General features: G+C 39.4%; 3 protein-coding genes, 1 long non-coding RNA gene and 1 pseudogene across 9 annotated transcripts in view; 2 read left to right on the top strand and 3 right to left on the bottom strand.

Annotated features, from left to right (window-relative positions):
- The window catches only part of ifngr2 (interferon gamma receptor 2), a 14318-nt gene extending 3670 nt beyond the window's left edge, over positions 1–10648 (top strand). Inside the window, exons 4-7 of the mRNA XM_042494115.1 lie at positions 1652–1797; positions 5320–5461; positions 9211–9356; positions 9714–10648. Coding sequence (XP_042350049.1) covers positions 1652–1797; positions 5320–5461; positions 9211–9356; positions 9714–9824 — 545 coding nt within the window. The 3' untranslated portion in view covers positions 9825–10648. The remainder of the gene's footprint in view (positions 1–1651; positions 1798–5319; positions 5462–9210; positions 9357–9713) is intronic.
- A 136-nt stretch (positions 10649–10784) lies between these two features.
- LOC121948708 (transmembrane protein 50B) lies at positions 10785–29461 on the bottom strand. Of its 2 annotated transcripts, none has more exons than XM_042494116.1 (7): positions 29386–29461; positions 27598–27852; positions 25193–25305; positions 23186–23253; positions 19611–19703; positions 14957–15014; positions 10785–14064 (listed from the first exon to the last, which is right to left on the bottom strand). In XM_042494116.1, the coding sequence occupies exons 2-7, from the start codon at positions 27694–27696 to the stop codon at positions 14019–14021; spliced, it is 477 nt and encodes a 158-aa protein (XP_042350050.1). In that variant the 5' UTR covers positions 27697–27852; positions 29386–29461; the 3' UTR covers positions 10785–14018. The 2 variants fall into 2 exon arrangements, with proteins under 2 accessions (XP_042350050.1, XP_042350051.1); XM_042494117.1 differs by having other exon boundaries at positions 29345–29412.
- A 10257-nt stretch (positions 29462–39718) lies between these two features.
- LOC121948938 lies at positions 39719–43780 on the top strand. Its single transcript, XR_006106195.1, has 3 exons — positions 39719–39852; positions 41145–41234; positions 43097–43780. It is a non-coding gene; the product is annotated as an uncharacterized LOC121948938 (long non-coding RNA).
- On the bottom strand, positions 43273–59824 carry LOC121948935 (myeloid cell surface antigen CD33-like). 5 transcript variants are annotated; one of them, XM_042494486.1, is made up of 7 exons: positions 59798–59824; positions 59430–59550; positions 58219–58629; positions 56403–56726; positions 46836–47117; positions 45348–45444; positions 43273–45247 (listed from the first exon to the last, which is right to left on the bottom strand). In XM_042494486.1, the coding sequence occupies exons 2-7, from the start codon at positions 59488–59490 to the stop codon at positions 45139–45141; spliced, it is 1284 nt and encodes a 427-aa protein (XP_042350420.1). In that variant the 5' UTR covers positions 59491–59550; positions 59798–59824; the 3' UTR covers positions 43273–45138. The 5 variants fall into 5 exon arrangements, with proteins under 5 accessions (XP_042350420.1, XP_042350419.1, XP_042350421.1 ...); XM_042494485.1 differs by lacking the exon at positions 59798–59824 and having other exon boundaries at positions 59430–59726; XM_042494487.1 differs by lacking the exon at positions 59798–59824 and having other exon boundaries at positions 45348–45441; positions 59430–59726.
- LOC121948936 lies at positions 50485–51791 on the bottom strand (annotated as a pseudogene).
- Positions 59825–72089: the final 12265 nt, after the last annotated feature.

Below are 72089 nucleotides of genomic sequence, written 5' to 3'. Positions count from 1 at the left end.
ATTAACAGTATTTAAAAGTCACACTGGTGCTCCCATGCAGCTATATCGTCATGGTCTGGAGCTCTACAGATAGAAAGAAAACACACTCACTCAGGAGAAAGTGGTTTGGATGGGCTTTGGAGTGTGTGTGACAAATCATGTGTGTGAGGTTTTTTGGGGGGTGGGGGGTTCTGTGTCTGTGTCTGTAAAAGGGAGAAAGCCATAGGAGAGCGTGAAGGAGCCGAAAAACTGGCGGCAAAAAAAATGACGTGGCATTTTATCATACATGGAACAAGCTGCATGACACTGACTATACTTGATTTATCGCCCAACCCTAATGCAGTGTAATTCCAGATGTTATGTAATCTCTATAACAGATATCTGCATCTGCATGTAGAATCTGCAGGCAACGGGACAAGATTTTGGAATCTGAAGCATTCTGGTTACTCTAGTGCACGTAATTATTGATAAATATCATTCAAGTGGCGGTTAAACAGTCGGTGTGGAGAGTTAAAAAGGTGGAATTCATTAGCCAAAATGCAATCTCAAAACCCATGTGTTGTCAATATATTTAGCTTTTTATTAACTTAAAAAAATCATATGTAATTATCTGTTTAAGGCAGGGGTGGATTATATTGGATTATGCTGGCCAAAATAATAGCAAATGAAGATATTATCCTGATAAGCATCAGAATATACTTTAATATACTTGAATATATTTTACAAATATTTTTATTGCACCACTGAGGACACACATCTTTTTTGTGAAAAAACAAACAATCTTAAACAGCCAGGTTTTTTAGTTATTTGAAATGGCATCTTATCTTTTGATATGAAATATGCCAGTAATGATCAAGTGCTTTGGTGTTCTTAGAGGTTGGTGTGTACGCAGCCTGTTTTCACAGTCTCTTCTCTCACCCAGAAGCAGTCTCGACACAATAGTCACCATTTGTTTTGTAGAAAAACTATTTCATACTATGAAATGGCCATGTTTAGGTACTTTCAGAGGTTCCAGGGCGCCTGAATATTCAGATACTGCGAGTGCAAGACCTTGTAGATGTTTAGACTACAGTGATAGACACAGCTGTTACTTTCAGTTTTTGGTGTCTCTGTCTGTGCACGTGTTGTCTTTATTTCATTATTCATAAAGTTTGTGTTACTATTCATAGAGTTGACTTTATTGTTCATGGATTCATTTAGAGTAAAAGATTTTCTGCAGCAACAACTTAATTGAAATTCACTTCAGTCACTTTATGAGTGATTTTAATTACAGTGTGGGTAGAAATCATATGCTGTCCCTTTCCGAGTTTTTCAAGATTAGCAAAAATAACCGGTGCAAGAAAGAGGAAGCTTTGGCTCATATATCTGCATGCTACACTGGATCTCCTGAAATATTGCCGGTACCTGCTGGGGCATATTCTTGTTGCACCAATAGCTGATGAGTGTGGTTGTTAACCAACCTAACCAGGGTGTGAACCACATGATGTTAGTGTGAAATTCTTAACAAACCCACAGTAAGCTCTCATAACATCATTCAGTCATTGTGCTCTGTTGATTTGTAAGTTCAGGTTGATGTGTTGGTGGTTGTGCACCCATTATATTGACAGAGGACAGATTATGTAGGTCTTACCTGATTTAGTTAATTGTTGAAATATTTATTGTGCCCCTGCAGGTGACTCCTGTACTCCTGACTTCAGTCTGACTACAGGGCCTGGCTCGTTGACTGTACATTTGAGCACCAACAACAGTTTAACTCTGGAACATGGAGACCATGCAAAACACAGGGTTTACCACGGCAAGGAAGGAGAGCCCCTGCAGGTGAGAAACTTCGTCTGTTTAACAAGAAACACATGCTGTGACTTCCTGTTTAATGTGTTCTGTTGGTGATCCAAGACGAGGTCACACTAAGCTCGTTTTGATCTCCTTGCACTCTAAACAAAAGGTTTTATCTTTTTCCTGTCATGTTGCTCAGCAAACGACTAAAATGTTGATCACAGCCAACATGTGACCAGCAGTGGGATAGACGGTGCGGTTACTCTGATGAGTCTCAGCTGATTAAACCAACGCTCAGTCTCCTCCTGCTGTCTTTGATCACCTGTGTACATGTACTAGGTTGGGGCCGAGTGTAATATTTCATACCTTCCCGAAATTTTACCAGGGTATCCGGTAAATGACGGTTTAATTGGCATTAACCCCCCCTCCCAACGTGGACTTAAAGCTTCCGGCCAACAGTTGGATGTTAGTGTTGGCAGAAAGTTAAAGTGTAAAGGCCGTATGAGGGTTCATCTGCTGCGAGCTGGAAACAAAGGCCATGTCTACATGGAGACGGAACAGATTTATTTGTTTTTCGTTTTAAAAAAGTTTTCCGTAAACACGGAATCGTCTCAAGAAATGTGTGTGTCCACACAAAATCACTGAAAACACTATGGTATATATGCCAGGCCTGTAAGTGGCGCTGTAACGCTGCCACAGAAATACTCCAAAAACAGAGAATAAGACATGGAGCATTCGCAGAAAAAGCGCGTTATGTAAACAAACTAGAGATGGCAAATTCGACACTTTGAAACGTTTCAAAACCTGTTCGCTCTATATTGGCATCTGCTGGTAGACGCTTACATTGCACCCATTTATCATTGTTTTTGTTGTAAGCCCCCTTTTCCCCAGCCCAAAAACCCGCATAGCTATAATATAGTTATATGTATCTATATAAATCTATAAATATATATATATATATGTTTGTGTATATCTAATTATATATTATACATTATTATATTATATGTATGTATGTATGTATCTGTCAGTCTACCATCAACTCAGCTCAGTTCGCACAAATCCCCCTCTACTTCCTCGCCATAACAGAACACCTCAAACGCCTGCATTTCCCGTGGTCTTTTAAAACTCTCTGTCCGGGTTTGGTACTTGGATCTATTATAAATTATAAATCGGTTTGGTACCGATCACGTGATGTTTCGAAACACGTCTCGAGCATGGATCTATTATAAATCGAGCTACGTGCCAAAGCCGGAAGTGACGAAAAGTTTCGAAAAACAGTTTGATCTTGGGTGTCGAATTTGCCATCTCTAAAACAAATACACGAAGAAGAAGATGGCGGGAGGTATGAATCAAGCTAGACAGGACACATTTGTGTGGAGCTGAAGATTTTGCTGTAAAAGCCATATCACGCTTAGTAGCTTCTGCAGCAACAACGCAACACCGTAATCCGCCATTGTTGTTGTTGTTGTTGTTGGGTTATGGGCTGTAAACACTGAAACGCAAGGGTGGTGTCTTCAGATTTGTTCACTCTGGGACCTGGTTTCAAAAATTAGCTTATTCAGGCTCCCCAAACGGCAGTTCTGTGTGGACGTAACATCCATACAATAAAAAAAACTTTTGCGGATGCACCTAAATTGTCTCCGTATGGAGGTGGCCTAACAGTTCTCCAGTTCATAGATTGCAAAGATTTGCAAGTGGCACTGGTGCTCCGTGGTCGAAAAATGTGAGTAAATATTCACAATGGGAGCTCTGCAGATAGAAAAACACACGCCTCACCTGCTCACAATACTGCTCCTTCCACTCATTAAGTTAGACTGTTACAGCAGAGCCCTCAAACACCGTGATTTATTCTCTGGGCAGTGGAAACAAACTAACAGCTCTCCAGTTCAGATATTGATAGTATTTGCATGTTATAGTGCTGCTGTATCTGACTTTTCATAAGATATACTTTTTTTTCTGTTTGTCCCCACAGGGAAATTAGCTTTGGACTGTGTGCTGCTACAGGGCAGCATATAAGAAACACACATACACATTTATCGCTGACACACATACTTCAAATAAACCTATTTACACATTTATTCCACGTCCTAAAAATAAATATTGCACCCTGAAGTAATTACACATTTGCCAGTATTTGCATATTTCAAACTGCATTGATGGATATTGCACAAAAAAAAGGTTGGCGGGTGTCTTCCTGATACTGCATGTGAGTGTTAGGGAGCCAGATGGAGGTGGGCATGAATGACTTCTTACAGTCGTTCAGTCTGTGCTTAGGGACCCTGAATCTTCTTGCTGATGGTAAAAGCTGGAGCTCCGGATGGAGCATGTACGATGGTTCAGATGTGATTTTCTGGACCTGCCTGATACCAGACTGCTTCATGCCCAAACCATGTCCAAAGGACAGAATTAGCCCCTCTTGTGCTGAATCGCCACTTTCAGAATTGCTTTCCAGCTCCTCCATGTTTGTTTGTTTTGGTGCTTTTCATTGTGTAGACGCCCCCTCAACTACACGGACAGACGCAAAGTGTTATCAGGTGAAATAAACGATACGGCATAGTATGAAACCTGTAGACTCCTTAGCATTTCTGCACCTCTGGTTCCCTCATCTTAAAGTCTCTGGGTTTTTTTAATGGGTTTTCAGTAAACTGCCTTAAATAAGGTCTCTGGTTAACACAGGCTAAAGATATTTAGATGTTTTGTTCTGCAACATAAAATCCGGATGCTTGGGGACCTGTTGGCTAAGTGGATAGAGCAGTGCCCCATGTGCAGAGGCTGTGTCCTCGCCGCAGCAGCCGCAGCCGCAGCCACGGGTACGGGTCCGGCCTCGGCCCTTTGCTGCATGTCTCCCTCTCTCTCTCTACCCCCTTCACGCTCATACTGTCCTATCAATTAAAGGCAATAAAAGCCAAAAAAAACCCTTAAAAAAATCAAATAAAATACGCTTAAATAAGATTTAAGGTTTTATTTGTTTAAAAAAAGGCGATTGCGAACAAGTGGCTAAAATGGGACTACAGTGTTTATCAAGGACGTTAGACGTCATCACACTGGACACAGAAACTCAGTGAACCCACTCACCACCTTAACAGCTTTGTAGCAACAACTGCCCTCATCTGTTTATAATATTTTTCAATTGTGTTTTAACATGTTTTTACAGTGAAGCCTAACAGTAGCTTTTTGCTTATGGCGATTTGATTTATGCTTCAAAACACACAAAAGTGGTGTTCATCTGTGAAGATTATTATGCTAAACAAAACGTGTAAGTATCATAAAGTTGTGTTCGTCACAGAGCTTATTAAGGCGATAATCAAAACTCCCATTTAAACATGCCATAAGGTTTTTGACGAGGGAACCAGTGCAATGCTAACTTCCTGGTTGACCTACAATAATACGTCATGCCTTCACCACTCTATACTGGGCCACTGTAAAAAAGGTTGTTCCCATTAGTCACTTGCAAAACATGACAAAATAGGTTGACAAATAGCCTTCAAGTAAACAGGAAATACTGTCTATCTATGTATGTCTGTGATTTGTGTTAATGATTTCCAAACCCCTTTTACTCTTTGACAGTCGTATAAAGATGCTGTGGCCTCAGTGACCCTCCGTGAGCTGCAGGAGGGACGGCGGTACTGTACAAAGGTGCAGTTTATCTACTTCGATAAGCCCGTCGGATTGGCCAGCTGTACACAGTGTGAGCTCATCCCAGAGTCAAGTAAGGCTTCTTTGCAGTTGATACTGCTGTTAAAAAAGTTTTTCAGCCAGGCAGCTAAAATATTGAGACATTAAAAGAAATGTTTTTTTACAAACATTTTTATGATTTTTTTAAACGACATCTATATCACAACTTTTTTATCATGTTTCGGATGACATATTACTCTGATTTGATTTTATTTACTTTGATTTTATTTTATTTTTACATGCAGGTTTTATTATGTTTTTTAGTCTTTTATGTGTTTTGATGTGAAGCACTTGGTGCATTTAATTTCTTTCTTGTAAAGAACGTTGGGTTGTTTTTCTTGTATGAAAGGTCCTATACAAATAGTTTTTATTATTATTATAGTTAAGTTTTTTATTATTATCATTATTATTATCATTTTTTGGGTCACATATTACGCTATGATGTTTTTATCATTTTTTGAATGACAGTACACTATACTTTAAACATTTTTGTGATTTTTTTTTTTTAGAACGACATACAATACTATGATTTTTTTTTCAACAACATACCAAAGTACAATGTTTCTTGATTTTTTTAATGACATACTAAACTATGATGTTTTTGTCATTTTTCAACGTCAGACTATACTATGACTTTTTTTATCATATTTTTGAGGACATAATGTTTTTTTTTGAACGACATATTATACTTTCATGTTTTTAATATTTTTTTGAATGACAGATATACTGACGTTTATAACAATTTTTGGATGGTGTACTATAGTATGAAAATTTTATATTTTTTTAATGAGGGACTTTACTATGATATTTTTATCATTTTCTTTTAATTACAGACTGTACTGTGGTGATTTTATGCTTTTTTACGAAATAATCTATGATGTTTTTGTGATGTTTTGGAAGATACATGATGTTTTTATCATTTTTTGAACAACAGACTATACTATAACGTTTTTATGGGTTTTTTTAACGACATACTTTAGTATGACATTTTTATCATTTTTTAAATGACATACTATATACAACTTTTTAGAACTTTTTCAATGACATACTATAATATGACATTTTAATTGGCTATTTGAACAATATACTATGTCATGGGGTTTTTCTGAATTTTGTTGACTACATACTGTACTATGACATTTTCATCATTTTTTGGGTGACATGCTAAAGAATGACAATTTTATGTTGTTTTTGAATGATGGACAATACTATAATATTTTTATCTTTTTTTTTTTTAAAGGCAAACTATCACAATGTTTTTATTATTTTTTGGACAACATACTGTAATGTGACATTTTATCATTTTTTGATGACATGCTATATTATGACAGTCATGATTTTTTGAATGACTAACTTAACTGTAACATTTTTATCATCTTTTGAATGACATACAGTACTAGACATTTAATTCTTTTTTGACTATGACATGTTTATCATGTTTTTATACTATACTTTACTATACTATACTATAATGTTTGTAACATTTTTTGGACAACATAACATAACATACTGTTATGACGTTTTTTTTAGACGTTTTTTTTCGAACACCATTAAAAAAAGTCTTAAATCCTTGTGATGAAATGAAATAGGATGAATTGTTTGGCCTGCTGCTATGGAGTTTTTCTTTTGGTGTCTTATAAACCCGTGAAGGCTGGGCACATTGTGTGCATGACACGTAAATAAAGAATCAGTCAATCAATCATACTACAGTATGACGTTCTATTGGTTTATATATGGTATCATTTTTATGTTTTTTGACATACTGTACTATGATTTTTTTTTAATCAGTTTTTGAAAGACTTACTATACTGCTAGACTTTTTATCATTTTTTGGATGACATACTATAGTATGACATTTTAATGATATTTTTGACAATATTTTTAAACGACATACATGATTTAATGGTTTATAATTGCATATTATGATATATGATATGATACTTTCTTAACATACTACACTGTGATTTTTTTATCATGTTTTTGATCAACATGCTAAATTATGACATTTTATTACTTTTTAAGATATACTTTACTATGACTTTTTTCCATGATTATATTGAATGACGTACAATACTATGACATTTTTATCATACTTTGAATGACAAACATTAGGCCGACATTTTTATCATTTTTTGGATGACATTCTACACTATGACATTTTCATGATTTTTAGAATGACATATACTATGATGTTTTTATCATTGTTTGAACAACTATACTGTACATTTCTATGATTTATGTCATCATCTTGACTATTACATTTTTATCATTTTCTTTTAAGAACATACTTTACAACTATACTATGACATATTTTTATGATGTTTTTGAATGACGTTGATACAATGATGTTTTATTTTATTTTAAATGAAAAATTATAGATTGACGTTTTTTGGACATCACACTTTACTGTGATATTTTCATGATTTTTAGAATGACATGATGTTTGTATCATTTTTTTAACAACATACTTTACTCTTACATTTTTATGTATTTTTTATACTTCGCTATGATGTTTTAATGATTTTGGTGGAAAACAGACAGTACTTAAACATTTTATCATTTTCCGGATGATGTACTGTAATATGACGTTTTTATCATTTTTCTAATGACACTCTAAAATATGAGGTTTTCATGATTTTCTTCAACCATATACCATACTATAAGATAGTTTTATTTGGATTTTTTAGAAATCATATTATTGTAGGACATTTTTATCATTTCTTTAACATCATACTGTATTATGACATTTTTATAGTTTTTTGAATGAAATACTGTTCTGATTTTTGACTGATCAGAATCAGAATCCGGTTTTATTGTCAAGAACATTTACATATACAAGGAATTTGAATTGGTGTTCTGGAGCAAAACAATTAACATAAAGGACGAATAAAAAAAATGACCTTAAATAGTATAAGAGATAAAAATATAGAAGCAATTTAAAAATATAAAATGAAAAAAACAGAATATAAAAAACACAAAATGTACGTACAAAAGGTGCAATGCAAGTACTGATATAGTATGATATCATGGTTGAGTATTCTTTTTGAACTACATTTTACAGTATGATTTTTCTCTAATGGTTTTAACAACATACTATGTTTTTTTATAATTTTTTTAAACAACATCTATATCACAACTTTTTTTTATCATGTTTCGGATGACATATTACTCTGATTTGATTTTATTTACTTTAAACAACATACTATGTTTTTTTATGATTTTTTTCAACATACAAGACTATGACGTTTCTATGACAACATACTATAGTATGACATTTTTAATGTTTTTTTTAATGGTGTACTATCCTAATATGTTTTATCATGTTTTGACCAACAACTATACTTTGACTTCTATATGTTTTTGAACAACTTACTATACTATGGCATTTTTACTATTTTTTTTAAGGACATGCCATAGGTTTATGTTTTTATTACTTTTTCAGAATCATAATATAGTTTGACATTTTTAGTATTCTCTTTAACAATATATTATGACGTTATAATTTTTAACGAGCTACTGTAGCTTAACATTTTTATGTTTTTTTTTAACAGCATAGAATAATATGAAATTTTATCATTGACATACTATTATATGAGGTTTTTATTTTGTTTTTAACAACATACTATAATATGAAGCGTATAATCTCATTGTTTGTGTTATCTATTGTAAAAGTTACTTTTTACATTTTTGAAGTTCATAAATCCTCTGAAGTCAGGACATAGTAAGAGTCGTAGTGGAACTCCTGTGTTGTGTGTATGTGTGTGTGTCCTGAACATTTCACAGAAAAAGACTTCAAAGTAATAGAGACGGTAGTGGCTGTGGTGCTTGTCGTCGTCCTCCTGCTCGGTGTGTCCATGGCGTACATCTTCATCTTCCAACGAGGGAAAATCAAACGGTGGCTGCGACCTCCGTGCAAGATCCCTGACGATGTGAGCACCAGCACTGATGAGCACACTCACCACACAAACACTAGCTCACACTGTGTACATGTGCTGTGTGTGTATGATGGGGATGTTTCATAGCACTGTGAGCAGGATGAATAAGCATCAAATGTGTTTTATTGATCTGTAATGAAAACCAGCCCGTTTTATTCATGCTGCATGTTGTATTGTGAAACTGGTCAAGTATCTGCTTAAATGTATGTAGCACCTTTATATACAGGTGATTTATTCACAACAATTCGCCCACAGTTATTCACATTTGACCATATATGCATAATGCCTGCAGTATTACTGTATTACTTACAGTTTTACTGAAATAATGTGGACTGTCTGTGTCCCCTCTAGTTCCTGCTCAAGCCCTTTCCAGAGCACCACCTCTCCACCCCCACCAGCAGCCCCACTCAGGAGCACTATGACGTCATTTCCTGCATTTCCCCGAAGGAGTCCATGGAATGAAAGGAGCATCTCCTTCACTACACCTCCTCTCTGTGGCTTCCCCATTCTGCTGCTGTGAGACCACAACTGTCCACTGAGCCGTCCAGAGACACTCTGCAACCTGCCGTCCCGACTCTTCTCCCCTTACACTGTGCTGAGACGGATTTAGACTCACGATAAGTGGCAACTTTTAAGTCAGAACTTAACTGCTGAGAAGAGGAAGTCTAAATGGATGTAGATTTAGTTTTCAGTGAAAACACTCAAGCACTCTCCAGACCACTCGAGCTAATAAGCTCCACAGCGAGTTATTATCCCCACTTGCATTTTAAAATGGCTGCCAGGGTTCCTGGAAATGGCAGTCATAGCAAAAACTGAGGTGAAAAGTTAAGACATTTTTTGTGTGTGCGGAGGCCACAGTGAACATACATGAGCTGGTAAGAGACAGTTAATCCCACAGAAAGACAGCAGTCCCACAGAGCAGCCTCACTCCACCTACTCCTCTGTTTGACACTAGATTTAGGAAAGATCCCCACAGGTCTTAAAATGATGAAATAGTGTCTTAATGTTTGTAAGTGATATTTTTGCTCATTAGAAAGTGTATCACTCACATTTCTACGCACTTTTATAACATTAGGCGGGTTTCCATTACAGATTTGTGCAAAACTAAAGCAATAGTTGTGTGAGTTGCGAGTTATGGAGCGATAATGGAAAGGCGAGTTCCTCATACGTGGGAAGGGTCACGTAAGAGGGATTTGGGAGGTGATGATCCACCCAACTTTTGAAGAGTTATGTGATGTGATAACACCTCTCGTAGCTCCTGCTGCATCATGAGGGAGCCAGCTCATAACCATAGCATCATGTGACTTAGAAAAGACAAAAAAGGGTTTCCATTGCACTTTTGTAAAATATGGCTTTTTCAAATGCCTGAACTATCATGCAAGCGTAACAACTTTTTTGTGATAAATGATTCCATTAGGTGTATTTTATTTCACAATTTCAGTTTGCATAGTTTGAGGGTTAATGGAAACCTGCCTAATCACAATGTTTTGGCTTTATAGGGTCCTTTATAATACCCCCAGCATTAATTATGTTTGGATCGGTTCGATTCTGTCATAACACACCACACACACACAGAATCCAACTCAATCCCAACTTTTTTTTTTTTTTTATGGTTCTAAGGAGGATTCAATAACCAGACACGTCACTGTGTCAAAGCTCCCTCAACATTACGTTGAGTCTGTGATCTGGAGATTTTGTCTGAACTCCTGCACATTTCTTGACTCTTATGACTCCGTCAGGAAGCACTTGGCCTGATGCCGTCCTGCCAGAGGTTCAGCATGAAGACCGACACATGAGGCCAAACAGTTGTAGTGACTCCCTGATGGCTGCTTCCACCAAATGAGCCCTGCTTCCTCAGATGGTTCCATTCAGAACTGTTGGAAACTTGTTGGAGCTTTCCTTCTGTTTGCGTTCACACTGTCAATAGGATAAGCTTGGACTTCACCGCTTACAGGTTTTAAAAAGTGGCGGCTGCTGACGCTGCTGAAGAGCTCCTGGACTGAAGCTGGGAGCAAAAACAGTCCTTCAAAATGCCGCTGACTCCAGTCATTCTTAGTTTTTAGTGTGGACACAACAAAAAGGGTTTTTTAGAACTATGGAATAGTTCTTCAGCTCTCTCATTGCTGTCCCATCATTAGAGATCACCACTGAGAACTTTTAACAGGGAATCTTCAGTCAAGACAAGAAAATACAACCAAAGGCAGAGTTTTTTATTTCTTCAAGCCAAGAAGGCAGATCACTGTTGGCGCTCTGCAGCGTTTATCTGTGTTCTGGATTTATACTCTCACACAGAGAACTCTCTTCTGGCACCTTTTGGTTGTTTTTCATGGGAACGAACCTGCAACTACAGCAGCTGCACTTTCTGTTGAATGTCAGTCGAAATGCTTTTGTTTGCCTCAACTGTTCACTGTTTTTTCTAACCCTATCTACTGTTTTTATTGCACATTCTCTAATGATCCTGAACTGTGTGAGGTGATGTGTTCAAATCATGTTTCAGTTCGATGTTGCAGGATTTTGTCCAGAGCTCCTGCTGTTGGCCTCGGACCTCTCTCAGTCTGACTCCTAATCGAAGACTCAAGTAAAGACTGAAAGCTGTGATTTGGGCTCCTAAACTAGGATGTGACTTGTTATTTTCATCGTCATCTGTGTAAATCTAAATCACAACAGTATATTAAGTTAACCTCTGAAGGTATTGAGCAATGCAGTTTTGGTTTGGAAAACCCCGTCTTCAGTTTTCACTGAATGCTGAAAGCATTAAAAACATCTTTTTTTGGGTAGTTTTTTTTTCTTATAGCATTAAGTGGCTGCAACTGCCATTTCATTGTGCAACTCCGTGTTGTGGAATGACTTCACTAACCTTGTACCCTTGTTTCTGAATGACACATTGCAAATTATTTTTTAAATAAAATCTTTAAATCCTGTAAAAGCTATTCACCTTCTCTGTCCTGTGATGCAGACACTTCTGACATATTTCAAACCCAGGTTTTAAATATCTGTCAGAAAAGCTCTGCAAGGACAGATGACCTGAGAGGTCAATTTAAAAAAAATGTTTTTGTAATTTGATTTATAAAACTGTAAAAAAAAAAATTAAAAAAATGATGAGCTTCTATACCTGCCAGACAAGTTTCATTTTCTTGAGATTTTTCTTAAATGTATAAAGGACAGCTCCCTGGCTTGGGGGAGGTGGAATATTAGACGTTAACTGTGTATGTGCGTCAGTAAGAAAAAAGCGTGTTGATAAGTCATTTTGAGTAGATTCAGGTGCAGCAGCGGCTCAGCCACCAACTCCTCTTAATAAATGTTATTTTAAAAAAGGAAGTAATGTCCCGCAGCTTTCATCTTGACAAGCAGCACGTCACACTTTGACTCCCTGTTGCATTGCAGCAAAACAAAAAAAAAAACAGAAAGAAATCCTCATACTGCTTTTGAACAGCTACATGGATACTGTCTGGGATAAGAATGATTAGCGACAGCATTCTCCAGTAAAACACTTTATTGATTTTTCACATTTTAAGCTCTGGCAGATGACTGAAAAGGGGATTGGAAAGATGGAAAACAACCCTTGTTATTTTACTCCATGCAAGTCAAAGCTTTGGAGTCAAAGTACATCTTAATACAATAAAACTGGCCTGTTGCACGTTTTTATGTGATATAAATATATGTGACGGAGTGTAAAGTCGTCCCTTAATAAGTCCTTTAATACTGTAACTACAGCAGTCTGATTGACAGCTTCACACCATTTGTTCTCTACTTAAATACTTTAAATGGCTATTACAAAAATCCAAGTGTCCGAATACTTACATCTCAACTTACAGGACACTGTCTGTCAAAACAAGAGCTACACAGGGACAAGAGGACAAAACAGACCCACTTCCTCCTGAGGCAGGATGACAGTGACTAACCTGTCAACCGGAAAGTCACCAAAAAATGACTCAGACCCATTAAACAAAAAAATCTAAAAAATAAAATACATAATTATCCAGTGCATGTACTGAACTCACAGAGTGTACAACATGAGCAGCTGAAGTGGGCCAGCAGAGAGGGCTCTGTGTTCACCCTCACCTCCACTTCACACAGGAGATGAGCCCCATGCAGCTTTCCCTTTCTCTTTCACTACAGTGACGTCACACTGTAACCCCCAACACAGCAAACTAATGATGACAGGAAGTGACACTTGAGATGCATCTAACATACAATGACATGAAATCAGCCTGGCTCCTCATTTCGATAAAAAAAAACAGGAATTCCCTCATTTAATACAAAAATTTTGCAAAATGAATTTCTCGAGAACAGCACAGATACAGTGTGAACTAAAACACGTCTGCAAACTTTTTTCACAGGAAAGACATTAAAAAGGGATCCAGAACTAGTGTAAATATCTACAACACAACATGCCACTCAGTGAGTGAGTGTGTGTGTGTGTGTGTGTGTGTGTGTGTGTGTGTGTGTGTGTGTGTGTATGTAGCAGCACTAATGGGTTTCTACTTAAAAAGCAAATGCAGGTTATAAAACATTCTGTGAATTCATTGTGGGTTTGGATTTTTCATCTAAAACAACTTTTTACAAAACATGTTTTAAACCATGTGTGTGTGTGTGTGTGAGATTGTGTGTGTGTGAGAGGCAGACAAAGAGACAGTCAGTAGTCAAACAGACCATCTAACCCCATAAATCTTCAGTCCGGCCAAACTTGTAGATCAGAGTGCTACAGAGAGAGAGGGGGACAAAAGCGACATGAGGACACAGTAATCTCTGAACTGCAGACAGTTTCTCTGTCATGGATAAAGGACTTTTAATCCTTTGAAACCTGGATCCACATCAGTTTTCTTGTACTGTTCAGATGCCTTTCACAGGCTTTTTGACCATTTGAAACGTGAGCAAATTAGTTTGACTTGTTACAAAAACATGGAGATAAAAGCAACAACCAACTTGGCAAGAAATGACAAGAAATTGGTAAAAGGTGAGAAGAAAATTTAGGATTTAGGAAAAAATTTAGGAAAATTAAGGATTGTGGATTATTATCCACAATCCTTAATCCTTAAAAAACTATAGAAAAAATGTATTGGAGGACACATATTTTGGATGATATTTTGTACTATAACTTGTGTCAAATTTTGGACCACATGCTATACTGCAGCTCTTTTACCTCAGGACAAATTTTCATTACATCACACACACTCTGCACACAATATGTGCTTTTTCAAATGAAGCTTGGAGCACACCCTGGAATATGTCAATGATTGGCAGCAACATTGATTTTTCTACATTATTATTTTTTGTGCAGTGTCAAATACTCACACTCAAACTGCTCTGCATACAAAACGTGCCTTTCAAACCCATGCTACATCATGATTTTCTACTTCCGTTGAGTTCATTTATTTAACCAGCATTAGTCCTATCCATTCTTATATATTCATTTTCAGAATTTTAACCTTTTAAAAGCCAGTTCAGTTTTTCTCATGATGCCACATGGCACCAAAAAAAAGTTATTTTTAATATAATACATGCAAAATCTGTTTTTTTTTAAAATCACAGCCTGGAATATGTTAGCAGCAATGTTGATTGTGACAGTGCACCTGGAGGACTATTATACTCACCTAAAAAAGATGAAGGCATTCTGAAAGAACACGGCCAGTCCTGGTGCCACTTCTTTCTCTGAAAAATTACACAAAACAAAACCAGAAGCACAGTCAGTAACACTGACGCACAATATCCATGAGAGTGACTGTTTACACAACACACCCCCTCTTCAGATACTTGCTCTGCACATCAGCCAGCTCCCCCTATCGGCGCCGTCTGTCATCACCACTTTTGCCAGTCACTCTTCCCAAACAGCCTATTATTACAGAGAGGCCATACTGTCCACTGCGCTTTTCTAAAGGTGGTGTGTGCATTGATAACCTCCGTCAGCTACCCTGCTCCTCTGTCTGCCCCTCTACTGCGTCACCCTCCCCAGTCAAAATGCCCCTGATCAATACATGGTCTATTGGAAATAAGTCGTTTATCCTTAATGACTTTTTCAGTAGTGAAAGCTTGGACTTCATGTTTTTGACTGAAACATGGCAGCAGAATGTGGATTTTTCTCATTTGATTGAGCTTTGCCCTGCAGACTCTTTTATCTGTACCCCTCGGCTGACAGGTCGTGGTGTTGGTGGTCTTGCAGTAGTTTTTAAAAACAGGTTTACATGCCAGCTGGTAAGCACAGAGCCTTTTTGTTTTTTTGAATTGCAGCTGTGTAGAATTGGTAAACTAAATCCTATTTACTGTATTTTTTTTTTTTTTTAATAATCATACTTTATTTTATTTTCAGAATTGTAACTCAACAATGCAACCATACATCATCCGACATTGGACTGAGCTAGGAGAGAAGACTTAAATAAAGTAGAAAGAGAACAAAAGAAAAGAGAGAGAGAAAAGAAAAAAAAACACGATAAAAAACAATGAAATAAACAATAATAATAATAAAAACTTATATAGAGTAATATTAATAAAAATAATAATAATAAAAAGGAAAAGAGATCAACAACTTATCAGCAAATGAAAATACGTGTGTCCCTGTACCTGTTAATAAGTATTTCTTATTTCTGAATCATCCTGTTTGGAAGCTTCTAAGCCAGCATTTCCCCTCTGGATAATTTCACTTAGATCCCTAGGCAGGTAGTCTATTAGAGGTTGCCATATGTCCATAAAAGTGTCGTCATTTCCTCTATTTACTGTATTTTAATTTACCGTAGACCTGGCCCAATTGGCTCCTTTTTATCTGATTTTATAGATTTTTTATCATCTATCATAAAGTTGGACAAGGTCCTAATGGTTGGGTACTTTAATATTCATATTGAAGACACAAGGTATAATTTTGTTTCTGAATTTCTTAATCTCACTGAGTCCTACGAATTTAAACAACACGTATCTGGCCCCACACACACTGGTGGACACACCTTGGACCTTGTTTTTCAACTTGGCTTAGAAAGTGTATATCTCGTTTTGAAGGACTCTTTAGAGTCTCAGCCTTCATCGTCCTCCCATTTGAGACGCTCCAGTTTCATTAATGAGGCTATAGCTGCCAATTTCTCAACGTTGTTTGACCCCAATATTGTTTCAAATGGCAGTAACGTAGACACCACATTCCAATCTTTTCATAATCACTGTGCCTTGGTGCTGGATAAAGTGGCCCCCTTGAAACTTAAAAAGATCCCCTCCAAAAATCATCCCTGGTGAAGGCTCAGAGATCTTCCTATTTCTCCAATCTAATTTCTTCCAACAAGAAAGATCCTTAAATTCTGTTTGACACCATAAACAACACTGTCTCCCCCAGTGCCCCTAACTTACCAATCTTCTCTAACAATGACTGAATAAGTTTCTCAACCACTTCATAGACAAGGTTGCCAACATCACACCCTCATCCAGTCCTTTAAGTAATACTTTCCCCAACCCATCCATCCATCCTAGACGCCATCTGTCCTGTGTCTATAGGTGATATTGCAGCCTTGCTTGGGAAAGTAAAACCCTCTTCAAGCATTTTAGATATCTTACCAACTTCTTTTTTTTTCAACGTTTTTAATTCCATTGGCACCTACATAGTCAATATTCTCTTTTATTAGGGTGTGTACCAAAACTTTTCAAGCAGGCTATTGTCCAACCTTTGTTGAAGAAGCCATCCCTGCATCCCTCCCTGCCTGACAATTACCGGCAAATATCCAAACTCCCATTTCTTTTTAAAATCTTAGAAAAAGTTTTTTGAAAAACAACTCACGCATACACTGGAGCACCACGGGGTGTTTGATACATTTCAGTCAGGTCCCCTTAAACTACATTCCATTGAAACAACTCTCCTCAGAGTGTCAAATGACATTTTAATGGCTGCAGATGCTGGTTATTGTTCAGTTCCGGTTTTATTAGACCTCGGTGCAGCATTTGAACTGTCGAACACAAATTTTAATCCAGAGGCTAAGGCACCTGGTGGGCATAACTAACTCTCATCCTGTCTTTCAGTTAGAGCCATGTCAGTCTCTGTAGGGGAATTTCTGTCAGACTCTACCACTTTGTCATGTGGGGTCCCTCAGGGATCGGTTTTGGGGCCCATTTTATTTTCTCTGTACATGTTGCCCCTTGGACAGATAATCAGTGAGTTCAGCAACATCTCTTATCATCTGTACGCTGACGACATCCAGCTGTATTTTTCATTTAAACCTGATGAGGTCCACAAAGTGTCCATATTTGAAAACTGCTTGATTGCCATTAGGAGCTGGATGGAAAATAATTTTCTGCAGTTAAATGCAGATAAAACAGAAGTTTTGATTATTGCCCCTGACAACCTCCAGTCAACAATCAAACAGAACCTTGGTTCCCTCTCAACTTCACGTCAATCTAGTTTGCGTAATCTTGGTGTAATTTTTGATAGTTCGATGAGGCTTGATACAGTAAGACACTGACCTGTTCCTGCTTTTGTCATCTGAGGAACATAGCCAAACTTAGGTCTGTTGTATCAAGAACCGAAATGGAGATGCTAATACATGCATTTATTTCATCCCATTAAGACTACTGCAATTCTCTTTTCACTAACCCCAACAAATCCTCATTACACCATTTACAAACCATCCAAACTGCTGCTGCTTGACTCCTTACCCAATCAAATAAATGGTTACATATTACTCCAGTTCAAGCTTCGCTGCACTGGCTTCCCATTAAGTCCAGAATTAATTTCAAAATTTTGCTGCTCACTTTTAGAGCCCTACATGGCCAGGCCCCACAATATTCAAGTGACCTCCTTTTTCCATACACTACTAACCAAGCTCTTAGAGCTGCCTCGCTGTGTCTTCTAAGTGTTCCCAGAACACATTTCAAGACTTGCGGCGATCGGTCTTTCCAAGTGGCAGCCCCCAAACTTTGTAATAGTCTCCCAGCAAGTGTGAAGTGTATTGATTCTATAGAGTCTTTCAAAAAACACTTAAAAACCTGCAGTGTTTAACTCCTGTGCTTTACCTACTCTCACTTTGTATTTAATCTTGGTTTTATTTTGACATATTTGCTTTTTTTGTGCGTGTGTGTTTGTGAAGCTATATAAATAAAATTTGCTTGCTTGCTTTGCTTGCTTGCTTGCTAATACCGGGTGAGTTAACACAGGAGGATTTTGAGGCGTATGTGTCTGTAAGTGGAGTCCTTTCAGGCAGAGAGAGAAGATGAAACTCCTCTGTGTGTATCACTGAGCCACCATCATCTGTGGAGTTAGCTGCTGCTGAATGCATTTGGTGGGGGAATAGTACTTCACTTGAGAACTACAGTACAGAAGCATTCTCTGCTCTCCAGCACCTTTGAAAGATCAAACTGCTGCAGCTGCTGAGGACTCAATGTCTCACCCAAAGTCTGTAGTGATACAGCAAGAAACTGTCACAACTGAGAGTCTTCTGTCCAGGTTAAAATAACTTTGGAATTAAGGTGAGGCTTCAGCAGTCTGAGCTGGACTAATCTTCTCAAGTGCTGGTCTTTAAAGGACATTTTTTCTCTACGTTTCACCAGGACAGTGACCCCTTGCTGAGTCAGGGATACTAATACTAAAGCAGGTAACAGTTTAGATTTATGCCGGGGCCACACTGCCTGTGTGAGCAGCGTGTGCATCGCAGAACCTGTAGTTCATTTCTGCGCCTGTGTTAACAGGTAAAAGCAGCCACACTGCCTGTGTGACCATGAGCAGCGCTGCACAGGAACACATCATGCTGCTGTGTGAGAAAAGCAGATAATGACTGTCACAGAGAAGTCCCTGCCTGCAGCCTGAGCCAGGAAATGGGATTCTTCACACCAGTCAATGATATGATGGTGAAAGCTGTCTTCTGCCCAGGCCACAGAGGATAGATCATGTGTCAGTGTAATAAGAGAAAGGTCATCAAGACAGCAAGCCTGTGTGAGCAGCTCCTCTCCTGCATCTCTGTCTTCATCAATCCACCTCCAGAAAAACAGCTTATAGAACACATCTCCAAACTCAAGATCTGCCATATCCAACGCTACCTGATATCATTACACCACATCAGCTGCCTGCAACAAATCCCCTGTATTAGTAAAATCTAACAGGGGAACTACCAACCATCATTTATAAAGTTAGTGTGTCACTGAAGTAATTTTTGAAAGATAAAATATTATGCCAGGAAACATGTGAATGGAAGTACAACCTGACCACCATCAGAAACAGAAGTGAGAGCTGAAGAAAGAATAATGAGACGGTATGAAAACATGCAGCTGAAGCAGAGGGACACTCACTTGGCACCACATAGCCCCCGAACAGGATCCAGATGGAGGCAATGAGCGAGCCAAACATCATCATGAAGCCGATAAACAGCCAGAGACGAGCTCCTGCAAAGACACACACATGCTTATCACTTTCATTAGCTCACAACTTATTCTATGTGCACCGACCATTTAATCGTTTTGATCATAAGCCAATCAAAATAACAATGCCTGTGGGAAAGAAGGTGGGAGAATACGAAGAGTATTTTAGAATGTAAGGTATGAAAATGTTTTGTTTACATGAAATAATATTAATCAGCCTACAGGATACAATGTGGCCAAACTTCTTTGAATGGGGGACAGCCAGGGGCAAGCCGCTTCTCACATCAAACGGGTTATTAAAAAGAAAACAAAAACAACCACAAACGAGTCAAATGCAACTGTTTCATCTTTCAGTGAAAATGTACTGAGAATGAACAAACTTTACGCCACTTCTGAAAGTGACGGCACTCACTGTCCACCTCTTTGCTGTGGCCATGTCTGCCATGTAATAGGAAATATCAGCTATAAGGTTACTGTTTGTTTGCCTTTTTTTGTTAACTGTCTGTTTATGAAAACACATGCTCTACCTGCCTAATTCTGACTTGGTGCATGTCTACAAACTGTGTGATAGTGCAGCCATGATGAGGTAAAGAGAAACATGCAAAGCTCACTTGATTAACCAATACTGTATGGAGGGCACCATAAAGTATATTTTGAATGTAAAACCAAGAGCCATTTAAAATTGGTCCATGGGCCACATTTGGCCCAGAGGACAGACTTTGGCCATGCCTGTATTAATACATCATGTTAGTTGTCAAGCGGTAGCTTTAGCACACAAATCTGTCTTTAAACGGCTGGAAAAATTCAAGTAGACTTTCTACTAGAAACACTGAGCTGATGCAGGGACAGACACAGACTATTTGAAAGGCAGAGGCTTCAATACAACAGGACGCCCTCCCTCCCAGCTGTGCGGTGTGCACACAGTATTAACCCTTACACACCTACACAATGTCCTCTCTGTGTGTGTGTGCAGCCAAACAAACACACACACACCAGTTTTGTTTGGGCAGAAATTTTTACCATGTGTTGGAGAAAACTGGATAAATGTTCTAATTATAAAATGGTATAGTATATAATTGAATTTCCATGTCTACTGTGGTTTCTATTAACCTGAACATGAATATGAGATAACCTTGCTGCACCTTTATTGTTTTAGTATTTTAATTGCATCCGTGATTATTTCATAAATTTATCTGGATGAAGACTCACCACCCCTCACACACAACAGCTGACAGTGTCATGTGACAGCAGGACAGACATGTTATCTGCTTTACTAGTTACACTGCAATGTGAGTATGTACATATTAGGGGTGAGAATCACCAAAGACCCCACAATACAATATTATCAACATTATTACAGTTTTAGACATTTTGCAATGTCCTGAGTATTGCAATATATATATATAAGGGCTGCAACAACGAATTGATAAAGTCGATTATAATCAATTTTTACATGTGTTGGTTTCATCCAACACATGTAATAATAATACATTTTTAAACATTTACAGGATGTGTTGTCGGCTGTGCGGGAGCTTGCAGGACTTAATAAATGAGAGGAATGTGTTCTTATAAATGTGGAAATACGGTACTAAAATCTGTAGGCCGTGACGCAGCAGAGACGTTGCAACAACGCTGCATGTGTGAACATCACACACATGACATACGCAGCAGTTCGGCAAGGCTAAACTGAACATATGCTGTTTTTTGTCGACTCAAGGTAAGGAAACAAGGAAACAAGGAAACGGTATGTTTCAAAAGCTGTCAATATTTAGTTTTTGAATTGTTTCATGTTTGATTTTGTAGTTATTTATTTTGTAGAATTTAATATTATTTTGACAGTTCAGGGATGTTCAAGCAACCGCCTGTTTTTGCACTGTTATATATAGCGATTTATTATCTTTTTTTAGCTGCAAATTGTGTCTCCAAATGGAAAGCTTTATCAAAATCTGTTTTATCTAATAAGATAAAATGTACTTTGATATTGCTGTATTGATTTTTTCTCCAACCCCAACTCCATATAGCATAGAATGCCCTGGGGATAGGACAACCCGGAAGTTAGTTTCACCCTGGCTCCCTTGTCAGAAACCTGTGGGATTTTTCCATTGGATTTTGGATCACTGCAGAAAATAATCTCTGTGACAACAAACATTTATAATACTTGAACATTTCATTCAGGAAGCTGAAGTGAGCATCACCTTGAGGATATCTGAAGCCTAAATGCAATGCCAGAAGTAATGCTAATGTTAGGTTATAAATAAACTACAGTACTGTTGCCTGATCACTACTACAAGGTTGTAAAGCCGTATTCAGTGTGGTGACATTCTGCAGTTTCCTTTAGCCACTTGTTAGTAACGGCCATTGTAAGACACATAAAAGCTTCAAAGTTCACTGTGGGGTATTTATTGACATATTTCATGTTACAGAACAAAACGTGAAAATCTCTTCATCTTGTTTTAACCACAGACATTATTTCAGGTTTCTAACAAAAAATAAACATTGCTGGGTTCTCTATGTGGGGGTGCCATCTCCTCTTTCCCTCATGATTTCTCTTTTTTAAACAGTGGCATATTTTTTTTTACAGTAAATAAATCAGTAACAAAGCTGCTGATGCTATTTGAATGGAACTGAAAAACTAAAGATAACTGAGCCGTAACGTAACTCAGTCTGTATGTTAGCTAAATGCTAATGGAAGCACAGTCACACTGACAGAGTTATCATGCTGATGATTATGGTCATCATCATAATTTAGTGTGCACCTAATGTCCAATATCCAAATAAATATGAAATATATATATTTTTGGCAGAGAGACTGAATTGAATTTGCAATTCCGTCAATATTACCTGTTCCTATTTGTGGGAGCCATGAAATAAATTTAGGAAGGAGTACATTTTGTAGGCTTAATAAGATTTGGGATGATTTACATTTTGGTATTGTTACATGGTTTTGTTAGTGATTTAGGAAATTATCAATAATTATTGTCATGATTTAATTTCATGAATAATCCACAATTATAATTTCAGGATTTAGACAAATAAATCTTCCTTTTACCTTATGAATACGGTTATTGGGAGATTTGGGTCACATGGATATTGGCATTGTCACTCATAATCTATGAGTATCTGTGTTTCACCTGTGTCACTAACCTGAGAGGGTGAGTGGGTCACCGTATTTTTTGTTGACCATACTTTCTTTGATCGCTGATAATTATTGATATTAAGTTTGTGCACATTACAAAAAGTTTATTCCTTTTATATTATGAATCAATTATTTAAAATGTTTTTCTCATCTCTGCAAACAAATTTTAATTTCATTTTGTTTAAAAACTACATACAAAATTTTAAAAAAAGATACCTTGTACCTTGTTGGTGTGTCTCACAATACACCAGGCTTCACTCAGCTGCTCAGCAGATTGTAATCACTACGCAATCAAAACCTCAATCAAACAACACACACACACACACACACACACACACACACACACACACACACAGTGAGAGAATCATACCTGTTCTGCCAAGGCAGCCCTCTCCATATGTGTCTCCTCTCACCTGGCCATTAGAAACTGCATTTATCCTGAAAACAAAGACACAGTCAGCAGTTAGACAAAAGAGGAATCAGTCCTAAAGACTGACCGATCCACACCACACAGTCAGCTGACCTGAGTACTTTCCACTGTTGAAACTGCAGAAGACAAGATGTTATTCATATGTGATGTCAAAGAGATATTTTCTCTGTTTCTTAAGCTCATTATATATAGGATTTTTAGCATTTTAATGCCCATTTTCTGTTGGAACAGTGGCAGACTACATTTTGTTTTGGATCTCTGTGTAGATTTGACATTTTGCTGCACCTCAGTGAGCACATTTGTTTTCTGTAGACTGAATAATAAACCAGTGACCAAAGGGTAAGCATACTGTCATGGTGAGCCCCGGAAAAAAAAAATACAATGACACTTATAGATGTACACAACTCACTGGTTGGTTTAGTCCAGTCCAGTGTAGTGTGCATGCTCCATGCCACTTGGATTATGTGTTGCTTTTGTTGAAATCAGTACGTGGCATCTGACTCTGCTCATCTGGCTGAATCCAAATCTCCAGACTTCACCACATTTGCAGACTTGTGGACTTTGCAGGCACATTCGTGAATTTGAACAAAACAAAATTTATGTTGTTTGGAAATGGCAATATAGACACACAAATACTGATGATGATAAATGTATAATACATATTCTATATAATGTGGGATATAGGGACCGCACAAACACACTTTTTTTTAAAGTCAAATGCACTGGAATTCATTGACGTGGTCAAATTAAAACTGCAAAAATCATGTTTAGAGCAAGAAATAATTCACTTCTGGGCAACATTAAAAAAAGTTTTGTGACAGGGATAATTTAAGAGGAGAATTTGACTTTAAAAAACAATGTGTTTATTCAACTAAAAAGAGCCTGTGTATTTCAGTGTACTGGGAGGAATGGGTTTGGGTGATGGGTTGAACAAAGCACAAACATATATCAATTTAATAAACTATACATAAAAGATATTTTTGGCAGTTATATGAATGAGGAATGGTTGTGTTAAGGGTGTTTCTATTTATTTTGTTACACAGGGGGATATTTGGATAGTAATGAAACCTGGGACGGCTTTTATTTATTTAATTTGGATGTAAGTAAACTGGGGACGGTTGTTTGTAGACTAGTTGTAAATAAATTTGGGAATTTGTCCAATTAATATACAAGTTAAAGGAAAAAAGTGAGAGAGGATAGGGATATGTAAGTTTTACTTCTACCTACTCCTTTTTGGACATTGTACTTTTATTTTGTTTGTTTGCTAATAATATGTTTTAATTTTTGAAGTCTGTTTAAGATGGAGCTTTTCATTCTTATATAATGCTGGATAGTTTGATGAATAATAATGCATCATATCTTTGTTACACTCCAACACATCGTAGTCAGATGAAACCATGTCAGTGAACTAAAAACAAATAAAAAAAAGAAGTAAAAAACAAAATAATCACTCATTAATCGCAATCAAGGTAAATCAGCCCCACCACAACTCAAGACTGAACTGCAGAAATATAACAGCTTATTATTTTCTCTTTCCACAGCCACCCACTCGATAATGGATTTTCTCTCATTGTCACCAAGCCGTTTATCCAATATAGCATGCTTGAAGCAGCCAATCAAATAAGCATTATACACTACTCTAGTCAATCAGTTCCAAAGTTCAAAGAATGTCCAAAAGCTAACCACTTCAAGTTTTCATAACTGCAAAAGGACTTCTGAAATTATTCAATATTGTTCTTGTGCTGAAAACATTAGGAAATCAACAAATACTTCCTTACATATAAGCCTTCTCCTGGAAAGAAGAATGCAGTGGCAATAGTGACTTTTTTTTGCGCTTCATTGCTTTCTAGCCAGATTATAATATCTGTAGCTCAACTAAACTGTGAATGGAAATGTCATTATTCCTACAGACAGAGACATGTAGAGCCTACAGTGTGTAGCACTTACATGAAGAATGCTATGGTGGAGAAGACGCCACATGTGTGGAATGCGTGGTTCATCTGCTCCTGGGATGGATATGTCACAGCTGCATCAATCATGATCCACCAGCCTGTGAAGAACTGGTACAAGAGAATTCAGGGTTGAGATTTGAGTTATCGGAATACATGAGATGCAGTTTCTTTCTGTTGTAATGTGGAGAAAACAAGTGGTAAAGAGAAAGAGCAAAGAGACATAGAGGAATACACAGTCCTAAAAGCTCCTTATAACATCACTGACGTGAGACGCACAGAAAGAGACATTGTGACTCATGCAAGAAACAATATACAAACACATTTTCTCTTTTTGCTCGTATCCAGTATTTGTTCTTATTTTGTTGGTATCCATTGATTTTTGTGATTCACTAATGTAACTTATTTTTGCTTTTCTCTTAGGTAAGAGAAAATTTTACGAGTGGTAAAGAGCGTTCTTACCAAGGCAAGAGAAAAAGATCTCGCATTCACAGTCCACAAACTGTAGTCCAACACAAGGAAAAATAACTTTCATATTTGAGGATTGTTTAAAAAAGGCACCAATATCACTTGATCAAGTTTCATTGAGGTTTCAAAGTATTTAAATTGGATTATTATTATAATTATTACATTTCAGGGCTAAATAGGGCTGGGCAAATAACAGAAAAGTAATCGAAACAAACTTTCTGAACCTCAAATCGACACAATATTGCCCATGACGGTTATTTCAGTTATTTAAAAATTCCGTTAATTATATCCCCACCAGGGTTGCCAACTCACGCATCTGGTGTGAGTCTCACACTCTAACGACACTGAGGAAAATCTCATGGCCTAACACTGTGACAGCAGAGGTATTGAACAGTCATGTAAAGCAGTGAACAAATTTGACTCTAGAATACAGCCAAGTACTTGACAGCCGAGTAGCCGAGTTGTATGTGGTTCCACAGCGTTTCATTATAGCAGCGCCGTGAGTCAGACAGACAGAGCAGAGCTTCTCCTCACAGCACAAAGAAAACAGCCAAATCTTAAGAGGTGGAAAGTGACTTCAGACTTCTACAGTCTACTTTTAGTTTAAGGTTCAGTCAGACTTTGGATAGAATTATTTAGAAACACCAGGATGCTTTGCTCCGTGTCTCATCCAGCCGCTTGCACTGAGCTCTCATTATTATTACCAGGGGCAGATGTGGTGATTTGGGGGCCTATGGCCACAGGCACATTATGGACCATTCTCTAACTGAGAATGTTCTAGAAGTAGTAGCCCTATTCCAAATTTTTTCAGACTTTTTATTCCAAACTATTCCAAACAGCAAACGTTAAAGTCAGACTGCTGCAGTCAGGAGAGGTTGATCTATTATCAGCACAATGTACTTAAATTTACCTGAAGTTTGTTTAAGATGGAGCTTTTCATTCTTATATAATGCTGGATAGTTTGATGAATAATGCATCATATCTTTATTACACTCCAACACACTGTGGTCAAATGAAACCATGTCAGTGAACTATGAGGGCACAAACCAAAAAAAGAAGTAAAAAACAAAATAATCGCTCATTAATCGTAATCAAGGTAAATCATTCAGTTAATCTTGATATTGATTTGCGTTAAAATCCCCAAGCCCTACTACTATACTTGGTGCATTGATCCCAATGGCTGTAATTTTAGATACTTTGCATTCCTCTGCTGACCAGCGCTGCAATGTAACTGAGTACACTTACTCAAGTATTGTGCTAAAGTACAAATCTGAGGCACATTTACATTACTTGAGTATTTTAATCTCATGCCACTTTCCAATTCTACTACACTTCAGAGGGAAATAATGTACTTTTTATTCCACTACTATTAATTGATAACTCCTTTACAAATAAAGATTGTTGTGCACAAACCAAAAATATGAAAATGTACAAGAGCAAAGAGCAATCACATTTACTTTGGTTAAGTTTGTTTAACAGAAGGCCTACATCAGTTTCACTTCCACAGAAGTTCTTCTTCTTTTAGCTTTTTTTGGTGTCATGTCTCCAGTCTTGTTCATGTGCCAGTCTTTGCACATGGCACAAAACCTGCCCTTATATAGTGTTTAGGAGGCATTACCTGTGCTAAAAGGTGACTTATGATCACTGGCTTTCATCACTGAGCACGCCTGGACGGAGCAGATTTGGGTGTTTGAGAGTGTTTGCTGAATTTGGAGTTGACTTCCCTTATATTTTCTCTTATCAGAGAAGCAAGAGGAAATATATGAGAAATTTAAGAGAAAGTTCAGATTCAGATTCAGATGTTGCACAATGAAGCCCAATGTCACAATCTTGCCTTCTGCATACACTCACGCAAAGTCAGTCACACTGTAAAATTCACTTCTCTTTTTCTGTCTGTCCATCATCCAGCCCTTCTCTCTCTATGGAGTCACTAACCAGAACTCCAGAGACGATAGAAGCCACTGCATTCCTCCTCTCTCCCCAGTCAATGCATTCACACTCTGGCCAGCGGAAGTTATCCAGAAAGCCAGCCATCTGCAGCCCTCTTCGTGTCCTCCTCCTCCTCCTTTTTTCTCTGATCCCTCTCTGCACGGGTGAGCCGTATGTCTTGACACCTGCTGCACCTGCTGTTATTCAAAGACTGCAAGCTGCTCTGCTCCTGGCTCGGATCAGTGACTCTGTCAGAGTGGCCTGTAGAAGATGCAGACATTCATGTCTTTGTAACATTGTCTTTACACAACCTTTGGCCTGATGTAACAGTCAGGTTTCTCAAACACGGAAATGAATCAAAGTTAGAGACGGGTTTCTCATTCCCCAGATTTGCCCTTTTTACACATACTGCTGTGCCAGTTTTCACTGAATCGTTTGCTCATTTGTAATTGGCTTGCTTATCACCACTGTTATTTGGTCCGCTCAGCATGACCTTTAACCTTTTGAAACCTGAGCAAATTGGTTTGATTTCTTTCAAATACATTAACAAGACATGGCCCAAAATGTAACAAAAAACGTGTAAAAAAAAAATACAAGGAATTACCTGATAATAAATACAATAATAATAATAATAATAACAATAAACAAATGCAATAATCCAAAAAGAGTGCTGAAAATTAAAAATATGTTTTTTTCTGTAACATAATTCTGAATTTAATATTATTATAATTATAAATATAGTTTTTTGGACATGTTTACCTATTTTTTTTAATCATTTATAATAATCCTCCCTTCTATTTTAAATTAATTTTTAAGGTAATTTTCTTGTCACATTTTATTAATTTCTTGTAATTTGTGGGCCATTTCTTGCCAAGTTGGTCATGGCTTTCTCCCCCTAATGTTGAAAGAAATTAAACCAATTTCCAGTTTTAAAATGTCATTTAGCTTGAGAAATGCGTCTTAAAGCAGCACAAGAAAACAGATGCGAATCCAGGTTTCCTTACCCTAATTCTCATTTGGGGCATTAAGTCAGCCCACTAAATTGCTCATTATAAAACCAATGAGCATACTCAATTATAGCTTCGTTTGTACAAATCGTAACCTCAAAATTATAAGGTAGGACAGTATAAGTTATATTGATTTTTTTTTTAAAAAAAAACCCAAAAAGGTTAATTTCATTTATGCTCGGTATAACCTGATCATTCTAAGGTGGCGAAATGTCTACTAACAATCTCTTATAAACGACACAACTAACGTTACATGTCAAATATTTCTGGCTAAATGTCTCAGTAATGTGATAAACTGGCTCACGCATATGCCGAATCCCAGAAATGCAAACAACATATTTAATGTCATTTTTGTGAAGGAGTTTTGGTCACTGCCAGCCTTGGAAGAGTGAATAACCAGACACAGCAGAGTTCTGCTAACAGCTACATCAAGCTAGCTCTAACGTAAGCACGGCGATGCTGTATTGCTAATGTTAGGCTCTACGTTATCCATAGCAGTGCTATATTTAGTCTATTCTTTGATTTCCACCGTTAGTGGCTTCATAACCTTAACACATAAATCCTCCGCGGGTTGTGCCAAAGCTATATTGTTGTCACGGAGCTAACGGTGGCTAACTTAGCGTTCAGGCTGAGGATGCAGCTTTCTTGTTTACAGCGATAACGAAGAAAGCCAGCAGCCGGGGAGCAAGTATCAACCATGAACGAGTGTATATTTCATAGCCACAGGCAATTTATATTAAACCCACATTAAAATATTTTGTACGGAGGGTTCCATGTAGCTGCCCACCTTGTCAGGAGCCCGAGATTGCTTTCAGTTTCCATTAGAAAGACAGCAGCGACATTTCAGGCCCTCCTCTTCTTCTTCTTCTGCTGGAGGTTTTCACTGGCAGAGTAGGCGCGTTCGGCTCAATACTGCTTCTGTCTGTATACGCTGGTCATTACACCCCTGTCAGCGCCTGCTGCTCTAAACATTGCCATACAGGCCTATTTTGTGAAGAAAAACAATATTGTTTTTCCTGCTAATTTGGCTTTTATTATGGCACTCCCAAGAGAGACTTCTTAACTAGTTCCCCAGCTTGCAATTTTGGTTCTAAAAACGTTCTGAGAATGGTACAATGCAACCAATGCAATTATTTCATGTTTTAGTAACACTTTCAGCGGTTTAGTAAGTTTTCTTTTAGTTACCAGTTCTTAAAGTTCGGGTAACATTCATTATAATCAGCAATAATGTTGGGGGGTTTTGTTGTTGTTGTTGTTGTTTTTTAACATATCACATTACATTACATTTTGAAGTAATTATCATAAACATTTGTTTGCCACAGAGTTTATATCCTGCAATTATTCAAAATCCAAATCCATAGGCTTTTTGAAAGAAGGAACCAGGGCAATGCTAATTTCCATGTTGGCTTTCAGAAAAACATCATCCCTGGGACATTGTGTCTGCTAAACCCTTTGTTAAACATTAAAAAAAAAAACTGCCTGCCCTTTTGCTCCTCTTCCCTCTTTCTCTCTGCCATTGCTCATTAATTTCTTGATTAATTATATTGTGACTCTTACTGTTACAAAAAGAATCCCTGACATTAATACTTCCCTTCCTCAGTGCAACCCTGGCCATTCTGTCTGATGTCTCATTCCCCTCCACCCATATAATAATAGCTGGGAGCAGGTCCCCAGGAAAACCAATCAGCCTAGCTCTCACTTATTTCCCAGTGGCCTCTCTTGCAGTATTGTAGGCAGAAAAAAAAATCCTCTAAGGACTGAAAAGCATTTTCCCCATAGGCCACCATTGTAAAAGACATTCGTAAAACTCTTGACAGAACATCTTGATCTTCATAAAGGTCGACTATGAATCCTTCTAGGATATATTTTTGATCCATGGAGGTTTTATATATGTAAAACTTTCCTTGAGCCCAGAAAAGTAACTTAAAAATCCATGATATCAGTGTAAAGTGTGTGAGCCGGGCGGGAATTCATGGGCAGAGCCAGCGAGAGGCACACTATTGCACGTATACAGTGGGGTGCAAAAAGCAGAAGCAAACAGAAAGCATGGAACTTTTAAAATTTATTTTGGCATAAACACCAGCCAAGCACTTTCACTGAACTGAAGAGGCGCCATCATCTATCTGGTTATCATAATACCTCTACGGCTAGAACCTATAAGAACCCGAACCTGCGTCCCTGCCTCTGCAGCCTGTAAACCTGTCTGGTCTAACTCTCAGTCTCCCCCAGCTGAGTCCAGCCAACTGAGTCTCAACCATAGATTGTATATAAAGATGGACAGCTTATGTGAGGCTAAAATATCCCAGATACAGGTGCTGCCATCTTGCGCTAGTGACATCATTTGAAGCCAAGACAGAGTTCACATAGTAGTAATCTGCCGTATTACCCGTCCAACCAATCACAAGCAGCCCTACTGAACCTAAATGGTAAATGGACTTATGTAGTGCTTTTCTTGTCTTTCTGACCACTCAAAGCGCTTTCGCACATTCACACACTGGTGGCCGAGGCTACCATACAAGGTGCCACCTGCTACTCAGAAACCATTCATATGCACTCACACCGATGACAAACCATCAGGAGCAAACTGGGGCTCAGTATCTTGCCCAAGGATACTTCCACATGTTGAGTGGTGGAGTAGGGAATCAGACCGCTGGCCTTCCAAATAAAGGACGGTCTGTTTTACCACTGAGCCACAACCGCCAAACGTGAGCATAGAGATTGGCTGTCACAGATGTGAATCATGGCAGAAAATCCCCTTTTTTGTAGAATTGAACTTAAACCGATCATAAAGACGATCACTTGAACGAACATCACGATGATGAGAAGTAGCCTACTTTAGCGTCAAAAACCATCTTTGGGAAAAATGTATTTAGCATGTACTTTAAGTCTTTAGTTTGGCTTATGTCCCATACACTAACATGGAGGGGAGGGTTTTATGACCTATAGATTGAAAAGTTACTCCATGGGGAAACTGTGGTGTTATCCATCTTTATTTACAGTCTATGGTCTTAACACAGAACTGCCTCGAATGCCCCCATTATTTCCAGCCACCGAAGCACCCATAGAAGCACAATGAACTCAACTATAAAGACTGCAATACCATCTGGCGTTGTCTGCCCTGATGGAATTCAAGCTGGGACATACTTCTTCAAAATCTTTCCCTGCTGCTCTTAGGGTCTTTTGACCAAGCTATAAACATCTGAAGAGGAGACACATTTTAGTTCAATCTATCCATGATACTCATGCCCACCTCAGTCTTCAATATTATTAATTGAGGAACCACTACCCAGCAGACTGGAAGTGCTATCTCTATCCCCCCTATCTTGATTTTCCTTGCTGGGAAACCGCTTTGACATCCTGGACGAGGACTTTCCTGAACTAGCTGGAGTACATCGACCCTCACCTTCTTCCCATCAGACAGCACCGAAACACCGGCACTGGTCTCCAGCCAACTTCACTGCACGCCCGATGTACAAGGAGGCAGCTGCAGCTTGCTCTCCATCCCGACTGGACCAGGCTGCTTCGGTGACCATGGAGGAAGAGCTGACAAACCGCTCCTCTGCAGGCCTGCGGAACAATCCAGCGGGTAAATCCGCCTCTCATCTCCGCGGGTTGGAGATGGAGGCAATAAAACGGTGCTGCGGTGGCCTTGCAAAATCTGTGGTCGTCTCCCCTCCAGGCTGTGCTGTCCCTGCTGCGGTGTCCTCAACCGGTGACTCCAACGCTCCATGGCACGAGAATTTCTGGCCTAACCTCCCCCGACAAAACATCAGGTGCACGGAGGTCAATCATCGGTCAGCTCTCCCACCGCTCCAGCCAGAACTCAGCTCGTCTCAGTCGCGCCCCTCAACGGTGATTATCGGGTGCTCCATGGTGAGGAACATCAGAGCAAAAAATTCCCACACTTACTGTTTTCCTGGGGCCCGTGTACTGGACATAATTGATAAAATACCAGCCATATTAGCGCGCCACTCTGACTGCTCCAATATAGTCGTTCATGTAGGCTCGAATGACGTCACCAATCAACAATCAGAAATCCTGCGTGCAGACTTTCGGGAACTTCTGTCTGCCCTAAAGGACACTGGGAAACGCAGTTTTATAAGTGGCCCAATCCCCACCTTGGGTAGAGGCTGTGGCCGCTTCTCCCGTTTGTTGTCCCTTCACACCTGGCTAAAAGGTGAATGTAGAGTAGCTCAAATGGATTTTATCGATAACTTTGATTTATTCTGGAACCGGAGATAACTGTACAGACCTGATGGTCTCCATCCTAACTGGCATGGAGCCAAACTGCTCTCTGCAAACACTGACTATGCACTGGTTCAACCACAGTGTCCCTACACCAAATTAAACAGAAGTTGTGACTCATTAAATGTAAATCAAGGATCAGGATGACTTATAGCTACTCATGATAGATTATTGTTCACCAACACAGACACTTCTTCCACAGCCACCATGTCAGCCTCACAAAACTCCTTTTGGCCCAGTAGTGCCCCCTTGCAACACCAGCTGCCCCCTACCCCAGATATCACCTCAGACACACCTCAGCCTACTGTTCTTAGCTCTAGTGCCCCCTGCTGTCTTCTTTCTGTTCAATCATCCACTAAACCCATCCAAACTGTCATTAGAAAGAGATCTCGCAGAAAAACCCACAAAAGTGGTGCAAATTGTCTGATTCCAGTGCCGTTACAGTCAGCTATGGAGTGCACTGATAGACCATCATCGATTCGGATCGCCCTGCTCAATGCCCGTTCTATAAGGAACAAATCCTTCGTTTTGAACAATCTTTTTATGGAGAAATCTTTAGACTTCATGTTCCTGACTGAGACATGGCAGCAAGACATGGAGTTTATTCATCTGAAAGAAATCAGCCCACCTGGTTGCTCTGTCATTGGAACCCCACGTCTTTCTGGACGTGGTGGAGGACTTGCTACCGTGTTTCAGGACAGATTTACTTGCAGACTGGTAAACTCTGACTCATTCTCTTCATTTGAGTTACAGATGATTAAGGTTGGTTACCCAAAGTTTTTCCTACTGCATTTTGATTTATCGACCTCCTGGTGCTGCTGGAGCCTTTCTAACGGATTTTAATGAGTTTTTATCAGCCACTATTAAACTGGAGAATGTTTTAATATTAGGAGATTTTAACCTCCATATTGATAATGTTTCCTGTAATATGGCTGCAGAACTACTCACTATTACAGAGTCTTTTAACTTTAAACAACATGTCTCTGGCCCCACACACATAAGGGGTCATACGCTGGATCTTGTTTTCTCCTTGGGTTTAAACATAGATGGCGTATGTCTAGAGGATGTACATGTGAGTGACCATAGCTGTATTTATTTTAATCTATCATTTTACCTGGATCCTTTGCCACCCAAACCACTGATTCAAAGGAGAATCATAAACCAGGCTGCTGCTGAAAGGTTCTCAAACTTGTTTGATGCAAACATGGCTCATAGTGATGTCGATGTTTTGGTTTCATCTTTTAACAACCAATGTACATCTATTTTAGACAGAGTGGCACCTTTGAAACAAAACAGAGCCCAGCATTCAACTTACTGTCCTTGGATAAGTGAAAGTATCCGTCACTTTAGGAGATACTGTCGGAAAATAGAACGGTTATGGAAAACCACTAAACTAGAGGTTCATAGACTTCATCTTAAAGAATCGATTTTTTCCTTAAATGACATGATAAAACAGGCAAGAACACAATATTTTACAAATCTAATTGCCTCAAAAAAGAGAAATCCTAAAGTCTTGTTTGATACAATCAGTAATATCATCTCTCCTGATATTCCCCATGCACCAGTATACTCAAAGACTGAGTGCAATGAGTTTTTACACTTTTTTGTAAATAAGGTTGCTACCATCAGATCAGGTATTTCCCCTTTAAATCCTCAACATTATATCTGCAATTTGGTTACATCTGAAACTTGGTCTTCTTTTGCTCCTGTGACCCTACAGGACATCACCACTATACTTGGTCATATGAAACAGACTTCAAGCCCTCTTGACATCCTCCCTACTCCCTTCTTTAAAAATGTCTTTCACTCTATTGGGCCCTGTATTGTTGAAATCATTAATGTGTCTCTTCTTTCTGGCTCAGTTCCCAGCTTCTTTAAAAAAGCTGTTGTTGAACCTCTGTTAAAAAAAAAACCTCACTTGGATCCATCTCTGCCAACCAGCTACAGACCAATATCCAAATTACCTTTCATGTCAAAGATCTTGGAAAAAACAGTAGCAGAGCAACTTTTATATTTTTTGGAAAAAAATAATGTGATGGATACTTTCCAGTCTGGGTTTCGCAAATTTCATTCTACAGAAATTGCTTTACTGAAGGTCTCTAGTGACATCTTGATGGCAGCAGACACTGGAGAGTACACAGTTCTGGTTCTACTCGATCTCTCCGCTGCTTTTGATACTATTGATCATGGTATCATGTTAAACAGGCTAAAAGATTTGTTTGGCATTACTGGTGTTGTTTTAGAATGGTTTACATCCTATTTAGAGATCTTTCAGTGTTTGCCTAAATGGAATAATGTCAGATACAGCGGACCTACCCTGTGGGGTCCCCCAGGGATCCGTTCTGGGTCTGATTCTGTTTTTATTATACATTTTTCCCCTTGGGCAAATTATAAGACGTTTTAATGCTATATCTTATCATCTCTATGTGGACGACATCCAGCTATACTGCTCTTTCAAAGCTTCTGAATTTCATAAATTATCTAGTTTAATACACTGCCTGACAGACATCAAGACATGGTTACAAAATAATTCTCTACAATTAAACAATGAAAAAACAGAGACTTTGATTATAGCTCCAGACAGGGAAATCCCAGAAATCAAAAAACACATAAGCTTTTTCGGGTTTTCAGATAAAATATCAGTTAGAAATTTGGGTGTCCTCTTTGATAGATCAATGTCTTTTGAGCAACATTCTAAACAGCTGGTCAGAATCTGTTTTTACCACCTCAGGAACATCTCAAAACTCAGATTACTGGTGTCAAAAGCAGAACTTGAGATGATTATGCATGCTTTTATTTCTTCACGTCTGGACTACTGTAACAGTCTTTTTATCTGTTTAAATAAGTCAGCTTTAAATCGTCTCCAGACAGTGCAAAATGCTGCAGCCAGACTTTTAACTAGCACAAATAGAAGGTCACACATCACTCCAGTTTTAGCTTCTCTTCATTGGTTACCAGTACATTTTAGAATTCATTTTAAAATTTTAGTTTTAACTTTTAGGGCCCTACATGGTGAAGCACCACAATATATCTCTGACCTGCTGCAACCACATTCTTCATCTTGTGCTCTGAGGTCAGCAGGCCAGAATTTGCTGTTCGTCCCACGCACTCATTTTAAAACTCGTGGTGATCGGGTTTTTCAGGCAGTAGCACCGAGACTATGGAACTCTCTGCCACTGGCTCTACGCTGCACCAACTCCATTGACTCCTTTAAAATGCAGCTAAAGACACTTTTATACAGACAAGCTTTTAATTAACCTCTTTTATTAACTTGGTGTTTATATTGTATTTTCTTTTGCCTTATTTCGAAGAACTGTGTTGTATTTTATCCTTTGTAAATCACTGTTTATTCTGTTTGTGAAGCACTGTGTTTTTACTGTAAAGCACTTTGTGATTTCTATCTATGAAAGGTGCTATATAAATAAAATTTACTTACTAAAATTTACTTACTTCCAGGGGTTCTTTTTCAGGAGTTTTTCCTTGGGTGATGTGAGGGTCTAAGGGCAGAGGTATGTCGTACACTGTAAAGCCCTCGGAGGCAAACCATGTTTTGTGATAATGGGCTCTGTAAATAAAATTGACTTGACTTCACTTGGCCTTCTCAGTAGTATTGTTAATTAGCTGACCTCTTTAATACAATCTCCTTTTCCTGGAAACTCCCAGTACTCAAAAAGCAGATCGCTTACAGATCTAGTAGAGCCATATCCTTTCAACTTTTTCAAATAGTTCAGAACTTGCTTGATTTGCTGCAGCCTCAGAGGGGCCTAGAGTGCTCCAGTACATAGCCTTAGCTCCCTTGCCTGAGCAAAATTCAATTTACCCAGAACAGAATGTACCGCAAACATCTATAGTCAATGGCAGACTTGAACACAAATGACCCTTCACCTTCCTGCCCACTGCTCCACCTCACTGACAGCTTGTTGCATGTACGTAGGTCACATCACATATTCCACATCTCTTACAAATAGTCCCATCATCAACAGACAGTGACCTCCCAAAAAAGTACCCCTCAATGAACATTTCATTCACTATAATGTTAAGTAATATAGGGCCCATCACACTTCCTTGAGAGATTCTGTTATGTATGTTCAACTTTTCCAAAAATGATCCTCCTGCTTTCACTCGTATCCCATGATTTAGAAAACCCCACATTCAGTTGAGCATTCTCCCCCAAATACCAGCATCATACAATTATATTACCAGGGCCTCTATCAAAAGCATGCTTTCTCTCTATCCAAGAAAATAGCTGCTACCACTTCATATTTGTCAGAGCTCTCTTCTTATTTCCAAATCTACTATTAAAATGGAGTTCAGTGTAGATCATACCAGCCTAAAGCCTCTGATACAGGAATAAAACACAGCTCTCAAGCATATAAACTAGTTTATCAGTGACTCTCAATTTTTTTTACAAAACAGTGACATGAGGGCAAAAGGCTTGTGAGATCCTGGGCTAGATGAAGCTTTAATATTGGGATTACTTCTGCATGTTTCCAGGCAATTGTCCACTCTCCCAAAACATTTTAATCAATGCAAACACTTAATCCAACACAAATTCATAAATGTGCTTAAGCATTTCATATCCTACCCCATCCTTACCTGGAGTGGTGCTGTAAGTATGTAGAAAAGGGTACATTTCAGACTTACTTCCTGTTATTCAACAGCAGAAACACTGGATGCATTCATAATGGGTATGTTGCTTACTATCACTGCATCACTTTTTCATTATACACTATAGAGATGGTTGATTTTTAAAAGCTGTTGGGCCAATCTCCTGTTTTTTGTCAATTTAAGAGGTGGTGACAGTTACCTTGGACCTTGAATTTCAAGTCATCTAGCTTCTGAGACCATTACAAGAATAATCCTTTTTGCAAATGTAGGTTTTTTTTAATGTGTGTACATATGCTGTGTCACATAATGACTCATCTTATCAAGAGTATGCTTTGTATTTAATTTTCTATATTGTAGGGATCTGCCACTGCAGCTGACATTGAGAGGATGATCTTTCCACCTGAAACCGGTTATCTGATACTGTTCGGTATGTAAACATCATTAGATAAGCAAGCAACATCATTTTCTGCAAAAGCCTAATGCATTACTAAAAAGAATAGAGAATATTACCTCCTTGCAATTAGACTTTATTTATATAACATTTTTCATACAAAAAAAACAACAGTTAATAAGAAGTTAATGAATAACTTTTTGGCTGAATAACGATGTTGAATTTGCTTATAAATGAACAGTCTGAGGTCAGCAGCAAGCTGCTCCATGTGCATAAATGCTAAATTTTGAGTGAAAGCTTTGGGGAGAGGAAGAGATGCCTGTTACCTGAGAGGTCTGCTTGGTTTGTAAATTGAGAGCAAGTCTGATTTGTATTGAGTCAAGCCACTGAGCGCTAAACCACCAGCAGTGACACCTCAGTCTGAATCCTGGAAGGAAAATTTAGCCTGCAGAGCTTAAGAGGACTGACTTGCATCCTGTGAGTAGTTTTAGCAAGAGGCCCATGAAGGTGGAATTGCAGTAGCACAGCTCACTTACAACAAAGCCATGTAATTCATTTTTCAGACTCAGGCTGAAAAAAGACTTTATTTTTTATTTTTCTTGAAAGGGAAAAAAAGTGATCAAATGCCTCTGATGTCATGGTGAAAACCCAGAATCCCTAATAAGTTACATTCTTTGATTTGGTCACTTGTTTGAGATCAGTCAGTGTGTTTACATAATGTTAGAAAAGGTGGAATTATTGCGTTAGTCTGACTGAAATGGCACCTTTAAAATCCATGTAAGCATGTTACATGGATTTTAGTGTCTTTGTGACACAAAAAAATAAAAAATAAAAAAAAATAAAAAGTGAGACCCAGCCACCCCTCCTATGATGAATAAAGTTCACTCCCACAACACTGTCACTGAAGCTAAGCAATGTCCTGCTGTGGATGGCTACAGCAAAACATATTTTAGCCAGCTAAAAAAAATCAATATCAGTGTAAGTGTTCATTATATTTGAATACTGTCTCCTCTTTACCTTCCACAGCAGCTGATGGAGGCAGCGGCAGAGCAGCAACTCTGCTTTCAGTGGAGTAAATTTTTCTCAGTGGAATCTGATGTTTTTGATATAATGGCTTCAAATCCCCGTCGGTAAGGGTTGTCTGACAGTAATGTAAAGTGCTGAAAATATTCTAAATGTAGTGAACACTAAAACTTTTTTGTTGGTGGCTTAAAACTAATCAGCGAAGGCAGAGTTAACTCAGTGCCGTTTGATTATATGTACGTGACACGCGGTTTTCTACCCTGAAGTTATTGCAAATAAAATGTTAGAATTGTTGGGTCTATATCATAGACTGTATAAATAATATAGGTTCATAGCAACTAGCTAGAAAGAGGGCACATCTCCATGTGCCTTGGTGGAGTTGGATATACTTGGATATACTATATATATATTGGGAAAAGGACAGGAGTCCAAGTAAAATTAACCTAACTGAGCTTTAACTGTAGCTTCACTGAACTGTGTGTGTAAACGTACTGATTGTGACTCATAAAAGTCCTTAAATAAGTCTGAAATCTGTGAGACTCCTGGCCATAACCAGCTTTATGAAAGGATACATTAAGTAATGTAGGACTGTGGATTTCTTATTACTGACTGTACAAAAATTACTGTCGTAATTCAATTAACTTAAAGAGCTCAGAGTTGCTCTTGTCCACAAACATTGACTGAACTATACTGACTGACCACACAAGTGATAGAAATTCCAGTGAAACCGATGAGATGAGGGAAGACTGCTCGGGATAAATTCCCCTCTGCAGGAGGAGTCTGTGTTCATTTCTCAGAGCAGAAGGGGTGTGTCAGGTTTGTCAGAGGAGGGCTCAGCTTGTTACTGAGGGAAAGATCCAGTTGCAGATGACAGCTGAGCGCGAACACAGACAGACCTCAACAGCTCCTGATCCACCACTGAAGCTACACTTTACCAGTTCCACAGAGCGTCACACCTGACAGAAATGGTGTGATTGATTATCAATGGTGAGTTCTTCCTGTTTTCAAGCATCAACTTTTGTAAGTTCTGTGTTTAAATCAATAATGATAAAAGTTATTGGGACTTGTGATTTGAGATTATAACACAGCACTGTTAGCCACATCAGTTATTAACCTGAATCAAGACTTAAAACCAAGTATAAACCATTAAGTCTTTTTCATTTTCTCTTAAGCTCATGGGTTCTTAAAGAATCAAAACCAGCTTTCCAAAATCAGAGTGGACGCAGAGAGAGGTTTGCTTTTGCTGGCTGTCAGAGTGACTCAGCATTTTTCTGTCAGGAAGTGCAGGTCTTGTCCTCTCCTGGGTAATGACAGGGTGCGTCATAGGCCACAGGGTTAGACATAAACAAAATAATTAAGTGAGTTTTATGACAGTCTGTGTGTTGTACAGATACTTCCAACAAGCACTTAAGTACTGTAATGAAGTAATAATACTTTGTTGTTGTTACATTACCCCAGCTAGCAAGTTTTGGTTCTAAAAACATTCTGAGAGTGGTACAATGCAACCAATGCAATGTTTTAATAACGTTTTCAGGGGCAAGTTTTCTTTTAGTTCCCAGAATGTTCTTCTTTAAATCAGGGTAACATTCTCTCTAAACATTCTTTATTATTGTTTTTATCTATTTATTTATTTTGTTAACATATCACATTGCATTACATTTTCATTTAAAAACTGTTGTGTAATCTCAGGTCTCAATAAAATGTTCTGGCTGTTGCTTTGAAAATGTTCCTCCATTGTTTCACATGTAACATTTTGGGAACGTTTTATAAAAGAGCATTCTATGATCTGTCGCCTCTCAACATCACCAAAACATCTTCAGAATGTTGCAGTTAAAACGTTACATCTTAGCCCACATTTAGCCTTACAGGAACATTATGTGAAATGATAAACATCCTTAAAACATTCTTTGAACATAAGAATAAATTGTTTTCTTTAAAACAGTATTTCAGCCTGTTGGTAATGTTAGCCAGTGTTGTAGGAGTGTTCCCTGCTAGCTGGGACAATGCTAGAAAAAACTCAGTTTTTAATGCAACCTAAAAACATTTTTAGGATTTTTTTTTTGTCTGAAATGTTCAGATTTTTAACCCCTGTGTTCCTGCATTCATATCATCAGCAGTATAGCATAATTACTGGGCTGTGTGATTCCTTTAAAACACAGAACAGCCTGACATGATACAATGCCAACAAATATATTGAACTACACTTCAGAATTTAGGTCAGAGGTCAGAGGTCATCATAGAAATTAATATTGACTGAGTTTCATGTTGTTATTTTGTAGCCTGCAGGTATGTGGTACAGAAGATCCGGGCTGCAGTGAGAGGGGAGGCACAGCCGGAGAAAACAAGCACCACATGTCGCCAGGCTAAAGGTTGGTTTGCTGGGTGGGTTTGCCCAAATCAATCACTCCTGCTGAGGTTGCTACTGAACAGCTTACCGGGGGGGCTCTATGTTTCAATAACAATATTTGAGATTACACATTAAAATGACAGACATTTACAAAGGCAGGACATATTTAACCTTTTGGTTAGTGATTCCTCCATAATACCCTTAGTCTCACGATCAAACTAGCTGCTATGTTCTGTTAGCTGGAAACAACGGCTGCTTTCCCAAAACAGAACTGTTTCTCACATCTCAAAATTCAGATCTGTGTTCATTTTACATAGGTCTTTGTTGCCTTTCATCCTATTTCATTCTTTGTCTGTGTCCTCTTGGTGTGCATGTTGCTCTGTAAACAAGTCAGCTCTGTAAATCTAATGAGGCTTCAGCTGAGTATACACACTTAATGCAATATTAGACGATCACAGCTAGGACAAGTAATTGTGGTGTTTTTCCTGCAACAGTGAGGACAGCCCTGATCAGAGCTGCCACACCCTTGCAAATGCCTACTTAAGTGTAGTTGAACCTGTTCACATTTGCATATGTATGTCATACTGCATACTGGCATATCATACCACTGTGACAGGTTCCGTCCAACCGTGTTATAAACTTACTCTGCCTGGCAGCATATCATACGGCTGCAAAAGATGGCTCATGGTGTAGGTGTCTGACGCCAAAATAACTGACCAAGTGACAGTATTTAACAAGTTCTGAATAAGAAGCAGGTGGTTTTGACTACACAAGCAATATTTGTTGGTAGAATCAATTGACTGCTTGCCTATACCATCCTCAGTATTTGTCCAATCACCACTTAACTGTAACTAGGCACAGCCAATCATTGCTTGGATTTCTTCACATGCTGATGTGGTTTGTGGAAGCGGCAGCCTCCAAGGCTGAAAAATTAAGTAAATGCATGCCATAAACTGCAGTTCCTCAAATGTCGACTTCAGGCAGGCTCCAAAACAGAGTCAGTCCCCATAGACCTCCATGTTTAACTTTACAGCAGAAATAAATGTGTACAACCTGGTACATTCATACGGGCATGATGCAGCAGGAGCTACAAGAGATGTTATTGCATCACATAACTCTTCAAAAGTTGAGCGGATCATCCGGAAGTAATTCCAAAAATACCTCTTATGGACTATCACTTTCTGGAAATCCCATATACATGGCCGCTCCCACGTATAAGGGACTTGCCTTTCCATTATGGCTCCATAACACGCCTACGTGGCCTTGGATTGGAAATGATGATGGCTAGTTTGGTGGCTGCAATAGAAATAAAGCTACTAATGTTTTGAACATCCATCACCATGCTTCTTGGAATGTTATCACCAGAGGAGAAGTCACAGAACATCACTCAGTTGAAACACAGTCATCTTGCAACTGTGTTTTATTGACATTTTGAAAATATTGCTTAAGTTTGGCGCAAATCTTTAATAGAAACCCACCTAATGTGAACTGCATATGTGCTAGATTGGTGTAGCTGCACACAAAGGGGTGCAGGGCATAGTGAATACCAAATACAATTGTGGTTTTTGGTGTTTTAATGGGATTTGTTGACAATAAGGAAATTATTGAGTATCGCCTCACACCACATCCTTTATGTCTTCTGTTATTTCACAGAAAAAATGGTCTAAATTTAATTCCTTATTCCTAAAAACCACAACAACAAAAAACAAAAAAAAAAAAGAAGTCTGTTTTGAGGAACGTTGTGAGGTTTTGATATTTTCTGTTTGTAATTTTCTACATGAATTCTACGGAGAAAAACCAGCTGGATGTAAAATCAAATGAAAATGAAAATAAAACCCACTGCATTCCATCTGAGCCTTTCTCTGCCTCTGTCTCTCTCTGTAGGACAAATGGATAGCAGGATGAGCGCTGATGGGTCGGCCTTGATTCCCCAGCCGACGCAGACAGTCAACGTCCTGCGGAAGGAAGAGTGTGGATCCTGAAAGTAAACCGAGAGCTAGAGGGTAGTGTGGAAGGCTTATAATAAGGAAACAAACACATAAAAACACACACACACACACACACACACACACATTCAGAGACAAATACACATTGTGGTCCATCCTCCTTTTCCGTGGTTCTTTTTAAATATGATGAATACACCAGCAATTCTGCACTGCCTTTTTTCATTCTTGATTTGTTTTTCAAATATCATCTCTGCCTTGAGATACATAGATTTATTCAGTGACACATTTGTCTGTCCCTGTTCCCTCCGCAACCTCGCCATGCACACACTGCTATTCATTAAACCCAGGTATTTAAATCCTCAAATGCATTGCACTCCCACCTTCCAGCTCTCGGTTTTCTTTCCTGCTCGTCCTTCATACAGCGGAGAGAGCAGTCTGAGTTGGCAGAGAGAATGAAAGCTTGATCGCCAATTCCCCAGCAGAGGAACTGATCAGACTGGATGAATGTAAAAGCCTCTGCTGATAAAGCTGCACCAAGTCATATATATTCACATATTCAAAGACCTGATCTTTATCTCCATCACTGTAAACCTTTCAGTAAAAAGAGCATTGTTTATGTGTTCTCTGTGTGTTGTCTGTGTGTACTCTGTGTGTTTTGTGACAATATAGCTCCTGTCACACAATGGAATCAGTTGAATGTGACACTAACCCTCCTGTTATGTTCAACTTTAAGGAACAATAATAATGTTCTGTAGTCAAATTGAGCCATCTGAAAGTATTTTTAAAATATATATTTTTTGCATAAACATTATCTTTAGCTGAATTAATATCATATTTAATGTACAAAGTTTTTCCACCTCTTACAGATCATGGATTACTGATGAGTATTCACTTCTTTTCCATTAAAAAATAATTTTCAAAACATTTTTCTGCACACAGGCCAAAATGAAACATTCACCCCATTTGTTTCAATGCATTCTTACTTCATTTTTGGGTCTTTTTCCCAACATTTTTTGAAGTAGTATCTATTATGGGGATATGTTGATTAATTTAAACAACACATCTCCTCTGGTAGGTGTCAGAGTGACCCTTTAAACTCAAACATGTTACAATAGTCGTTTTTTTACATATTCATTACAGTAATTAAGTCCAATAGAAAAGGTTTCGTGCTTGTGGCTCAGAGGTAGAGCGGGTCGTCCTCTAATCGGAAGGTCAGTGGTCAGTTTCCACACCAACCTGCTGAGCTAAACAAAGTGGGCTCTTCGAGGTTTCCCAGTGTTGCAGAAGCCTTTAATAGAAAACCTGTCAGAATCTAATGGAGTTTAATGGGGGACTCATATCCTCTGAAACCACGGCTTCTTCCTTCCTTCCTGAAGCCTCCCACATGTGAGATATAGAGAGGGCCTTTGGAGTGCTGTAGAGGTGTTTTCACTATTCATGGGAAATGCAGATAGCAGCTGACAGAGCCTGCATCTGTGGGACTATAGCCCTGCATAATTTGGCAATGTGTATGACAAAAACTGACTATTTTACCAGCAAACTATTTCAAATATTAAATACTTAATTATCACTTTCTTTTTGGGTTGACCTTGCAAAATGTATTCCAAACACATTGTTGCAGATAAAGTTGTTAACACAGTTCCAACTCATAAGCATATTCACAATTCAATTTAAAATATCAGTTCTTTCAATTTGAAAATGACTGTTTCAGATCTTCAGACTGGTTAAGAAATCAGCATTGTACTTCAATCCCAGCTACAAAGATGACTGCAATCATACTGGAGATCTCTCAGGTGTTAGTGTTGATGGTGCAACAACATGAAAAGGACTTTGCAATATAACACATACTCAGCAAAGGTTCATGAAAGGGGAACTAAAATAATAATACTGTGGAATCCAAAATATACGGTAAAAAAAAAAAAAAAAAAATCATAAAATCTTACACATGTTGAATGAACCGTCAGTGGAAGCTGACATTTGTTACTTCACAGGTCGGGCGATGACATCATACTCTTCTGAAAGGTCTTTTCTCTGCAGTGACATATAAGTTCTATCTTCTTGGTTTGGTTTCACTTTTTTTCTCCTGTTGCTTTAGAGAGAAGATAGAGAAAGAGGAGAGTGCGTGATGTAAAAGTCTCCATTGCATTAACAGAGCCTTTAACTAATAAAATGATGAAGTGGTAACATACCAAAGGAACATCAAGACAATTATGCAGATTACATTCACTATAAGAGACATAGCAGTGACACCCCAGGGCAGCACTGCACTTGGTCCATGTTGATCTGCTATTAGAAATGACAGAATGCAGACTGAATGACTGTTCAAGTTTATGATGTACACTCAGTGGGTACTTGTTACATATGATAAATATCAATATAATAAATCTTTTAACAAAAATTATTAATTTCACCATAATGTGCATTTTCATAAAGTAAGTTTATGAAATTTTCTTTTAAATGTACTTTTCTTAGTTTTTTTCTTAGCTGTTAAATAATACCACATTTCCTGTAAGGTTTTAGTATAAAAGCCTTCCAGAGAGATAAAGGATTTAACTCCAGAACTCCTGAAAGCCTAACCCGCTAAATGTGTCCTTTCCCATTGGCAGTAGACCAGAGCTGTGTTACAGCAGAAGAGTTTGTGTGTTTGTGTGTGTCTGTGTGTCATGTTCAATGTAAGGCCAGAAAACAGGTGGTAGAAAGCAGCATGGAGGCCTGTGAAAACTTGAAGGTAATTACTTCTTTCTATGAATCCCTTGCTTATTCAGTCTGTCTTTCAAACTTGATGCACACTCATTAAATGTTTTGATGTTGTTATTTTTGCACAATTTAAAATATACAAAATGAATGCCTATCATAACCCTAATGAGGTAAAGATTGATGAGCTTGACCCTGGAGACTGTTCCTACTTACCACAAAGGTTTACTTAAGTGTAGTGCAGAAGACAACATGGGTAGAGACATCTTATCTTTACCTTCACCAGGAGGTCGATGGACTCAAGAGTAGTCACAGGTTTTTATTGGCTCTGGCTCTGATCAGCATTCATAGAAACACAACAACCAGCTTCTTTCAGCTCCTTACCAAATGAGATGCAATGATAAATGACCAAAAAATACCATCTTGTCTCCACCCAAGCAGTGCTCAAGAACTGACCCAAATTAAAGTGCACCAAGTTTAAAAGAGAAACGGAATAAGAAAGAGATAAATAAAGAGAAGTATCCAGAAAGGCATACTCGTCTGCTGCAAAGCCGCATACACAGCTCTGCTCTACTGGCAATCGCAAAGAAGTCTATAACCTATTTAAAGGGTTAATGCCTGTTTCAAAATCCCATCTACAGGCGCTAATTTTAATGTTGTGTTTGACGCTCTGCCTTAATGTCAGATCAAATGTGAACATATGACAGTGTCAGGCTTAAGACAGTTCAGTTTTGGCTTCTAATCAGTGTGCCAAAGAATGTGCAGGAAGTGAATAAGAGCATCAAAGGAAAACAATGTGCTTTGGAAAGTTTCTTTCACTTTGTGGATCTGTGACCACTAATTGCACATCATTTTCTTGGTGGTGTCATTAAAAATACAATGAACAAACATTATGTCATCAATTCATTCTTATTCTTTTCAGTGACTGGTTGTGTGTGAGTGTGTGTGTGTGTGTGTGTGTGTGTGTGTGTGTGTATGTTCACCTTCTTGCCTCTCTATAGTTGTGACGGTCATGCTGTATTGCTCTTCCCCAACTACACTGCTGCTGACACACACAACCCTGGTGTTGCTGTGGTCCCTCACAGTCAGCCTGATGGTGCTGTTGACTTTGTGCCCTGACACAATGGTCATAACAGAGTACTCAGCGTAGTTCTTCAGCAGTGGCCAGTTGACGGTGGGTAAAGGAAACCCCTCACAGAAACACACACAGGTCAGGACCTCAGACTGAAGCTCACACTTGGAGCTATTTAGGATCTTTGGATATGCTGTGGACACAGAACACAGACTTTTACAAGCTATATATGACATGACAGGCTAGACGTTTCGGGCCACAAGGCCATCAATGTTTGAAAAAATTAGAAAAATAGAGATAGACCATCCGGTTGCAGCCCACTTTTATGACTGTGAGTCATATTATTGTTAATGTGTGTTAAATTGTGTTATTATTATCATTAGGTTGTTTTGCTGTTTGTGCCTGTCTCTGTCTGTGCGCCTGTCCTCTGCTGTAGTACCAGTCTTGTGTGCTGTGCTGCAGATGATTTGGGCAGAGAGGACATTACTGGACGGAGCTCGTCATGTGGCTTGGCTCGTGGTTGGTTGAAGGAATGACAGCAGAGATTTTAAAAGGAGCTGCGGGAGCTGTCACGCTGCTGCCTTCTTCCTTGCTCCAAATGCGATCGCCATTGATTTTGAGTATGAACATATTGTAAATAGTTGTTTCATTTAATACTAACCCCCCCGCCCCACACACACACACACACTCACCAGTTTTAGCCTCTCTCTGATGCCTATTTAATTTTTGAGAGAAATTAAATAAGAATTTTGAGGACTGTAATTTCATTTTCTGGGTCATCTTTTGGGAGAAAGGAAGGAGACGGTCATTTTCTGTTATGTCAGGTATCCCCTAGGCCGGGCGTAACAAGGCACATGATAAGGTGTAGAAAAAATCAAAACTCTCTCAAACTCCTGAATCCTGCATGAAAGTGAATTGTTTGTAGGACCCATCCACCTCCCCACCCGTCAAGTCAAGTCCCGTTAGAACACGTGCAGCAGCGTTCTGCACCAACTGGAGAGACCTAAGAGATTTGTTGGGGCAACCGAATAATAGGGAATTACAGTAATCCAGCCTAGAGGTGACAAATGCATGTACTAATTTTTCAGCATCTGCCTGGGATAGGATATGTCTAATTTTTGCAATGTTACGCACAATAGTTATATATTATATTACTCAGTTACCAAGTCAAAGAGACTCGACAGATATGAACTATATATTCTCTACTCAAAGGCTAAATAAGGCTACACATTATGGCACTATGGCATCTATTAACACAGAGGTTCCTTACAGATGTGCTAGAGGCCAATGTAATGCCATCTAGAGAAATAACATTGTTGGAAAGGGAGTTTCTGAGGTGCTTGGGGCCAAGAACAATAACTTCAGTTTTGTCTGAATTCAGCATCAAGAAATTACGGCTTATCCAGGCTTTTACGTCCTTACGACATGTTTGAAGTCTAGATAGCTGATCAGGTTCATCTGGTTTCATAGATAGATACATTTGTGTATCGTCAGCATAACAGTGAAAATTTATAGAGTGTTTTCTAATAATGTTGCCTAGAGGAAGCATATATAAAGTTAAAAGGATTGGTCCAAGCACAGAACCTTGTGGCACTCGAAGCAGACCTTAGTATGCGTGGATGATTGATCATTTATGTGAACAAATTGGGAACGATCTGATAAGTAAGATTTAAACCAGGTTAGTGCTGTTCCTTTAAGGCCAATTAACTGTTCCTGTCTGTGAAGTAAGATTTGATGGTCAATGGTGTCAAAAGCGACGTTGAGATTTAAAAGGAATTAAAACAGAGACCAGACCTGATCAGAACCAATCAATATGTTGTTATCAATTTTTACTAGTGCTGTCTCTGTACTATGATGAAGTCTAAAGCCTGACTGAAAGTCCTTGAATAAACTATTATCTTGGAGAAAGTCACAGAGTTGATGAGCAACCACTTTCTCAAGGATTTTAGAAATAAAGGGGAGATTAGACATTGGTCTATAGTTAGCTAAAATCTCAGGATCGAGAGTGAGCTTCTTTAGAAGAGATTTAATGACAGCTACTTTAAAGGACTGTGGTACATAGCCCATTAATAAAGACGCATCAACTATATCTAATAAAGAATTGTCTAATAAGGGTAAAGCGTCCTTAAGTAGCCTTGTTGGGATGGGGTCTAGCAGGCATGTTGATGGCTTAGATGCAGAAATCAGAGTAGAGAGTCGACGAAGGTCAATGGGGGAAAAACTGTCCAAATGAATTCCAGGCCTTGCTGCCATATCCAAGCTACCTGAGTCTGGGGTCAGGTCAGTTAAGGGCAAGAGGTGATGGATTCTATCTCAAATAGTTATAATTTTATCATTAAAGAAACTCATAAAGTCATTACTGCTAAGGGCTGAAGGAATACAAGGCTCTATGGAGCTGAGACTCTGAGTCAGCCTGGCTACAGTGTTGAAAAGAAACCTGGGATTGTTTTTAGTTTCCTCAATTAATGATGAGTAATAGTTTGCTCTGGCATGTCGGGGGGCCTTCTTGTACATTTAAGACTATCCAGCCAGACTAAACGGGACTCTCTGAGGTTGGTTGAAAGTCAATTTCTTCCAAATTTTCGCAATGTTTGTTTCAATTTACGGATCTGGGGGTTAAACCATGGGGCTAATTTTCTTTGTTTCATTATTTTCTTCTTGAAAGGTGCAACAGAGTCCAGGTCTGATCGCAGAGATTGCAGAAGGAATCAATTTCTTAAATTTAGCCACTGCTGAATCAGATAGACATCTAGAATAGTAACTCTTGCTGAGAGGCTTGTAGTCAAGTAATAAAAAATTAAAAGTTACTAAATAATGGACAGACAGAGTGGAATTCTTGGGGAAGACTAATAAATCTTCGATATCAATGCCGTATGCTAGGACAAGATCTAGGGTGTGGTTGTAGCGATTGGTAGGTTTATGTACACACTGCCTGAAGCCAATTGAATGCAAAAGCGTGGAGAAAGCAGAACTAAGGCTATCACTATTAATATCCATGTGAATGTTAAAATCCCCTATGATAATTACTTACTACTACTTGTCTCATTTAAGCACTAAACTTGATATAAGCTCAGAGAATTCAGATAGAAATTCAGAGTATGGGCCGGGGGCGCGGTACACTATAAAAAATAGAATTGGCTGTAGAGTTTTCGAGGATGGGTGAGAAAGAATAAGAAAAAGGCTTTCAAACGAACTATAGTTTAGCTTAGATTTAGGGTGAATTCCAAAGCTTGAATCAAAAATAGTAGCCACTCCCCCTCCTCGGCCAGTGTCACGTGCAACATGACTATTTATATGACCAGGAGGAGTGGATTCATTCAGGCTAACGTACTCATCAGGACAAAGCCAGGTCTCAGTGAGGCATAATAAATTAATACGATTATCCAATATTAAATCAGTGACTAAAAGAGCTTTGGTTGATAGGGATCTAATGTTGAGTCCTCTAAATGAGTCTGCATTTAATTCTCCTGTTATGATGCTGTTTGACAGGGGATGTATTAATTTTTATGAGATTTTTTTGTACAACTCCCCTTTTATTCATTTTAGATTTAAACAAATGAAGTGATTGGGGGACAGACATGCCTTTTATAAAATTTACATTATGGGTGTGTGACTTTGTTAGAGGAAGCTCAGAGAAGTGTGTAAGACTGTGACTCTGCACCCTGGTCCCAACTCTGGGATGTCATGGCTTTGGGCTTCTAATAAACTCAGCTAGATTCCTAGAGAGGAGGGAAGCTCCATCCAAAGTTGGATGGATGCCATCCTTCTGGATAAGACCAGGTTTTCCCCAAAAAGAGTGCCAATTATTAACGAAGCCCACATCATTTGCAGGACACCACCTCGACAACAAGCAGTTGAGTGATGACATGCGGCTAAACATGTCATCACTGGTCACATTGGGGAGGGGTCCAGAGAAGATTACGGTGTCCGACATCGTCTTTGTGTACTCACACACTGACTCTATGTTAATTTTAGTGACCTCAAATTGGTGTAACCCGATGTCATTGCCGCCGACGTGAATAACAATCTTATTGTATTTACGCATAGCCTTAGCCATCAGCTTTAGATTTGACTCTACGTTTCCCGCTCTGGCCCCAGGGATACATTTGACTAAGGCCACTGGTGCCACTAACTTCATGTTTCGCAAAACAGAGCCACCAATGACCAGCATTGTGTCCTCAGCCGGTGTGTCGCTGAGTGGGAAGTACTTATTAGAAACGTGAAAGGGGGGTGGGAGGTGTACCGTGGGCTTCAGCTTACTATGTTTCACTCGGACAGTCACCCAGCCTCCCGACTGCAAGGGGTTGCCGGGAGACAGCTAACAGAGGCTTTGCTATGTCGGTCCACACCAGCTACAGGGGGCTTGCTAACTATCGCAGCTAAAGAGGGATTTTCCATGGTGCGGAGCTGTGCTTCCAGATCGCTAAGCCTCGCCTCCAGTGCAGCAAATAAACTACACTTGTTACAAGTACCACTATCACTAAAGGGGGCAGAGGAGTAACTCAATATCTGACACACTGAGCAGGAGAGAGCAGCAGAAGAGGGAGAAGAGCAGGGAGAAGCCATTGCTAACCAGAGCTAAAGCTAAAGTAGCTAACGAGCTAACAGTGAGTGAGCGGCTGTGTGATTAAACAGAATACAAAAACCGCTGAGAGGAGAAGACAGCTGTGAGTGTATGCGTTAAACTGATGTGAGTTCTCAGTCACAGACAAGTAAGAAGCAGCTGAAGTAAGGAGCAAGTTAGAAGATTAGGTGGGAATCACTCGTAGGAGCAGCACAGAGACGCTACCAGAGGCATGGACAGAGATACACCAGAAATGAGGTATCACACTTACCCGTGGTACGTCAGCACGTCAGCACTCTGTCACAAGTGCACTTGCGCTCCTTATATTATGTGGTTACTGGCATTGTTAATACCTGACACTGCCCTTTACCGTTTAATGTGCAAATGAACAGTTCCATCCAGTCGCATTCTCAAGTGACACCGCATGTGCGCATTGCATGTGGATGCACCCAGTGACATCCGGCCATCCTTCACTTAATTATTACAATCCCACTGGTGCTGTCCAAGCACATTCTCATCTGATTCTGTCCAGGCAGGTTCTGGTTGGACATGGAAGGTGACTTTTGGCATCACACTTGTACGCTAAAAGCACTGACAGAGTGGAGCTATTAGACAAGTTCGGAGTGAGAACAGGCTGGGACAGCACATTTGATTAGAGTTTACATGGTACCAAAACTGTCAACAGCCTATCAATCCTGTAAAGTAGGAGCAGTGGTACCAGCCAGTGTCACTCCCCCCCCCCCCCCCATCAAATGGATCAGTCCACCACATAATGTCAGAGTTAAAGCAGGAAATAAATGAAATCGAGACAGAAAGAGCAGAGTGAGTGGAATGTAAATTAGATGGATAATAGAACTAAAAAATGAATACGTGGAACAGAAAGGTCAGAGACAAAAAAAGTACTCGAGGCTGATGCTGCAAAGTCTTCATGACAATAGAGGTAGTGATAACATTAACAGTCTGAGCAATTAGATGAGCAGCAAAAGGCTGATACCAGCAGAGTGACATTACAGGCTGGGGGCAAGATGAGGACAAGGAGCATGGAAACTTCTTATCAGGTGACACTGCTAGTGCTAGGCTAGCTCATGAAGTTACAAAAACAGAGCAAACAAGTTAGCAGCAGTAATGCCTCTTCCAATGCTGTACTGCTCAGGAGGCTTGAATTGAACTTTAATGTTGTGTATATGTGAAGTATGGCGGAGAGCAGCCCATTGTGTTCAGGTACTGCAACCTTAATACATATTTTGTCAAGCTGTGAAATTAGTTTATCACGGGGCCAGTACACATGGCGACATAATCAGGTGTTGAGAAGCTTAGCTGCAGGTATTGAGGGGAGAAGAAGACAGGTGAATTCAGGAGGTTTTAAAAAAGAGAGTCTAGATGTCCAGTTTGTACGAGAGTGGGAGAAACATAGAGGCAGTAAGTTAGGCAGGAGGCAGTTGTGTGGTGGCCTGGAGGGAGCTTGTGATTGGGAAATGCAGGCAGATTTAGGAGGAAAGCTTGTTATTCCCCTGGAAATAGTCTGTAATAATTTGAGACCTGACATAGTGCTGTGGTTGGTGAGTCAACAGATCGTTTATTTCACTGAGCTAACAGTCCCTTGGGAAGCCTAAGTGGAAGAAGCCTATGAAAGGAAGAAACTGAGGTACACAGGCAGAAGCTGAGCAGAAAGGATGGAAAGCTAGGGTTCGCCCAGTTGAAGTGGGATCTAGGGGAATTGTAGCTGGATCAGCTATCTCTCTCCTGGAGGAACTAGGAGTAAGGGGACAGAGTTTGAGGAAGACAGGGAGGGAAATGTCAGATGAGGCAGTTAAATCCAGTAAATGGATTTGGATTAGGAGGAACAATGGTAGTTGAGGACCAGCAGGGGGACCCACTGAATGGACAACTCCTTGAGATTAGGTGGAGAGATCCACCAATCAGTCCTCTCAGGAGAAAATACAGGAAGTGTGAGGGTATTTAGGAGTGGGAGTGGCCTGTTTGAGGCTCTTTGTGTGAGACCATGCTGCCATCCAAGTAAGTGTGTTTGTTGATCCAATTCATCTTTATTTCCCTTAGCTTGAGTCTTGTATGTGAGTTGTAGTATATTGGTAATTGGGATGCATGTGCTAGGGAGGGTAGCATCGGCACAGTCACTACCTGGAGTCTGCATAAATAGAGCCTGGGTCTGTTGAAGGTGCCATTGCTGTTTGGGCTGTGATAGCCATGTGATAGCTAGCCTAGCTAGCGTAGCTTAGCCTTAGCCTTGTCTCTGTGATAGCCATGTTTTAGCGTAGCTTAGCCTTGTAACTGTGATAGCTTTGTAGTATTTTAGTTTGTATCTGCAAGAGCTTTGTAGTAGTTTAGCTTAGCCTTGTATCCGTGATAGCCAGGTGGTACTGCCACTACCTGGAGCTCGCATAAACGGAGCCTGGGTCTGTTGAAGGTGGCAGGGCTGTTTGGGCTGCATATGAGCAGTGAGAACTGCCACTAGGGGAGTGGATTTGGGACACCAAAGTTCACTGTCTAGCCTCCTGGAGGTGTTGTGGGACCAACAAGGTGAAACACTGATGCAAGGAGGTTCCCACCTGATGAAAGATGTGTTAGTCTTCACTGCTCTCTGACCTTTATATTTAAGCCATAATAGCTGATTGGTGACCCTTGTGTCTTTGGTGTGTATATTCCTGAAGCACAAGTTTCTTGTGCTCAGTTGAAATCCCTGTCCGTGTGACGGGGAGGAGGGGGAGGTGGCAGAGCTGTCAGCCCAATCCAGCGGTCGGCGGCAGTGGTTTTTAGTCCATTCAGATCTGCACAGAGCAGTCTCTAATCTCCCGTTGCTGAGTGAGCCTCGCATCTGCATTTTATTCTCCTGCCACCGGACATTAGCCAGAAGAAGGCTGGTAGAGGAACAGCTCTTGATCCAAGGCGGGTTAGACTCCCTCTCTACGTCCAGCACTTTCAGTTTAATTTCTCCCCTTTGCTTTGACTGGCAACTTGGTATATGCCATTTGTGCAGATCCTCTCGTAGTCTGCTGCATTCAGTCCAAGACCCACACAACTTTTCCCGAATGCCTCTCTATCGTAGGAAAGTCGTGTTTCAGCAGAAGGGGCCACTGAGTTGAAAAAAAATTGCAAAATATAGCAAAAACTCTAATATCAACACATGGGACAGCAAGAGTGAATGATTTCTATTTTTTTAAAAATGTATGATTTTGTTCTGTTGCAAGGAATTTGCAGTTGAAATCAATTACATTTTTAGCCGCTGCTCTGGTCTTTACCTTTGGTTTTGTTTTAGTTTTGAGCATCTAGGACGTATTTTGCTCTGATGTATTTCTTTGCTTGTTATCCAATTACAGGAAAGTGTTACACACAGCCAACCTGGTTCTTCCTGCTTGCAGTGCATTTCAATATAAAATATTTTTGTACTAATCATTTTAAATATAATGCAGCTTTTGGTGTGAAACTGCCTCCATGGTTTTAAGACCGGTTTGCTGTGGCCGGGGGTGGCACAGAAACATACAACTTTGAAAAGGAAGAAAAAGAAGAAGAGAAACAAACAAACATGGATGTTATTTATTATTATATTATTTACATCTATTGCACGTCTGTCCATCCTGGAAGAGGGATCCCTCATCATCCTCTGCCGCTCTTCCTGGGGTTCTATTTTGGGAGTTTTTCCTTGGGTGATGTGAGGTTCTAAGGGCGGAGGGATGTCGTACACTGTAAAGCCTTCTGAGGCAAACCGTGTTTTGTGAAAATGGGCTTTATAAATCAAATTGAATTGACTTGACTTGAAGACAGCAGCAGTGTTTATATGTCCCTACACTAAAAAAGAAAAGAAACAGAAAAAACATTTGGGGGAAGTGGTAGAGGGGTAGATGTGAGGAGTATGGACTCTACAGACTGCAGAGGCAATAATGACAACTGCTAGGTGCAGCGTAGGGATAGTGACAAAATGTTCATTGGCTATTGACAGTACACATTCTGTGGTTGGTTCGGTGAGCAGTGTACACAGCTTCCAGAGTCAACTCTTAAAAATCAAACATGTTTTATATGCCCCGACCCATGTCGGGAGGAGTCTGTTCTCCTCATACACTTGCCAGTTGCAGTCAGTACCCCTCATAAACTTACAGATTTCTCTGCCAACTTGCCACACCAACTGGTTAAAACTTGTGCTGACTGGAGTGGACTAGGACGGAGTAATCATGATTGTGAATACTATAGAAATCCAGTGTAAAGTCATGTAGTGTATCCCTAGCTTTAGTGAGGAGGTGTGATTGACCCTGTTGATATGACAAATTCTTTTAAGAGATATGATTGGTTGTCACAGACACACCCTTTTGTGAACCTGCTGATGGAAGGTTAAAACACACCCAAGTCGTCAATGCTGCACTGTAGCTTTTTATGTTTATTTCTGATGTTATGGCATTATTGTTTTGGGTGGGAAATGTATGCTAGTGTTCTCAATTAGATTCAGACTGTAGAATGAAACCATATATCAATCAATATCATCAACTGATTAATGAATATATAAAAGCAATACATATGTTGGATTTACATCTCAAGGAAATAATAATTAAATAAATTAAGCGCAGAGTGCTCACTTTTTATATTTTTGATATATTTGTGTAAAATGGTTGTTTTTCCCCTGAGCCCTACTCAACCTGACCAGTGAATGCACATGTTTTAGTGAGAACCTGGCCTGACGTCGGACTTTTCAGGACCCATGAGAACCTGTCGAGCTCAGGTTGAGATTGGCAAATTTACCGTAGAGGGTGGAGCCTGCGTGAGATAGAACATCCTACCAGCTCAATGTTAAAGGTCCAACACTTTATGAACATCTCAAAACATCAGTGCAGAGTTGGAAGAACCGTTTTATAATGTTTTTGCAAGGTGAACTGTGAGGGTATAAAGTACAACATGTGGAATACTCACAGGTCACATTCAGAGTCACTGTCTTCTCAGCAGTGATGTTATTTGTGAAGCTGACCTTACAGTTGACCCCAGTGCCATGGTGTTGGGTGACTGACGGGTTAAAGGTCAAAGTCGAGCTGTGTTGCTGTGTTACAGGGGTCACATTCTCAGTCTTGAAAGCAGAGATGTTTCCTGTGATGTAAGAGTCCTTCTCTCCTGTTCCTCTCCACGTCCAGGTGATTTTAGGATCAGAACCAGAGCAGAGACCAGGAGAAGTGCAGGTCAGTGTGGTCTGCTGTCCCTCTCTCACAGGAGGAACCATCACTGTGGGTTTCTGGGTCAGATCTAATGGGAGAGAAGTCTGTGAGTGGAATCAGGTGAGCAACCTGAAGGTCATCATTCACTTAGATTTAGGCTGAAAAAATCAGATACTTTGTGAAACATTTCAATGGACAATTATAGTTGCTGCGCAGCAATGCGTTGGGGCCTAATAGCTAAGGTAAACCGATAGAAGTGTTCAGAAAGGGAGGCAGAGGAATCAAAAGAAAAAAGAATAAAGAAGAGAAGGAGGAAAAAGAAGAAGATAAGGAAAACAGATAACAAGAATCCATCAGTTGAGATTTCAAGGCGAAAAATATAGTTTATTCTAGAAATTTCACTAAAGTCATGTGTTTCTAATCTAAACAGCACAATGTCTGAGGAAGCAAAAGCATGTTTAATCCACACCACCCAAAAAAGCATAAAAAGGTTTGATTTTCCTGCAGTTTTATTTAAATTTATGCAGTTAAAGATTAAAAATGTTTGATGAAAAATGATGTGTATAGGGTAAATGTAACACTGATAAGAAGTATCATGAGTGGCTAGAGAATGGAGAGGGTTTTATCCCGTTCCCTAAACCTCACCTAAAAAGAGCAAAGTGTCTCCTTTGGATTACGCTGTGTGGCATGTTAAGAAGATAAACAAACATGGATGCCTACATTTGTTCTAAGTTAAAGCAATTGTGTTAGAAAACTTTGCTGCAAAGTAGCAAGTATATACAACCTCATACATTATGTTGGAAACATTATGTATAATGTCACCTTGCAGCAAACTTTGCTAATAGCCGCTAACATTATGGCCAACTTCAGCTTCGTAACATTAGCACATAATGTCATGTGTTCAACGTAGTCTTAGTATTTTTGTTCTTTAATGATAGGACATCTGTTAACTATAGCAAAAGGTTGTAGTTAAAGTCCACCCAGCTAAAAAACATTAACATTATAAAGAAAGCAAAGGCTGGCCAATGCTAATACCAAGGCATAGTGAGGACCTTTTTGATGGCTTCTGTGAGAAAGAAGGAACTTTTGTTCCCCAAAGTTCTGTACAACATCTTTGGATATGTCTGCTATCATAGACATTTATATGTAGAAGCTGCATTGACTCTGTTGGCCATATGTCAATGCAAAAAAAAATCATCCAAATCAGTTCAATGTAAATGTTAACCCACAGTTTTTATGTCTTCTTGTATTTATTTGCAGTGCAGACCTGCCACATCCAATATGGCGGACACGCTGACATATCACAGCAACAGGCCAATACAGTCAATGTGGTGTCTATATGTCTATGGCTGCCATTGCTAGTTGAAGCGCACTGATTGTGCGAGTGATCTAAGGGGGCAGAGCTTAGCAATAAGTCTATTCACACTATTATACAGCCAACCGCCAGGGTGCAACATAAGAGCTGCCCAGCTTCTAACATTACTGCTCCATGAAGACTATAAATACATCATATATGCTGGTGCAGTTCATAGCACAGCAATAAACAGCTTCACTATTTATATTTGTATAGCTCTTCATACCTTTAACAGAGACAGTCACTCTGGGTGAGAATGTGTATTCATTTAGCACCCACAGGAAGTAACGAGTACCCAGTCTGAGTTGATATGATCCAGAGTCGGACTCGGTGAGGTCACTGATGATGATGCTGCAGTTGTTCTGACTCATGTCAGGCTCCAGCAGTGCCACTCGTCCTCTGAACCCAGACTGAACATTGTTGTCATTGTTAGTATGAAATATCATGTCTGAATCTCCACATCTTTGTTTCGATGGGTCACATTTGTACCAGACTATATTTTTGGGAGGAAAGCCAGGTCTGGAGGTGAAAGAACACGGTATGACAACACAGAGTCCAGCCTCTGCTGTCACCTCTCCTTCACTCAGGGATATACAGTTCTCATTTTCACAATGTGTTATCATCACTTCTGAGGCACCTGTTAATACAAGCAGTGAGAGGAAAACAGGGACACAGGATGTTTAGATTTTGAAGATGCACGGTGATATTTAACAAATGATGGAGCAATGCTACCACTCCTGACAGGCACAGTACATCCTCTGGTTTTGTTTATGTAGGTGCTGTTGTCAACAGTGTTGAGCAAACAACAGTATTTCAGTATTTCACATATTTTCTTAAAACTTTTAGAATTTTTCTGGTTTAAAAGTTACATAATTTGTTTTAGATAAACAAAAAAGTAATATAAATACAATATATCCCACAGTTTCCAAGCCAGTATATGTTTTAAGTCCTCCAATTAATGTGCTGCTAAACTCAAGGTGGAAAAACTAAACAGTTTTTTCTTTGATTCTGAGAAATAAATCAACTTCTTTACTGGAGATTACTGAATTCTGATCCAAAGATTAGTGTAGTGAGAGAAGAAAAGGAGCATTTTAAGAGCTCAACCCCAATAACACCTGGATCGACATCAGTTTCCTTCACTAGTATTTAAACCTCTAAAACAAGAAAACTGATTTGATTTCTTTCGAAAACACAGTAAAAAATAATATAAAATGAGTAACTTGGTAAGGAGCTGAATTGAAGAAGTCTGAGAAAATGGTCTCATGTTGATATTACACTAAGCTCAGTTATGTCCGGAGAAACAGGCTGGACAAATACAAGATCTTCTTTTCTTGGTCTTCAGTTAAACACTTAAAGGCACATATATCACCACAAATTATGTCAGTTGTTTTTTATTTTAAAAATGCACAAATATAATCTTTCAAAAACATTGCATACCCGTGTCAGCAGTGCTGCCTGTCACAGAGAAAAGCAGAATCACCCAGATGAAAACAAACATCCTGATGTAATGATTGAAACGGTCAGTTTCTCCCTCTGCTTCTTTTCAGAAGTACAAACACTTTATACAAAAGGAAAAAGAGGAAGTTAACTTTATGAAATTGGTTCAAAAACATCTTTACACAGGGATGTGGTCACCTTGTCATTTCTTTTATTGCAAAACACAAGTTGCTAAATGAGTAAACTTTAGATACTGTATGAATAAACCAAAAGCTCAACATCTAAACTGATACATGTTCAGTTATTATTCAGTGTAGAATGAATCACTCAAAATTATATTTGTAAGATAAAAAAAAAGTTACTTTGACCTCTTTATTCCTTGTTCTCCTTCTGTCTTCTCTCTTCTCTGCCAAGTGACTGTTTTTACTGACACCTTCTCTTTTCCTTCTCCTTTTCTGCTTGTAATCGTGAGAAACAGCTGAACCAGTTTCATCTAGCTTAGAGACTTAGTGAGCCATTTTTCTCATGACATGTTAGTGACTCTGTGTTTTCATGCTTTGACGATGTTTTGGTCATATCATCGTGTCTTCTCTCTTCTGTTGTACAGTACATTGGAAAGCTTAAGACACACGCTCTAGTCTACACAGTGTGGTGTACATGACTGTAAATGGTCTGTATTATTTGCTTATATCCACAGTGGCAGTTGAGTGTTAAAGGGTGAAGTGGAATAAGACCTGCGGATTCAAACAGAAGATAGATTATTTGTATGTGTGTGTGTGTGTGTGTGTGTGTGTGTGTGTGTGTTTGTGGGGGTACATTAAGGTACATTAATACCTGCACAAAAAGTATCTGCATATGTAATGACTTCCTGTTCACACTTTGGGCTGCTGTTTTTTGTTTTTTTTTCTCAGTCAGGCTGCATCTGCTGCTTACTTTGAAATAAGTGTCAGTAAGGTTGTAGTTATTTCTGTCATGCTTTGAGCTATGAGCTAATGTTATTTCGCTAACAGACTTACATTGATGATGTTACCACGCTAATGTTTAGATATAGCACTTTTAATTTTGCTTGTTGCATGTTGCAATGACTGGTTAAAAGCTGCAAACACAAAGTAACCTACAGCTGAGACTGAAGGTATTAGTTAGTGCATTTACTTCATAAGCCAAAGCACTAAACATGTAAAAATGAAGATTTGGCCTGATAATGGCACCACATAACAAGTCAGGGGGTCACAAAACGTCATACAATTCATCCTTAGGGACACATGAATGTGTGCACCAAATTTCATGGCAATCGAGACATCTAAGCTCGGTTGCCAGAATAAAATGTTGGCATTATACATTTATGCAAACCACGTTACATTTGTATGTTTCATACGTATGATGTAGTTTAGATCACATGTGCTTGAGCCAAACCTATTCAGACTCCTCTAGAACAATTTATCTGGTACATTTCCACTTGTGTGGTAAAATCTTAGGACCCAAACATTGAAAATTTGTTGTATTATAAGTATTTGTAGATTGTCAAACAGAGTGGCTGTGGCGAGGCATCAAGTTTCCATATTTCACTATGGAAAAAGTGGTTGTCAAATCTGCCCCAAAGTCTTTATGCTTGATGAGTCCCTGTCTGAAGACATCTACATATCACTACTGACTTAAAGTCACAGCACCACTGACTGACAACAGAAAATGGTGTTTTTTACTTTAATGAACTCTTAATCAGATCAACTTCACATTCAGTCAGTGCAATTTTTTAGACCCTAACAATGAAAAGCATGTTTGGCCATAAAACAGGAAGTAGTTGCAACCTGAGCCTACATTGACCAATCCAACCCAAATGTATTTTGCTTGATGAGAGTCATGGCCTGAAGACATTTTCGTTCCCACATTTATAGCACCACCTAAAGGAAGTCAGCTTTAAGTGACAAAGATAATCCCATTTACATGAGATTTACACAGTGCAGTCTACACATTATTTATGGCAACATGGCATATCATTAGTTTGTTTTCTCTAGCCTCAAATATGCTGTGAACAGCACACTCAGCAGGTATAACTGGAAAACTGGCGTCTCACATCAATGATGTTCCCTTAAATGTATATAAACACAGAGATTAACAGACATAATACATCTTTATTTTTATTCATTTTTGGTGGCCTAACATGCCTTCACAAAACAATATGGCCACCACAGCCTGTTACACACAATGAGGAAGAGCACGTAACAGTGTATGAGACACACAGTCAATGTCATATAAAAGAAATTCTAAGATGAGCATGTTGTACAAAAGCCGACCCCACGTCCAGAGACCAAGCCTCTGTTTCTGAAAAGTTAACGTCAGATGTTCAGCTCTTGCATGTGGGTGTCTCAATGCATTATATTGTCAACATGAGAAAATTAACCCAACCAATAAACAAAAGCTGTGCATCAGTCAGGTCTCAGAAACTGCAGGATCCCACGGAACCAAAGTCACCACAACAAAGCTGACACAGCACCACAGCTCAAGTCTCAGCTACTGTAAAGCGCACAGTGATTGACTGACTGATTGATTGATTGATTGATTGATTAGTTGGTTGGTTGATTGATCAATCGATTGATTAAAGAGTGATGTGTAAAGAAAGCAGACAAAAGTGTGAATTACTAGCCGAGACCTCAAGAGCACCAGAGGAAGGAGTGAACTTGAGTTGTGATGAGCCAACCTGTTCTTACTCCGAACTATTTAAATAGCGAAGCTCTGTCAGTCCTTTTGGCTTACTTGCGTGACACCAAATGCCAACTTCTTCGGTCAACCAGAGCACAGCTGGACGAAGCCAAGACAAAACCAGGCAGGTAAGATGAAGGGGAAACAAACATCACATTCGGAGGCCAGAGACTCCCACATTAAAGTTCAGGGTCTGTTGAAACCCATCCACCGGCCCTCCTACACAACACATAGGCTCCCTTGTGCTCCTTATATTACATCATTACTGGCAGCATTTCAACCTGATGCGACCCAGCGGTGTAAAATAACAAGACCAGTTTTGTCTTGCTTGATGCCATCTAGGGGTGTTTAAAGCACATGCAGAAGGTGCCATTTGGCATCTGGATTGCCAAAAGCACTGTCAAAGTGGCAATTTATAAGAGTTTGGAATGAGAACAGGCTGGTGTGTGACAGGCACAGCAGCAGTCTCATGATAAACAGAGAGAGACTGAGGGGAATCAATACAGCTGCACAATGAAATTAGTCAAAGTTGCAGTCATGTTCCAGTGATTGGACAAAATTGCAAGGTGCTGCAGAGCTCGCTTGATTTGCCTGAATTTACTTGAATAGCTGCAATGCTAAAAAATGTTGAATTTACTTTGTGAGCCTTTTCAATAAGTCTGTATGAGACATACTTTTTTCAAAATACCTGGCTCAGCACAAATAAATCAGTTGCACAAAGAACAAGCACTTATATTTAGACTGCACTGTGTTAACACATGCTGATGGTCTTGTATGTGGACAAGTGTCCACAAAATGATGGGATGGCTGATTTAGCTGGTTATACAACTGTCAACAGGGACAGTATGGAACCTTGCAACTCCTTTGGTTTGGCGAATGATCACATAACCATGCTCCCAAATTCATCTGAGACATCCTGATTGTTATCAAACGGGCTTGAATGTTTTTGGTCCCTAAAGGGACCTGGCTAAACAAGCCAGACTGTCCCCCAGTACAATGTCAAGACCCTGCAATTAATTGTTTTTTTCATTATCAGCAACTGTTGTCCCTATGGTGTACAGCTGGCTGAGTCCTTGAATTACTTGTTCAGGCCACAGGAAACCATGACAAATATTACAGTTGCCTTCCACCAGAAGAGAAAAACAGTGTAAAATGGCCTTGTTCGACCCAGACTCTGCTGCCAACCCACAGCAGCTTATTAGAGTTCTGTGGCCCACTGTGTCCTAGAGTGTTGCAGATTTGCAGCTGCCAGGATTGGGCTACTGATTGACAGATCAATGTCATTTATCAGCCTCAGCTGCTGTTTTGACATGACCAGAATCACACCAATCCAATGGAAAGCATGGCTTGTCATTAACTGAATCAATTCTGTGAATGTTTTCTTGCCCTGTCACTTTCCGTGTATTTGTGTCTCTTTTCAGTCTCTTCACCTCACTACACTTGCTCCTCAACCTTGTTGGGATCCACATCCACAGCAGGAGCCACCTGAATGGGCCTGCAGCAGCCTGCACAAACGTATTTGAGGAAGCAGAGGTAGGCACTGCCTGACACAATGACTGTGATGATAATGATGATGGTGGCGCCGAAGGCTGGTGACACAGCATCCTCCAGGACAGACTTGAGGCCTCCCATGCTGATCCCACCAGACCCCCCGCTTACTAGCCTCTCATCAGGTTCACTGGTAGCTTGACCTGAAACAGAGAGAAGAGGTCAAAGGTAAAAGTTCAATTGATTGTTGCATCAGGGCCATTTTTCGGCATTTAGTAGGCAAATTAAGTTTTTATAATTCATTTTAGATGTTCAGTCCATTTTAGATCTGTCCCACTGACTTTCATTGTGTATGTTACATTATAAATAGGACTGTCAAGTGATTAAAACAAATTAATCTACATGCTCTGTGATTAATGAATTTAAATTTATTGTGTAGGTTACATAAATTTTTGCTGTGAAAGTATTTTTTAAAAATTCAGTTCATATTTGTAAGCACAAATTTCAATCATTTATGAAGTTGCACGAGCTACAGGACTGTATTGTCAACAACACAGTCCTGCAAATATTTAAAAATAAAATGCCTTGTGTCAACAACTGATGGGATTCTATCAACAGAAACATTGTCAGAGAAGTTTTGGTAAAATAGACTTGGTATTTTCTCATCTCTATGACAAAGAGACTGTTAAACTGAAGTAGAAGGCGGTATCGAGTCAATATAATTATCAAGATGCCATTTTCGTTGTCTGTTTCTGCTAACAACCACGTGCGGCACGAGGAAAAAAAATGCCTGCCTCCGTTTCTAGATGCACCACGGCTTAGAAGCAGCTGAGACGTGCCTGACAGGCGCTGCACATGCAGGCAGTGTGGCTTAGTACCACAAAGTACTACAAAAACTCATGTTACAAAGCCACTGTGGCCTTCAGTGAGGTACCGAATCAAATGGCAACATGGAACACGATTAATTGGCGTTAATTTTTTTAACATGTTATTCTTAGTCAGTGGAAATTATCGTGTTATTTTGACAGCCCTATTGATAAATAAATTGACAGCTCACAAAGCAACATTAACATGAGGCGTCTCGGCTTAATATGCCAGACCATGAACAGCAGCAATCAAGGGGCAAAATCCTGTTAAAGCTTCGGCAGTCCCAGAAAGATCGAAAGAAATCCAAAATGTCAAACCAAACGTTTGTCAAAACCTACTTAAGCTTACTTTGGTCTTTGTCTCAGATCTCATTTTTACTTGAAATGTAAGCTGAGCAACACCACCACACACATCTTTAGAACTCGCATAGTGACTTTGACAGAGCAGTCATTTTGACACATCTGGAGTGTGAGAGGGAGGACATTAAGGTTGTGAAGAAAATCATAGGTGTGGACCAGGTTGCTGCTGGGCACCAAATGATGTAAGTCACCTGACCATCAAAAATGCACACCAGTTTGAGCTCTTATCTCTGCTTTTTCATACAGTTTGTTTATGTTTTCTTAGCATTTGAAGGGGGCAAGAAATGGTCCACGAATTGCAAGAAATTAGTAGATTTAGAAATTTATTTGTTGTTATTATTATTAATTAAGTTATTATTAATTGTTATTTGTAGTTTAAGTTATTTGTTATTGTGTTTTTGTTGTTGTTTTGGATAGTTGTCAGGCAATTCTGTTGAACCTTCTTACAAATGTATTGCTTTTTTCTTGGTCATTAAGTTTCATATTGCCTTCTTCCAATGTTTTCAACAGAAATCAAGTCTGGTTGCCTAGGTTCTAAGGTTTGAAGAGTAACATCTCTGACCTGTGCACATGAGCTTTGGGAGGTGTGTTGAATTGTTCCCACAAACAGACGACTTTCATGAGGGAGCCTGGTGTTCCCTTCCTGTCTGAATGTGATGTTTTTTTCCAACATGTTACCCTGTGCCTCTTTTCCCTACACCAAACGATTCCTACCAGCATGTGCTTTTGTTGACTACCCAGTGTTGGTTGCAATGTGCTACACATATAGACGTGAACAATTTTGTTGAAACCCTTCAATGAAAATATAAGAACCCACAATTTTCTCTGAAATAACTTTTATACTGACAAAAGTGATTGGCATCCATCATTGTTTATTCCATATATAATGAAAATCAGATGGTACTTTTAAGTTTTGATTCAACAGAATGTTATAAAAAATAAAGCAAATGAAAATGGCATGAACAAATATGATGGGACCTTAAACCCAATATTTTGTTGCACAACCTTTATTGGCAATCACTGCAAGCAAGCATTTTCTTACCATCCTCTAGCAGCTAACCTTAGCGTAGCAACAGCAGGAAAATGACAAGTTAGTAAGTGTACTCAGCTTTGGGGCAGCAGTAGCAGCTGGTAAACCATTACAGTAACAGTAAGGTACAACTGAAAAAGGCTTGATACAATCGAAAAAGGCTTGCTCAATAATAGCTGCAGTACCATCCACTGAAGACAACTGTTCAGACCTCCACATCATTTGCTGTTTTTTCACTTGTTAGTGTGAGTTTGATCAAAACTTCCGAAGCCCACAACAGTCTTAATCAAACTGCAGCTAAAGCCAGCAGCTTGACTGACTGCATGTCCCTGCTCATTACTAACAACTCTCAGGTGTGTAACAGCTGTGGGTGAAAATGATGCAGCAATTTAAATCAGATGTTTAGGACATTAAAGAAGTATTTCACTGCTGGAAAGATTGCCATCCATCCACCCATCCATCCATTTTCTTCCGCTTATCCAGAGTTGGGTCGCAGGGACAGCAGCCTAAGCAGAAAGATAGCCTTTTAATAAAATTGCAGTAAAAAGACACTAATCGTTTTCAAACTGGTGCTACATGACCAGAAAAAAAACAAGGAAAAAGGACACTTTTTCTCAAGGGGTAAAAAACCTACAACTACCAGAATGCACTGTGTCACACCAGACCAATAAACACATCTGCTGGTGGGTGATGTAATGCAAACTTGTCACATGAAACAATAGCAAGAAACATGCTATTCTATAATGGTAGGATAAAACAAGTTTCTGAAAACATTTCAGCCAGTTTGAATTGCCCAACTCAAGTTGGTAGTCAGACAGCCAAAAGACCAGTGTGATAGGCAGTGCTTTGGTGGAGAAACTTTCATCCGTAAAGCTTTTTGCCTGTATAAAGGTAAGTGCCAGGCATCTTCACCTTCTGCACCAGCTGTGGTTCAGAGGTAGAGGAGGTCACCCTTTAATGGGAAGTTCAGTAGTTTGATCCCCAGCTCCTCTAGTCAACATGTCAAAGTATCGTCGGGCAAGAAACTGAACCCCAAATTGCTCCAGATATGGCACCAGGTGTGGCAGGTGTGAGTGCATGTGAATGGTTAATGAGGAGCAGGTGGCACCTTGTACGGTAGGCTCAGCCACCAGTGTGTGGATGTGTGAGGGAATGGGTGAATGTGACATGTAGTGTGAAAGCATTGAATGGTCAAAAGACTAGAAAAGTGCTATATGAGTGCAGTCCATTTACCACTTACCATTTAATGGAGGGTACAAGCAGGTATACCCACCTCTTCCTCTGGCCCTTTGCAGTATGCCCTATAAGCCAAAAAGCCTTTGGAATATATTGGAGAGTATAACCACTTCCTTCTCTATAACCTCTGTCAACTACCACTACACCACTGCTGATAGGTCTTTCTCACAAAGGACATTTTGACATGTTAGTGTGGGAAAGCTCAGGTGTTCAATCATACAATGAATGAGTGCATGCTGGCTCTCTGTCACACTGTTATGACTCACTAGGACTCTTGAATAGAGCAGAGCAATTATGATACGAGTTACACCTGTGCTTTTTCCACCATGACAACTCGAAATGTCTGCAAGGAAAAAGGTCTGTTGTCCATCCAGATAATTCGCAATGGATTTCTGGAACATGTTCAGCCGTTCATATTTTTAAAATTGACTTATAATCACTGTAGTTCAAGCCGTGCAGGTAAGATTTAGCAGCAAATTGAACCCAAACCTTCCATCCACTGACATGTTCTCTTTATACTATTTATATTTATTGATGACGGCAGTGTTAACGTCACTCATGGTGCAGGAATCAAAAGGTCGCAAAATGCTTTTCACAGTTGCAGAGATTTACCAAGTCAATCTAATACTGAGTACAGTATGAGGCTGTTTTGAGTAGGAGTTGCTTCAAAAGAAGCAAGTTGCACCATGATGGAATCAATTTCCTTCCTTTTTTATTTCTTTTTTGTAGACTTTACTCTTATCTCAATATACGACATCCCTATATACGACATCCCTATTTTATTTATTTGTTTCCAAATTAGATTTCAAAAATCTCACACAAATATGTAAGGCCACACTATCTTATTGAATGATTCATTTACAAAAAGAGCAAACATACTTACAGTCCCTCCAGGATTTCACGATGTTACGATCACAACAGTTAATGCAAATTCAGCCAATGACCTTGTGTCTTCTGCCCAACCTCACAATATTGTCCAATAATCGCAACTTTACAGCAAATTCATTCAACATAGAATAGAAAGCCTTTATTGTCATTGTCCATCCATCCATCCATCCATCCATCCATCCATCCATCCATCCATCCATTTTCTACCACTTATCCGAAGTCGGGTCACAGGGACAGGGAAGCCCAGACTTCCCTCTCTCCGGCCACTTCGTCCAGCTCTTCCTGGTGGATGTTGAGACGTTCCCAGGCCAGATGAGAGACGTAGTCTCTCCAGCGAGTCCTGGGTCTTCCCCGGGGCCTCCTATTGGTGGGACGTGCCCTGAACACCTGACCAGGGAGGTGTCCGGGAGGCATCCTAATTAGATGCCCAAGCCACCACATCTGGCTCTTCTCAACATGGAGGAGTAGCGACTCTACTCCAAACTCCTCCCGGATGACCGAGTTTCTCACCCTATCACGAGGGAGAGCCCAGCTACCCTACAGAGGAATCTCATTTTGGTCGCTTGTACGTGCAATCTTGTTCTTTCAGTCACTACCGAAAGCTTGTGACCAGAGGTGAGGGTAGGAATGAAGATCGACCGGTAAATCGAGAGCTTTGCCTTTTGGCTCAGCTCCCTTTTCACCACAACAGATCGGTGCAGAGTCCGTATTACTGCAGATGCTGCACCGATCCACCTGTCTATCTCCCGCTCCATCCTTCCCTCACTCGTCAACAAGACCCTGAGGTACTTAAGCTCCTCCAATTGGGGCAGTATCTCATCCACGATCTGGAGAGGGCACTCCACCCTTTTCCAGCTGGGAACCATGGCCTCGGATTTGGAGGTGCTGATTTTCATCCCGGCCACATCTTGACCAGACACTTCATAGTAACAGATGTCAATGCTACTGGCCTGTAGTCATTTAGACATGTGATTGCTTCTTGCTTTGGGACTGGTACAATTGTGGCTGCCTTTTAACAAGTGGGCACACATGCTCTGTGCCAGGGACAGGTTGACAATGGTTGTAAATACCTAAATCAATACAGACAAGAACATAAACTCCACTCCAAGCCCTAAAAATACTCCATTAAGATATGCTCACCAGCTCAGATTCAACACCATCCACATCTCCGAAACCACCATGCTGTATGGAGGTAGGCAACATGCTCATATCCATCAAAAACAAATGATGGACTCGATGCAAGACTTGCACTGAGTGAAGTACTACACAGGGAATTTTCAGTCTCTCCAGCCTGAGCCTGGAGTTCAGTTAGGAACAAATATAAACTCTCACCAAGGAAAATAAATCATCAACGGTCTGTCAAAACCATCACCACCCAGCTCACTTCTGTTTTTCCCGAAAACAAAGCCATGAAAGAAACTGTTCTGGATTTACAAGCATGAGGGACATGTTAGTATTCACTTGCATTCCTGAACAACAGCCCACAGATAACCCTGAAAATCAGCCAAAGAATTCTAGACCAAACAGCTCAAATTACCTGCAGAAAACGTCAACATCACATTCCACTATGTGCACCATATAAGATCAAAGAACACCAATCGACCATAACCAATCATTGCAAAACTGGTACAGCCAAAAGGCAGACAGCTGAAAGGAACGCACTATGCACAATAATCTCTGTCTGTTTGATCAAGAACGAGGTTACACACACAGAACAGAGAAGTCATGCCAAGACAGGATATAGCATGTGCTTCAGTTGAATTCACACAAAGTCCAACAGTGCAGCACCTTCTTGCAGGTTTGTGTAGAGTTGTATGTGTGTTTATTTGAATGTAGCTGTCATCATACTATCAGAAAAAAGTGTTTTATTTTATTTTATAAGACTAAGTTGAGCTACTTCAGTGTCGGTGTGAGCGCCATCATAAGGCAATTACATGAGGGCCCCCGCAGCCAACCCTGAGTGGGTCCCTTTCCTGCAGCAGGTGAATTATTACATCTGTCATCGTGGGGACACTTATCAATGAAATGCAGAACCAAATTTAACAGACCACTTAAGAACACTATTCACATATTATTGTATTGAGTAACTGTTGGAGTTTTTCAGCTTTTGTGTCTTTAGCGTCACAACTACTGTCAAGCTGTCTTATTGAATGCTAAAACTACTGTGTTGTCTGCCTCATCAGAAATGGAACCTTTTCTTCCTGCCACTGTGTCCAAAATCAGTTAGGCCTGTTTCATTTTCACTGACCTTCCAATTGCTTTTTAACTCTTCCTGACTGGCTCTGATCTGTATAACAAAGAAAGCTTTGAAATTTGGATTTTTTCAATACTTGTTTTATGTCATGCAGTTATTAGCTCTGAAAAAGCATAATGATATGCAAACTATATGATTTTAATTAAAAAAAAAAAAAATATATATATATAAAATAGTGCTGGGCCGTTAACGGCGTTAACGTGCTGCGTTAACGCGGGATTCTTATCGCGCGATAAGGAAATTATCGCGCGATAAACTATTCACTAAGTTGGGTCTATACAGTGAGCAAGGCACCAATTTCACTTTGTTGTTTAAGCGCGGATGTATACCTGGTCGAATTACGCGGAGGGGGCGTGAACAAGGCGGAAGCTGGTCTGCCTGAGTGACTGGAGTGATTGGCTCAAGCCGTGTCACAAAGCTGCTGACTGTTAATGGTCTTCTTCATGACCTCTAATGTAGGCCCACAGTTCAGTTAGGGTCATGTTATCAGAGGCTGCGCCCTCTGCTGTTCATTCCAGTTAGCAGGAAAAAGCTTTTTCCACATGGAGACAGAACCTGTGTTCCTAAATGTCTGTGTTTAACAAAATAAAAAAAAGTTAAACACCAAAGTAAATTTTATGGAACATTATTTTTCTTTACCAAATATTATAGTAGAACAGCTTTCTCAAGCATTTTGTGATGCATTTTCATCATTTAGATAGATAGATATTATTTTGAATGTCTTTGGCAAAATTCAAATCTATAATTTTAATCTAGATTAATCTAGATTAACTACAGGATTGCAGTGAGATTAATCTAGATTAAAAAAATTAATCTATGCCCAGCACTAATATATAATAAATGTATTTTTCCAAAATTCTTGTCATGATAGAAAAAAAAACACAAATATCACAACCTGCATCGCAATTTTTTTTCAGAAAAACTGCTGTGAATTCAGGGATTTCAGGCCACAACAATCACAAGACAACACCAACTGAATTGCAGGCTATGATATACTTCCATTGACATTAATACACAAGAACAAAACTGCAGTGATTCTGCTTTACTGCTTTACTTTTGGTTTTGTTGTATGGCTTTCTCTTGTCTCTTGTGGGGCATGCGTGTGTGGCAGGAGGCTTACTGTGTTTCTTCTTTGCTTGCGATTTTTTTTTACTTTCTGTGCGCTCAGGTACTCCTGTGTGCCTCCCCATTTTGCCAGCATTTGTGTCTTCAGTGCTTTGACTTTTTTCCATGTGCTCAGCCTTCATCAGATATTTCTCTACCAATCATCCAGCTACCTGCCTCCACTGCCTGCTCCTTTGTTTGATTGTTTTCTTTTCTTTTCTTTTCTAAAGTAAACTCTTTTTCTACATATCTACCAGCGTCACTCTCCACTCTGGGGTCCAACACAACCTAAACCTAACAAAAATGTCATCAGCATGCGTTATCCATCTACACCCCTGTAGTGTTAAAGCTCGGTATGCACTGTGCAATTTTGAGCTGTCTCAGACAATAGTGACAGAAATGTGGTGACATCTTTGGACATGGCTCTGAAACGGTGGTCCTACACAGCAGTGAAAGAGTTTGGATGGACGTTGTCACAGTCATGCGATCAAAGAACCTGGGATCAAATTCTGACAGTGTCAGAAATTTGGAATGAGCATCTGACTGTGTGACTGCTGTTACGTCCTAAAACTACTGACCAACCAAAAGAAATGCAGCATGAAATGATGCTCTGATCAGCACAACTCTGCTAGTGCATACCACAAACTAATGCTAATGTGGCAGGATAGCGCTGCACTCCCTGCCGTGAGGGGCAGTGTGGCAGACAATTGCGCATCACCTATAAATAGACCAGGTCG

The sequence above is a fragment of the Plectropomus leopardus genome, chromosome 10 (genome assembly GCF_008729295.1).
Source record: "Plectropomus leopardus isolate mb chromosome 10, YSFRI_Pleo_2.0, whole genome shotgun sequence".
Lineage (NCBI taxonomy): Eukaryota > Metazoa > Chordata > Actinopteri > Perciformes > Serranidae > Plectropomus > Plectropomus leopardus.
Note: the sequence above shows the minus strand (reverse complement) of the source record. Positions and strands in the feature narration are given on the sequence as shown.

Coding starts and splice junctions, on each gene's coding strand:
- LOC121948708 (XM_042494116.1), bottom strand. CDS start 27,696: ATGGCTGGCTTTCTGGATAACTTCCGCTGGCCAGAGTGTGAATGCATT. Junction 25,306..27,597: donor CTATCGTCTCTGGAGTTCTG/GTTAGTGACTCC, acceptor CTCTTGTACCAG/TTCTTCACAGGCTGGTGGAT. Junction 19,704..23,185: donor GGGCTGCCTTGGCAGAACAG/GTATGATTCTCT, acceptor GTGTCTTTGCAG/GAGCTCGTCTCTGGCTGTTT.
- LOC121948935 (XM_042494486.1), bottom strand. CDS start 59,490: ATGTTTGTTTTCATCTGGGTGATTCTGCTTTTCTCTGTGACAGGCAGC. Junction 56,727..58,218: donor AGTGACTGTCTCTGTTAAAG/GTATGAAGAGCT, acceptor CTCTCCCATTAG/ATCTGACCCAGAAACCCACA. Junction 45,445..46,835: donor AACTATAGAGAGGCAAGAAG/GTGAACATACAC, acceptor CATTTCTAATAG/CAGATCAACATGGACCAAGT.